The sequence below is a fragment of the Gobio gobio genome (genome assembly GCF_949357685.1).
Source record: "Gobio gobio genome assembly, chromosome: 4".
NCBI lineage: Eukaryota > Metazoa > Chordata > Actinopteri > Cypriniformes > Gobionidae > Gobio > Gobio gobio.
In genome coordinates this window covers 43,432,034-43,504,122 of record NC_137100.1, presented here as the reverse complement: position 1 = coordinate 43,504,122, position 72,089 = coordinate 43,432,034, and the positions used below count along the sequence as shown (strand labels likewise).

General features: G+C 40.0%; 4 protein-coding genes across 7 annotated transcripts in view; all 4 read right to left on the bottom strand.

Annotated features, from left to right (window-relative positions):
- Positions 1 to 2,522, bottom strand: part of nelfb (negative elongation factor complex member B) — a 9,515-nt gene extending 6,993 nt beyond the window's left edge. For both annotated transcript variants that reach the window (XM_079816014.1, XM_079816015.1), the window contains exons 1-4: positions 2,120 to 2,522; positions 689 to 849; positions 507 to 606; positions 94 to 324 (exon numbers count right to left, since the gene is read on the bottom strand). In XM_079816014.1, the coding sequence (XP_079672140.1) occupies positions 94 to 324; positions 507 to 606; positions 689 to 849; positions 2,120 to 2,221 (594 nt within the window). In that variant the 5' untranslated portion in view covers positions 2,222 to 2,522. The remainder of the gene's footprint in view (positions 1 to 93; positions 325 to 506; positions 607 to 688; positions 850 to 2,119) is intronic.
- Positions 2,523 to 6,863: 4,341 nt separating this feature from the next.
- On the bottom strand, positions 6,864 to 21,976 carry LOC307124556 (ectonucleoside triphosphate diphosphohydrolase 2-like). The gene is made up of 9 exons (XM_079813873.1): positions 21,759 to 21,976; positions 21,024 to 21,141; positions 19,194 to 19,344; positions 18,570 to 18,729; positions 18,206 to 18,433; positions 17,832 to 18,095; positions 8,929 to 9,048; positions 7,505 to 7,639; positions 6,864 to 7,414 (listed from the first exon to the last, which is right to left on the bottom strand). The coding sequence occupies exons 1-9, from the start codon at positions 21,864 to 21,866 to the stop codon at positions 7,208 to 7,210; spliced, it is 1,491 nt and encodes a 496-aa protein (XP_079669999.1). The 5' UTR covers positions 21,867 to 21,976; the 3' UTR covers positions 6,864 to 7,207.
- Positions 21,977 to 25,161: 3,185 nt separating this feature from the next.
- entpd2a.1 (ectonucleoside triphosphate diphosphohydrolase 2a, tandem duplicate 1) lies at positions 25,162 to 38,846 on the bottom strand. The gene is made up of 9 exons (XM_079814179.1): positions 38,556 to 38,846; positions 34,811 to 34,928; positions 34,133 to 34,283; positions 30,823 to 30,982; positions 30,493 to 30,720; positions 30,117 to 30,380; positions 29,708 to 29,827; positions 28,059 to 28,193; positions 25,162 to 26,097 (listed from the first exon to the last, which is right to left on the bottom strand). The coding sequence occupies exons 1-9, from the start codon at positions 38,682 to 38,684 to the stop codon at positions 25,894 to 25,896; spliced, it is 1,509 nt and encodes a 502-aa protein (XP_079670305.1). The 5' UTR covers positions 38,685 to 38,846; the 3' UTR covers positions 25,162 to 25,893.
- A 7,514-nt stretch (positions 38,847 to 46,360) lies between these two features.
- grin1b (glutamate receptor, ionotropic, N-methyl D-aspartate 1b) lies at positions 46,361 to 71,077 on the bottom strand (the record flags this gene model as incomplete). Of its 3 annotated transcripts, XM_079813689.1 has the most annotated exons (21): positions 70,365 to 71,077; positions 66,961 to 67,095; positions 66,366 to 66,542; positions 64,115 to 64,177; positions 63,278 to 63,375; positions 62,259 to 62,380; positions 61,320 to 61,494; positions 60,648 to 60,792; positions 59,793 to 59,879; positions 59,573 to 59,708; positions 59,362 to 59,489; positions 59,018 to 59,182; positions 58,278 to 58,396; positions 57,743 to 57,855; positions 57,460 to 57,608; positions 56,675 to 56,832; positions 55,558 to 55,719; positions 55,278 to 55,387; positions 54,753 to 54,898; positions 48,978 to 49,088; positions 46,361 to 46,426 (listed from the first exon to the last, which is right to left on the bottom strand). In XM_079813689.1, the coding sequence occupies exons 1-21, from the start codon at positions 70,611 to 70,613 to the stop codon at positions 46,361 to 46,363; spliced, it is 2,814 nt and encodes a 937-aa protein (XP_079669815.1). In that variant the 5' UTR covers positions 70,614 to 71,077. The 3 variants fall into 3 exon arrangements, with proteins under 3 accessions (XP_079669815.1, XP_079669816.1, XP_079669817.1); XM_079813690.1 differs by lacking the exon at positions 48,978 to 49,088; XM_079813691.1 differs by lacking the exons at positions 48,978 to 49,088; positions 64,115 to 64,177.
- Between the last annotated feature and the right edge of the window lie 1,012 nt (positions 71,078 to 72,089).

Here is a 72,089-nt window from a genome sequence, read left to right as displayed (position 1 = left end):
TTTTCAAATTAAAAAAGATTCATTATCCAAATGGTCAAAATTCCTTCTAAAATTTGAAATGGCTTAAGAGAGAAAAAAACACCTTGCACATACCTCACCCTGTCGCCGTGTTTTGGGTGAAGGACTGAAAAAGTTGTGAAGGATGGAGAGGTCGCTGCTAAAAAGAGCTGCCTCCTTCTCCACAATATACTGTTTCAAAAGAGGAGACACCTCATCCCCGAAAAGAGCCTGATTGTCCTGCCAAATCTGCCGTTTCACCTCCACTGAACAGACTTTGTACAGCTCTTTATCAGCCATCACTTGCTTCAGCTTCTTCTCAGGCACCTGCATGAGCATCCAAACAGAAATTTGTTTCAAATTGAATATTGTTATAAAATTATAAACTTCACAAAAAACAGATTGCTCACCTAAGGCTGAAATTATCTGCAAAAGTCTATATACTAAGATATCTTGAAATGTATCTGTCACTTGAGTACCAGAGAGTAATGCACAAAACACATTTATACCTTTGGCAGATGTTTCAGCACTTGCATGACAACGGGCTGTATGGATGGCATCTTCACCAATGGGAAGCTTTTCTCAAGAAGTTCTTCCAGCTTTACGTATCTGTGTGAATTTAGGGGATGCATTAGTATGACTTATGATCCGCCACGCAAAGGAATGGTTTGAAATCAAACTTTCCATTCACCTGTCCTCCTCCTTGCCCTCTGCAATGGTGGCAACGCGCTCCATAAGCTTATCTCGAAGCTCATCAAACACTGACTGATGAAACTCCAGCCGCGGAGTCCCGTGAAGATCCAGGAAAGGCAATGCAGACTGTAGGGTTGGCAACAATATGCCATTTTCCGCCTGTAAATGACAATACAGTTATAATAAAATTAACTAATATCTTTTTTTATAGATAAATAAGTGTTTACTTATGTTTACTTATGTACTTATGTCTTATTACTAGTAAGAAACCAAATAGTGAGTAGTGTCAGTCACTATTTTCAAAGTCACTATTAACTATTAATGAAATACTACTACTTGTTTTCAGTAGTGACAAGTATCTATTAAATTCTGATATATTACGTAGATACTAGTACTTATTCTTTTGCTGCTAGTCACTATCGCAACAGCGACAAATAAGTATTTCATTGTTACCCGTCTCAAATTCAAATTTTTACCAATGCACACTTTAACATACTTAAAATAAAAAAAGTCATTATTATGAAAAAAAAAACAGGCTATACTTAAAATAATATACTTAAGTGCAAACTGAAGATGTTTTCGGACACTTAATTGCAATGAAAATGCTATTTGTTGAACGTAAGAGTGATTTTTTTTTACCCATTTAAGTAGGAACATTTTAATGTGATTGTAAGTTCATACTTAACCTTATTGTCTTTGAAATATTGTTAAAGTGTACAGCCAAATGCACTGACAAGCATTTATGGTGAACTCATTTTTACTTTAATGTAATTTTTATTGAAACTATGTACTACTCGTTTGAAACTATTTTGAAACTACTTGCCATGTAATATTTGTAATTGTACATTTGTAATGATGAAGTTAGTAAATGTAAAATATATTAACGTAAAATGTCATATCAAATAACATACTACAGTTCAAATTGTAATCAAGTACTTTACATGTGCTTTAGTACTTCTTTAAAACATAACAAAACTTTCACTTTAAAACAATGATTTAAAATGTACTTTAAAGTAAAATGTTTAATTTTACATTATTCATTTAACAAAGTGGCATTATATTTCATTAATATCTTTTTTCAATCTTTTTTAATGTACTTTTAAGATTTGAAGTACACTACAAGTGCGCATTTAATTCAATTAAGCGCCCTTCTTTTTCACAAGGGTATTCACTAGGTAACGTTAGTGGTAATTATTCCATATTGCATTACTTACTACTAATTAAAAGTATTACTATTAACTTAATATATATTAGTTAGTCTGCTCAACTGGATAACTGTTAAAGCGGCTTGTCATAGGCTGTCATATTACAAGTCACACTGAACTCCCATTATAATCAATGAAGATGACTGCTGCATGCGAGAGAAGTGCTTTATGTCTGATGCAATACATTTGAAGACTGTGAATATTTTAGAGAGACATAACCTGACCTGAAACTGATCGATGGCTTTCAGAGGTTCTGTACAGTTAGTGAGAGTTTCTTTCAGATCTTCTCCATTGGATATTCCCAGCTCAGGTAACCCTGCAAACATTTTGAGACGCTCTTCTATTTTAACTCTCCACTATGAAAAAAAGAAATTCATTGAAAGCAGAAATAAGACAAATTTTGGCTAGATTTTCATTGTTCGTTGTTATCTGTATTAGCACACTTCCTAACTGTGCGACCTCGTCAACAGACTCTTGTTTGTGATACATCGTAAAAGGTTCCGCCTCAGAAAGGTTCCTAGCTGGGCTTTAGGTTTCACATTTCAAGTCCCCTAATCATTGAAAACACTCTAGTGTCAACATAACCTTTGAAATGTATAGCATTTTAATGAACAATAAATGTGCAACGTGTGCCTAATGACAATTTACAAATTCTGATGCTTGGATAAAATAAAATATTAAATAAAAATGCAATAAAAAGGACAAAAAAGTCATGTACTGCAACCTTTTGTTTGGCTATGTAATTTTCAGACATTTGTTTGGATTGGTATCAACAGGTTTCATAAAACCTTTCATAATTTTTGGCCCACATGTTTCTCTGTTCAGCTGATTGAGGATCAGAAACTAAGATGTTTCACAGCAGTGCATGACTATTAAAAGTTTTTTGTTTGTTTGTTTTTTTTTCACATTTCCACACTCCCCAAAGTTATTAAAGAGATAGATCAACCCAAAAATTTAAATTTGGTCATCCTTTACTCACCCTCAAGTTGTTCCAAACCTGTATGAGTTTCTTTGTTCTGCTGAACACAAAAGAAGATATTTAGAAGAATGTTTGTAACAAAGCAGACAGAGCAACCATTGACTACCATAGTTGTGGAAAAAATACTATGGTAGTCAATGGTTGCTCTATCTGCTTTGTTACAAACATTCTTCAAATATCTTCTTTGTGTCCAGCAGAACAAAGAAACTCATACAGGTTTGGAACAACTTGAGAGTGAGTAAAGAATGACAGAATTTTCATTTTTGGGTTAAATATCCCTTTAATAAGTTAAGCAAAGCAGTTTAAAGAGCAGCAGCCAGTTGCATAAACTGCTTAGACAAGTCTTACTAAGGTTATAACTTTTTTATGTCAGTTATGTCAGTAGAATGGTCCAATATGAATCTGAAAACTTAAGCCACGTTGAAATAAAAAAAACTTATAGAATGTATTATAGCATAAATTAATGATCCTTTTTTTTTATTAATGTGCCCTCATAGGCCTAATCTTTAATCAAAAGAACCTTCCTTCTCTCCTGCAACGTCATCTTCTCTTCTCGCATGACGTATTCATTGGCATGAGGGCGGGACAACCTGTCACTCACATTGTCTGTTTTCATGTTTCTTGAATAACACTCATATGAGATCAGTGATAGCAAACCACAACCATCCAATCAATTCCAGATGGACAAAAAGTCCCGGCCTACATTTTTATTTTGTTGAAGAAGCCGTTTCACTCAGATATACGCCACAATTGGAGGGGGGGGGGGGACTATTGCAACTTTTTCTGACCCGTATTCACAATGTGCTTCCAAATCTCTACTATTATCACACACACCCGTAAATCATGCTCTGTACATTCTAGACGCCATAATCCTACTAATCTGCGTAGTGTACCCATTTCCTCTGCTACATTAATGTCCATTCCAATTGGTCTCTGGAATTGCCAGTCTGCTGTAAACAAAGCAGACTTTATTTCATCTATTTCCACTCATTCACATCTCAGTCTCATGGCTCTAACTGAAACCTGGATCAAACCAGAAGACACTGCCACTCCTGCGGCCCTCTCAAATAATTTCTCTTTTTCACACACCTCTCGCCAGATTGGGAGGGGCGGAGGTACTGGTCTGCTCATCTCAAAGGATTGGAAATTTGAGCCCATCCCATCTCTATCTGGCAACTGCTCATTTGAATCGCACTCAATCACTGTCACTCACCCTGCTAAAATCCATGTTGTAGTTATTTATCGTCCTCCAGGTCAACTGGGTAACTTCCTGGAGGAATTGGACATGTTACTCTCTCACTTCCCTGAGGATGGCACTCCTCTGGTACTGCTCGGTGACTTCAACATTCACCTTGATAAACCCCAGGCTGCAGACTTCACCACTCTTCTGACCTCATTTGATCTTAAGCGAGTATCTACTACAGCTACTCATAAATCAGGTAACCATCTTGATCTTATCTACACACACTACTGCTCCACAGAGTCACTTTAGTTACTCCTTTACACACCTCAGATCACTTTCTCATCACTCTTAACCTCCTACTAACTCCTAACACAACACACACTCCTCCGCTGATCACCTTTCGGCGTAATCTACGCTCACTCTCTCCCTCCCGTCTATCCACTATGGTTTCCTCCTCACTCCCTCCACCTGCTCAGTTCTCAGCACTGGACACTAACAGTGCTACTGACACTCTTTGCTCCACTCTAACATCTTGCTTAGACAACTTCTGTCCCGTTTCATCCAGGCCAGCCCGCACCACTCCCTCTGCCCCCTGGCTGTCTGATGTTCTCCGCGAACATCGCTCTGGGCTCCGGGCGGCAGAGAGGAAGTGGCGCAAAACTAAAAACACTACTGACCTGACCCTGTATCAGTCTCTTCTCGCTTCTTTCTCTAGTAACGTCTCCACTGCTAAAACTACATACTATCACAACAAAATACACAACTGCTCTGACTCTCGTGCACTCTTCAGAACGTTCTCTTCGCTCCTCTGTCCTCCCCCCCCCCTCCTTTATCAACTCTTACAGCTGATGACTTTGCATCATTTTTCACACAAAAAACCTCCTCCATCAGCAGCCAATTCTCCGCACCACAAACCGACACGCACATCTCAACAACCATAACACATACACTCCCCTCTTTTTCTCTGCTCTCTGAAGCTGAAGTCTCCAAACTCATCCTTTCCAACCACCCCACTACCTGTCCGCTTGACCCTATCCCCACTCACCTCCTTCAGGCCATTTCTTCTTCTGTTACTCCTGCACTCACTCACATTGTCAACACCTCTCTTCACACCGGGACCTTCCCCACAGCATTTAAGCAGGCTCGGGTAACCCCACTGCTTAAGAAACACTCTATGAACCCAGCACTTTTAGAAAACTACAGACCGGTATCCCTTCTGCCTTTCATTGCAAAGACACTCGAGCGAGTTGTTTTTAACCAGCTCTCTATGTTTCTTGAACAGAACAACCTCCTGGATATCAACCAATCAGGCTTCAAAAGCGGCCACTCAACTGAGACTGCCCTGCTCTCGGTTACGGAGGCACTGAGGCAGGCAAGAGCGGCTTCCAGATCCACAGTACTTATCTTACTGGATTTGTCTGCTGCTTTTGACACAGTTAACCACCAGATCCTCCTGTCAACTCTCATGAAGATGGGCATCTCAGGAACTGCTCTCCAGTGGCTCAAGTCTTACCTCTCAGGTAGGTCCTTCAGGGTGTCATGGAGAGGTGAAGTGTCTAAGTCACATCATCTAGCCACTGGAGTTCCACAGGGCTCAGTGCTTGGACCACTTCTCTTCTCCATCTACATATCATCACTGGGATCGGTCATTCAGAAACATGGCTTTTCCTATCACTGCTATGCAGACGACACTCAACTCTACTTCTCATTTCAACCAGATGATCCCACGGTTGGTGTTCGTATTGCTGCCTGCCTAACAGACATTTCTGCCTGGATGAAGGAGCATCACCTGCAACTCAACCTTGCAAAGACTGAACTGCTTGTGGTCTCAGCCAACCCAGCACTTCATCACAATCTCTCCATTCAGCTAGGATCATCAACCATAACTCCGTCCAGGACAGCCAGGAATCTTGGAGTTGTGATCGATGATCAGCTAAAATTCACTGACCACATTACTGCAACAACCCGGTCCTGCAGATTTGCATTATACAACATTAGGAAGATTAGAGCCTTCCTATCTGAGCAGACCACACAACTCTTGGTCCAAGCTCTTGTTCTCTCCAGACTGGACTACTGTAATGCTCTTCTAGCAGGCCTTCCGGCATGCACTATCAAACCCTTGCAACTGATCCAGAATGTAGCGGCGAGGGTGATCTTTAACGAGCCGAAGAGAGCGCACGTCACGCCTCTCTTCATCAGACTCCACTGGCTACCAATAGCCGCTCGCATCAAATTCAAGGCACTGGTACTCGCCTTCAAAGCAACCACTGGCTCTGCACCAATTTACCTTAACTCACTTGTTCAGACATACACGCCCTCCAGGAGTTTGCGTTCTACCAGTGAACGACGCCTTGTGGTGCCATACCAGAGAGGCATGAAATCACTGTCACGGACCTTTTCCTGGACTGCCCCCACCTGGTGGAATGACCTGCCTATCTCAATTCGAGCAGCCGAGTCTGTAGCCATTTTCAAAAAACATCTAAAGACGCATCTCTTCCAGCAGCACCTGACCAATCAAGAATAGCACTTAACATTCTATTCATTTTTCTGTCTGTCTAATTTATTAAAAAAAAAAAAAAAAATTAAAAAAAAATCCTGTGTGTTCTGTGTTAGATTAACTGAGACTTGTTACAGCACTTGCATACTGTAGCCTCTGACTGTTGTAGTTGCTTCTATTGCTCTCATTTGTAAGTCGCTTTGGATAAAAGCGTCTGCTAAATGACTAAATGTAAATGTAAATGTAACTTTAACAGCGTTAGACATATTTAATTAATGTCTTAATTCAAAACTTCACATAAATCTTCATGAATTCCACATTAATTTTACTGCAAATTACATTACAAAACACATGAACAATCCGACTTAAAAAAAAAAAAAAAAGGCAATACAGAAGTTTGAACTTACATAGTGTGCAGCCTTATTGCTTATTATTTAAGGAATGATCAAGGGTAACAACTAGGGATGCACCGATGTATCGGCCACCGATATTTATCGGACAATTTTATTATCAATTTACAACCATCGGCATATTGGCTATAGCATGAAAAAGGCAGATAACAAACCAGTTTATTAACGAACTGTGTGAAGGCACTGAGCTGTGTAATATATGCTGCCTAATCCAAGATTATAATGTAATATCCTGCTGCATCCCTAGAAACAACATAATTGAGTAGCATTCCTTTGGTAGGATCGCAGCAGAAACAATCCAGATGCGATAAGAAGTGCTGAAAAGAGGAAAGTGACAGCACGCCAGGCATCCGTGCGCAGTGCTTTTCTCAGTAGCACATTTTCAGCAGGCAGCATGTTGCTTAAACTTAGCATGTAGCCAAGGGACCAGCCGACAGAGTTGTCTTCAGCCTGCAAACCAAAGTAACATGTAAACATTGGCTTGACAGGATATGATAACTTAGCCTAAAACTACATAGAGCTGTCTTCCTGTGGGCTTACTTTTCCCTGAAAGGAGATGTGTGGGAAGGAGAGATCACTGAAGCCATATCCATCGATCAGGAGCACCCGCAGAAGAATGGAATCTGCACAGTAATCCCTCAAATGGTTCCCCTCATCAGGAAAATTATTTTGCATCTGATAGAGAGCGAGTTAGAAAGAGCAATATGCCTGAGGAAATATTTAAAAGGTAATCACATTTAAGTTTAATTAAAAACTAGCCTTAGGAATTATTAGCTCTGACAAGTCTGTTAAAATACTTGACTGTTCGATTGAATTCCATGAACAGCTAAAACAGCCTAAATATTGCATCAGTTGTTAATGATTCAATCAAACAATGCAGACTCCTCTGCATTGTTTGATTGAATCATTAACAACTGATGCAATATTTAGAACATACTAAATGTTTTTTTTTATATAGAGTGAAAATGCAAGTTGTCGTAATCTATAATGTTGTTCTTAGGTTTGGTCAATTATTGACAAGAAAGTCATCTTAAAGGGTTAGTTCACCCAAAAATGAAAATTCTGTCATTAATTACTCACCCTCATGTCGTTCGACACCCGTAAGACCTCTGTTCATCTTCGGAACACAAATGAAGATATTTTTGTTGAAAGCTGATGGCTGAGAAAGGCTTCAGATAGGCCTCCATTGGCATTCAGTACATTTACACTCCCAAGATCCATAAAAGGCACTTAAAACGTTGTTACAAAGTCCATCTCACCACAGTGACTCTACAATAATTTTACGATGCAACGACAATAGTTTTTGTGCGCAAAAAAAAAAATCAAAATAACGACTTTATTCAACCTCTTCTTGTCTTCCGTGTGTGCCTCCACGACGCATGCGCGAGAATATGACGTAGCGCCGGGGTTCGGGAATCCATGAAATGCACACTTTAACCCCATTTTGAGAACTACGCCGAGACCTAAAGCACGATCAATGTAGAATTCAACAGCCTAGATACGCGCGTCTTCCTCTGCTTGTAAACAAATCTCCTCCTCGCTTCTGGGTCATGTGTCCGAACGCCGGATCTGCGTCATATTCTCGCGCATGCGTCGTGGAGGCACACACGGAAGACAATACAAGTTGGATAAAGGTGTTATTTTGATTTTTTTTGCGCACAAAAACTATTGTCGTCGCATCGTAAAATTATTGTAGAGTCACTGTGGTGAGATGGACTTTGTAACAACGTTTTAAGTGCCTTTTATGAGTCTTGGGAGTGTAAATGTACTGAATGCCAATGGAGGCCTATCTGAAGCCTTTCTCAGCCATCAGCTTTCAACAAAAATATCTTCATTTGTGTTCCGAAGATGAAACGGAGGTCTTACGGGTGTCGAACGACATGAGGGTGAGTAATTAATGACAGAATTTTCATTTTTGGGTGAACTAACCCTTTAAAGTCAAACTGAACTCTTCGGGGTGGTACCTCCTGAAAGCTCATGTTGCAGACGACACGGGTAGCATCCTCTAAATCTGCTGGAGACGTGATGGTGATGCCTGCAGCATTTTGGAGGAACAAATGAGTGTAGAAAAATGCAGAAAATGCCTGTGCCAAATAAGGAGAGATGGGAATCGTAAAACATTCAACACTTTACAGAGTTTGATTCACGAAAAAAGAACCAGCTCATAAGGGTCATTCATTCGATAGTCGGACCACATTGATTGCACTGTATGTTTTTGATTCACTAAAAATAACTGATTTAGAGAGACATTTCGTCCCCTTGGAATTATAAGGTTCTATCTGACATTTTTGTCAAAATTGAGTTATTCACATATTCTTATTCTGTGACAACTTCTTTACATTATGTGATGTTGTTTTTTAAGTTTTTTGGAACTTTTTATTTAGAAAATAAAAAGGTTCTTTCTACAGTCAAATGGAATGCAAAAAACTTTAATGCTCAATATCTTCAAACTAGTCAGAATGCAGACAGAACGTCTAAGGTTACGAATGTAACCTCTGTTCCCTGAGAACAGGGAACGAGCGCTGCGTCTAGCTGACGCTATGGGGAACGCCCTCGGCGTGACTGGTGTCTGAAGCTACTATCGAATCACGGCAAAGTCTTTGACCGACGTCAGCCCATGACGTCATCAACGTGCGACCCGGAAGTATAAAAGGGCGCCGTGCCAACACATACACATCTTCTCGTCTGAAGGGACTGTATGGCAGATAGGCCCTGAAGCATGGCAACGCGACGCAGCGCTCGTTCCCTGTTCTCAGGGAACAGAGGTTACATACGTAACCTTAGACGTTCCCTTTCGAAAGGGAACTCTCGCTGCGTCTAGCTGACGCTATGGGGAACGATATACCAACGCCGCCATGCTGAGGGGAGTGTCTGCCCATTGGCAGTGACAACTGTCAACTCAAGTAATTCATAGAAAAACCTGAGCGATTCCCCCTCAGGTCCTGGGCTGACAGTGACAGCACTCCCTACGGGCATAGCCCAAGCTATACAACTAAACGGAACCCTAACGCACTGCGTGGAGTTCCATCTAGACAGCTCGAAGGCCCGGGACCACTACTTCCAAAGAAGGGGTCCCTTCAAGGGAATGTGGCTAGGGGACCCGAAGGAACCCCAGCCAGTCACTACTCGGGAAATGTTCTCCCGAGTGCCACCAGGGAGGCCTGACCTGGTGCCCTAAGTGTTATGGACACTTCGGTTTAGCCAACCCTGTCTGTTCAAACAGAGCCTCTGGATGGTGCCCAAGGGGCGTCCAAGCTAAGGGACTGAAACACAGGCAGTCTTACTTAGCCCGGAACTCAGAGACGGGTTATCCAAGAGAGCAACACTCAGCGTAGTGCTTTTCAACCCTTGCTATCGAGGGGAGTCTGCCTGCTCAAATCAAGGATCTACCAGGTGCTTGTGTTTCAAAGCAGTAGGGAGGCCGAAAGGGCCTTAATGACTGATCTAACAGGGAGGCCTCATGAGAGGCCTACGACCGTCTGACCAGGCTCAGGCGGCTGAGCACTCATAGACGACCCTCATTGAGGGGAGCAGCTGAGCTTGCCTGGCGAGTAACCTCCAGCTGTAGGCCCAACTACCACAATTTCTCACAGAGAACTGGTAATCAAAGTGCCTAGCTCAGGAACTTCAACTTCAAGGAGGCCCTGTGGGCCTACTACTTGATAGCGGGTATTCCAGGGAGGCCTATAGAGGCCTACTACCTAACCGCAAGCCATGCTGGAAACCCAAGCATCCAGGCTCGGGACTCCGTCCTCAGGGAGGCCTTAGTGAGGCCTACTACCTGACAGCAATACCGCCTGCTGAGGTTACCCTTGTTTTCTCAAGGAGGCCTATGGAGGCCTACTACTTGACAGTCAAGCTACGCAGGCTAGTCGGGCATCCTGTTTAAGGAACCCGTCCTCAAGGGAGGCCTATTTAAGGCCTACTACCTGATTACCAGCCTTTAGGGAGGCCTGGAGAGGCCTACTACCTGATTGCAATACGTGCTAAATGACTGGGTCCCAGGAACACCTCAGGGAGGCCTGATGGGGCCTACTACCTCGTTCGAGTGACCACCATCTGGGACTCGACAGTCAAGCTACGCAGGCTTTTCGAGCATCCTGATTAAGGAACTCGCCCTCAAGGGAGGCCTATTAAGGCCTACTACCTGATAAGCAGCCTTCAGGGAGGCCTGGAGAGGCCTACTACCTGTTTGCAATACGTGCTAACTGTTTCAAATGACTGGGTCCCAGGAACACATTAGGGAGGCCTGATGGGGCCTACTACCTTGTTCGAGTGACCACAATCTGGGAGCTCACCCTCCGGGAGGCCTATTGAGGCCTACTACCCGACAGTCAAGCTACGCAGGCTTTTCGAGCATCCTGATTAAGGAACTCGCCCTCAAGGGAGGCCTATTAAGGCCTACTACCTGATAACCAGCCTTTAGGGAGGCCTGGAGAGGCCTGCTACCTGTTTGCAATGCGTGCTAACTGTATCAGATGACTGGATGCCAGGAACACCTTAGGGAGGCCTGATGGGGCCTACTACCTTGTTCGAGTGACCACAATCGGGGAGCTCACCCTCCGGGAGGCCTATTGAGGCCTACTACCCGACAGTCAAGCTATGCAGGCTTTTCGAGCATCCTGATTAAGGAACTCGCCCTCAAGGGAGGCCTATTAAGGCCTACTACCTGATAACCAGCCTTTAGGGAGGCCTGGAGAGGCCTGCTACCTGCTTGCAATGCGTGCTAACTGTATCAAATGACTGGATCCCAGGAACGCCTTAGGGAGGCCTGATGGGGCCTACTACCTCGTTCGAGTGACCACAACCTGGGAGCTCACCCTCAGGGAGGCCTATTGAGGCCTACTAGTCGACAGTCAAGCTACGCAGGCTATCCGAGCATCCTGATTAAGGAACTCGCTCTCAAGGGAGGCCTATTGAGGCCTACTACCAGATAATCAGCCTTTAGGGAGGCCTGGAGAGGCCTGCTACCTGTTTGCAATTCGTGCTTAACTGTTTTAGATGACTGTATCCCAGGAACACCTTAGGGAGGCCTGATGGGGCCTACTACCTTAGAATTTAACAGCAGGTCTTCAGGGAGGCCTGATGAGGCCTACAACCTGCCTCTGGGAGTGTCACCCTCAGAAAGGCCTAGTAAGGTCTTAGAGTTAACAGCAGGCCTTCAGGGAGGCCTGATGATGCCTACAACCTGCCTCTGGTAGTGATCACAACCTGAGAGCTCACCCTCAGGGAGGCCTAATAAGGCCTTACAACTAACAGCGGGCCTTCAGGGAGGCCTGATGAGGCCTACAACCTGATAGCCGCCAGGCTAGCTGTCCCGATGCGCACATCGGTACATACCTCCAGTGAGGCCTGGTTGAGGCCTTCCAACTGAAAACGCGCCTTGTTCAAGAGGCCTACTGAGGCCTACAATTGACAGCCGACCTTCAGGAGAGCGTATTTGCCCCTTTTTAACCTGATAGCCAGCTAGGCTAGCAGTACCTTGATGCCTCAGCATTGGCACCTGCCTTACTAGAGCCTCCGATCTAAGTGGTACATATTACCTACGGTGGCGGTGCCTCAGCAACGTGCCTCCTTCATCCACATCCCAACTGACGCCTCAGCGTTCAGTCGTTGATGAATACCCAACTCTATACAGGAAACCTGGGGTCTGTAAGAAATACATATTTTTAGTGTAATACACAAAAATGACCACTCTCACCTGCGGCATGCTGAGCGAAGACTCATTGTGCGGTTCTCACCACCATGTTCTACCGCCCTTGAATGCCTGAAAGGGGCGTTCTCACTGAGCAGGTCCGGGCGGGCCGTCAGAACATAGTTCTACTCATCATGGGCCCGCCTCAGGCCTGATGTAAGAAGTGCCTGGGTAAAAAATCATTAAAAGACATTAAAAAGGAAAGAGGAGAGGGCTAGGATGTAACCGCCCTCAAGGGAAGTGATCCATCACCAACGCCGAGAGCGTTGGTCCTGGATCACCTCCCTCAGATCCTTTTTCCCCCCCGGGAATCCCGTCTCCTCTGTGCCCTGCCCCTCCACGGAGGGGGGGGGGGGGGGGGGGCACGAGAGGAGACGCTAGCCCTCTGGTCCTGCCTACGGTCCTCAGACCGTGAAGGACCAGGTCCCGCCTGCCTGGGTGGGGGCGCGGATCTCAGCGGTATGCATGTCTTAAATGCCGCTGAACGCGCCTTCGCCTCCCTGAACTTTCCAACCCCCGCCTCAACGGAGGTGCCGAAAAGTTCAGTTGGCGAAACCGGCGAATCGAGGAGAAAGCCTTTCTCTTTCTCCCCGATATCAGCCAGGCTCAGCCACAGATGCCTCTCCGTTACCACCATAGCCGCCATAGAGCGGCCGATGGCAGCAGCAGTCTGCTTGGTGGCCCGGAGAGCAAGATCTGTGGTGCGGCGCAGCTCAGCAACCGCCTCAGGGGACAGCCCGGCCCCCTGGTCGAGATCCTCCAGCAGGTCCGCCTGGTACGCCTGAAACACCGCCATGGTGTGAAAAGCAGCACCAGCCTGACCCACTGCCGTGTATGCCCCTGCCATTAAAGCACAGTTTGAGCTCTCAGTGTTGATGCCCACGAAACGCGAGAAAAGTCCACAAACTTTCCTCGCCAGTCGGTAGCCTCAACACATATCCATATTCCCCTATCCCCTCGACATCAGCGAAGTTAAACGCTGATGCTGATGAATATTGGGTCGAATATGGATTCTTCCATGCCCTCTCGATCTCTGTAAGAAGATCAAGAAGGAATGGAAGGCTCATCTGAGCTGATGGTTTATGGCCAAGGAGAAAACGATCGTGCAATCTACCACGAGCGATCTCTCCTCTAACGCGCCAACATGGCAGCCGCAGCCTGCCTGCAGTACGTTCCATAACATTCATCAGCTCAGCATACACGGTCAGGGTGGCTGAGAGGATTCATACTACTCTCACCAGCCATCCCTAAGAGCACTTGCTGTTTAGTCTCGTTAGCCGCCAGATCGTCGCGACGATCGGCGAGCTGCATCTGAGAACCCATGATGTATGCCAACGCTCAGCCTCAGCTTGAGCGGGACAGCATCATCCAGTCCCAGATGCCAAACTTTCTTCCCTCAGGAAAAAAGCCAGACTAGAGTGGAGCGATCTCAGATTGAAAACCGCTCACACTCACACACAAACAACTTCAAATGAACTTGACTATGCATGCTCTTGATCCCAGGCAGTAAATACACACTCGTGTGTATTAATAATTGAATTTGTTTTACCTTAACTCGTATAGCAGTTCAAACAGACAGTCCCTGAAGACGAGAAAGATGTGTATGTGTTGGCATGGCGCCCTTTTATACTTCCGGGTCGCACGTTGATGACGTCATGGGCTGACGTCGGTCAAAGACTTTGCCGTGATTCGATAGTAGCTTCAGACACCAGTCACGCCGAGGGCGTTCCCCATAGCGTCAGCTAGACGCAGCGAGAGTTCCCTTTCGAAAGGGAACCTTATAATTCCAAGGTGGCGATTTGTTAAGGAATCATACTACACTGATTGTGCTCTGTTTTTGGTTGTGACCGAAATCGTGTACTCTCTTTGTTACAGTGTGCTCAGGCAGGAAGGCAAAGACAGGTAAGTCGACTACTCAAATTAAGTTTAATAAACATTATACTCTGGAGACAGACATGTAGCAACACACTCTATACATAAACGAGACCGAACACAGACTGAACTAAAAAGCAAACAGTAACGAGTTAATAGACAAGACACAGCTGAACAGAACTAAACTAACGAGGGTAACCTTGAGGACAGATGAGTGGCAGGAAACTGAACAAAGGAACGTGACAAACGAAAACAGGAAGTCCGTGAACAAAACTTATGCTGCGTTCCAGGCAACCCGTAACCCGTGTTTTTCCAACCTTCTACCCGTGAAAGTGGACTGGAACGGCAGCCAAACCCGTGACTTCCCACCCGTGAACTCGTACTAGATAGATGTACTCCCAGTTACGAGTTTTGACGTCACATAGCCCGCGAAGCAACAATGGCAGCCCCCTACGGATGCAGTGTTTATGAAAAAAATACACAAATAACGTAAAATAAAAGGTACAACAGCTTTTCTTGCCGTCTGCGCTGTTTTTCTCCTCCGTTTCCCTCAAATAAGCAAGGAGTAAGCACCTTTGGCGATAGAAATGATTGTAAATGAGCATACACCCCGTACGGTCCGCCATGCTTTGTTTACATCTAACTACCACACAATTCCTTGCGTTCAGGCAGTTTGGCGTGACTTTGCCTGGAACACTACAAAGTCGTGAGTCGTGGTTTGAAGTTGTAATTTACGGGCTCAAAAACCTGCCTGGAATGCAGCATTAGTCAAAACAGACAGATATGTAACACTCTTGAGTAGGTACTTATTTTGAACAAGTAATTACTTCACGACCACTAAAAAGATATGTTCTATATAGTAGGCCTATGAATATGGTAAATGGACTGCATTTATATAGCGCTTTTAACAGACCAATGGCCATCCAAAGCGCTTTACACATTGCCTCACATTCACCCATTTACACACCGACGGCATGTAAATGTGTAGTATGAATGTAATCTGGACATACTACTTAATTCGCCATGTTGTCATTATCATGTGACCGACAGCATCAGTTACATCGAAGAAGTAGGTCATCCGGGTACATTTCAGACATACACTATATTGCCAAAATTATTGGGACACTCTTCCAAATAATTGGATTCAGGTGTTCCAATCACTTTCATGTATAAAATCAAGCACCTAGGCATGCAGACTGCTTCTACAAACATCTGTGAAAGAATGGGTTGAATTCAAACGTACTGTGATAGGTTGCCATCTGTACAATAAGTCCATTCATGAAATTTCCTCACTACTAAATATTCCACGGTCAACTGTTAGTGGTGTTATAACAAAGTGGAAGCAATTGGGAACAACAGCAACTCAGCCATGAAGTGGTAGGCCACGTGAAATCACAGAGCGGGGCCAGCGCATGCTGAGGCGAACAGTCGCCAACTTTAGCCAATAGCTACAGACCTCCAAACTTCATGTGGCCTTCAGATTAGTTCAAGAACAGTGCGTAGAGAGCTTCATGAAATGGTTTTACATGGCCGAGCAGCTGCATCTAAACCTTACATCACCAAGTGCAAAGCATCGGATGCAGTGGTGTAAAGCACTGGACTCTAGAGCCGCTGGACTCTAGAGCAGGGGAGACGTGTTCTCTGGAGTGACGAATCACGCTTCTCTGTCTGGCAATCTGATGGACGAATCTGGGTTTGGCAGTTGCCAGGAGAACGGTACTTGCCTGACTGCATTGTGCCAAATGTAAAGTTTGGTGGAGGAGGGATTATGGTGTGGGGTTGTTTTTCAGGGGGCCCCTTAGTTCCAGTGAAAGGAACTCTTAATACTTCAGCATACCAAGACATTTTGGACAATTTCATGCTCCCAACTTCGTGGGAACAGTTTGGGGGTGGCCCCTTCCTGTTCCAACATGACTGTGCACCAGTGCACAAAGCAAGGTCCATAAAGACATGGATGAGCAAGTTTGGTGTGGAGGAACTGACCGGCCTGACCTCAACCCGATAGAACACCTTTGGGATGAATTACAACGAAGACTGCGAGGCAGACTTTCTCGTCCAACATCAGTGCCTGACCTCACAAATGCGCTTCTAAAAGAATGGTCAAAAATTCCCATAAATTCCATAACTCTTCCCAGAAGAGTTGAAGCTGTTATAGCTGCAAAGGGTGTGCCAACTCCATATTAAACCCTATACGGATTAAGAATGGAATGGAATTAAAGTTCATGTGCATGTAAAGACAGGCATCCCAAAAATATAGTGTACTTCTTTTGTCACATACTGTTTTTATGGTATAGGGAAGTATGTGATTTCGGATGCTTAAAAGAACTTAGAACTGACTCATTCGCTCTGGAATCTGTTTACATTGGTTGCATGTTTCTGATTTACTAAAGAGAACCAGCTCATAAGAGTCATTCATTCGATAGTTTGACCACATTGATTGCACTATGAGCTGTATGTTTTTGCTGTAAAAAGAACCAGACTGAGTCGTAAGAGTCATATTGCACTGTATGTTTTTTATTCACAAAAAAAAAAAAAAAACATTATATAGGCTAGTCAAGGGGTTTTTAAACTGGGGTCCGGGGACCCCAAGGGGTCCTCCAGAAGATTCTAAGGGGTCCCCGGAAAATTTCAGAGAATAAAAAGACAAAGCAAAAACGGTTAAAGTCTATCAAACATTCTGTTTCATTTCTAAATGTTTCTCTCCTTTCTTGTTGTACACATTCTTTCCAGAATTTTATATGTTTGCTTTGTATCTTTCTAGTGAGTTTTTCTCTCTTTATTTCCATTTATCTTGGTCACTATACACCCAACATTAAGTATAACCAATTTATGTTTGGGAACAATATGTTGTATTTATAATGTCACACTTATCTTACAGTTTAAATGTATTTTCATACATAAAAATTATAGATGGATTTTAGGAAGGGGGTCCCTCATATAAGGTTCATCATATTTGGGGGTCCTTGGCATCATAAAGTTTAAAAACCCCTGGGCTAGTCAATAATCTGTAATCAGACTACAAGGGTGGTCGCATTGGCCTGTGTCAAGCTATAGATTCAGTAGCCTACCGGTTTTGCAATGTCACTGAAGAATGAGTCTTATAGAGAGTAGCATATTTAAGTACAATGTTCCGTCTGCATATAAGAGGAAGAATGCAGGAGCAAAAACCATTAACCGTCATTTGGTCTATTTTTTTTTTTTTATGGATCAAGTCAGTAAAACTTGTTTAAAAGAATATAATGTAAATGAATGAATAAAAATGTTGAAATGTTTCATAATAAGCACATTAGAAACTCTTACCATAAAGTTGCCTGTAATGTTGGGCTGGAAGACTCCACCAAAGGAGCATTTGGAATAAGAACAGTTGTTAAAAGAAAAGAGACGAGTAACATTTCCCAGGCAATGATTGTAGTTTCCAGTGCCCTTTATTCGCAGGTCATCATCAGGTTTATAGGGAGTTTGTCTTTTATTGCATGGAGTGTCAAACACACTGCCCAACTTTATGGAGTGACTGTGATCTGCGGGATAGCAGGGATGGACTATGGAGCTGTCTGAACCCTGAGTCTATAAGACACATAATGAAAGAGAAAACATCAGATATTATACTCCAAATACTATCACATCAGCTTGTCTGATGGTAATTTAAAAAAACAGTCTAAAGGTTTGCACTTAACCGTGATCAGATGTGCCAGCAGTCTGAGTAACATCTGGTCTCGGCCATAACACAGAAAGCTCTGAGTGTAAATCTGATAGTCTTGTCCGTACAGCCGCAGTTCCATCAGATTGCCCTTGTTCTCCACTGTTTGTTTAGTCACAAAAGTGATCTGAGTAGAAGCTCCGCCAAAGTCCAGCGCACCGACCGTGTCTCTGCCTGGAGACCGCCACTGACCCACAAAACCATACTAGAGAAATTAAGGATTAGAAAGAGAATGTACATAAAACATACAATTATACAGTGGAATTATGTATACGTTAGTCTCTGAAATATATATATTAGATAAAAATATATATTTAATAGAAAAAAACTTCAGACCATACCTTGATAAATTTTTCAAGCAGGTAGTTGACTGTGACCCATCCATAAGCTCCCTCCTCTTGTCCACTTAAGATAGTGGCGCCTTTAAAGCTGAATGGGTAGGTCTTCAGTTTGTCTCCCACTTCCTTCAAAACCTCTTTTGACTCTTTGGGTTTGGAAATACTTTGTGATATGACAAAAGTATATTGGTTATCTGTGATCCATTAAGGAGCATTCCACTCTCAATTTTTTTCCTAAGTACTATGAACATATGATGTGAAACATCATTGCTTTGTCGTTTTTGAAAAAATGCAGAGTGGACATTAAGAAAAGCTATAATGATTAACTCATAAGAGTATATTCAAGGCAAAGTTTATTTATAGCACATTTCATACGCAATGGTCATTCAAAGTGCTTTACATTGAAATAGTATTAAAATAATGATAAAATAATCACAACATGCATGTATGCATAAGAAATAAAAATCCTGAATCACTAAATTCAGAGCGCCCGTCTGGTAAGAGATTTGAGGTTTGTGATTTTACACTGGAACTTTTTGGCGGTGTCTAGTGTCTACCCCAGCTGCAAACACAGTACACATTTTGTCTGTGTACTGTTTTCATCATTTAAACAGCTTTCTAACTCACTTCAGTAGTCTCATGCCTGCTGTGGCCCCGAGATACACAGGAGTGAGTTTGTGTCTTGACTTTGGGATGTCCTGCACAGCCTTTCCCATGCATTCCTCAAGACTACGGGCTGCTCCTCCTTTGACACCTGCATAACTGGAGATCCCATCTCCTGGTTAGGAGAAAGGGGGGAGGGGGGATCAAAAGTAAACTAGTGAAATGGATCCCAATCCTTCTATTCTGGGGGCTTTTGCCGCTTTTAGACAGAACAGTGGAAAGGTGACAGGAAATCAGAAGAGAGGGACAACAGACAAGATTTAAATTAAAATGTAACTGAAAATTGAAAGAAGCTCTACACACAGATGTTCATATATTCTCACACTATTTTATAATAGTTATATTCTATTGTATGTCTAGTGTAATAGTTATATTCTGTTTTGAATAAGTTTCTTTGTGTTTTAGTCCTATTTTTCCTTTTCATGTTTGCCTGAGACCTAGTTTCATGGGCTGCATCCGAAAACTTCTGAGGAAGCATAACATTAAACTGTTATGCTTCCTCAGAAGTCTGTCCAAAATGTTGTGAGGTACCTTCGTGCGCACAGTCATTGCCTACAAGTCAGCTGCAAATTTTCAGATACAGCCCCTCTGTGCAAGTTTGTTCCCTTGATTAATGATTCTGTTCACCTGTCGTTCAATTAAACATCTCATTTAGTCTATCTACTGTATTTATACTCCCTGTTTTGTTCAGTTCTTTGTCTGGTCTCTTTTTGATGACGTGGATGTGTTACCTGAGATTCTCCTGCAAGTTTTTGTGTATTATTGGACTAAAGACTGTTTCCCATGAACTATTCGTCTCTGTGTGCTTATGGTTAGGAGAAAGGGGGGAGGGGGGATCAAAAGTAAACTAGTGAAATGGATCCCAATCCTTCTATTCTGGGGGCTTTTGCCGCTTTTAGACAGAACAGTGGAAAGGTGACAGGAAATCAGAAGAGAGGGACAACAGACAAGATTTAAATTAAAATGTAACTGAAAATTGAAAGAAGCTCTACACACAGATGTTCATATATTCTCACACTATTTTATAATAGTTATATTCTATTGTATGTCTAGTGTAATAGTTATATTCTGTTTTGAATAAGTTTCTTTGTGTTTTAGTCCTATTTTTCCTTTTCATGTTTGCCTGAGACCTAGTTTCATGGGCTGCATCCGAAAACTTAAAAATGCTGCCTTCGGAGGACATTTCAAGGTAGAAAGGCCTGTCTACTGAGATACCTTCACCTGATGGATTTTTGAAGGCAGCATAGATGTATCCTTCGCTGCCTTTGATATCCCACAATCCTATGCGTTCCATTCAGTGACAGTTGAGAATGTTTTCCACTATGGTCATTTCTGGCGAGAAATTACTACTGAAGTAATTCAATATTTATTTAGTTCTCACCAAAGCTTTCTCTATTTTGCTGTAGATCATTAAACTGTTATGCTTCCTCAGAAGTCTGTCCAAAATGTTGTGAGGTACCTTCGTGCGCACAGTCATTGCCTACAAGTCAGCTGCAAATTTTCAGATACAGCCCCTCTGTGCAAGTTTGTTCCCTTGATTAATGATTCTGTTCACCTGTCGTTCAATTAAACATCTCATTTAGTCTATCTACTGTATTTATACTCCCTGTTTTGTTCAGTTCTTTGTCTGGTCTCTTTTTGATGACGTGGATGTGTTACCTGAGATTCTCCTGCAAGTTTTTGTGTATTATTGGACTAAAGACTGTTTCCCATGAACTATTCGTCTCTGTGTGCTTATAACCATCTTGTGACTTTTTCCTTCTTTTTCCTCTATACTTTTTACTGTCTACTCACCCTTTACATGACACTCGCTGTGTTGACTGACTATGCCGGTACCATTCTGCTTGTCTGCTGGCCATTTGTAAATGTATATGGAAGTATGAGTAGATCCAGCATCCAGGACTATTCCATACTGGGGGGAAAAAACAGAAGCTAAAACTGCCAACTGTGGGTATCTGCAGGTCGGAGTTATAGGCGTGCCAAAAGGTCTTTACAATTGTAAATGCATAAGTGTTTTAATGTGTTTCAACCCATCCAACTTCACATATTAGAGGTTCGTTTTGTAGCATTGTGTAGCCTACCTTTCGGCACACCCATGCCCATTACGACCTGCAGCTATCCAGCCTCAAAGATTAAAATGAATGATGGCACTCTTTTTTACTTTTATGTTGTTTGCATTTATAAAAAAAATACTAAACAGTTGTGTTTAAGTCAACTGTTCTTTCAAAACTTTTTTTCAAAATTTAATAAGAGCTTTCACAAGAATCTATTTAAAGTGTCTGATCTATTTGTAGCAGGAGCAACAGCAATCGTGATTCAAAAGCAGCCAGTCAGACTGTCACTAAAGCTGCCAGCTGCGATTCAATGGCTGCCTACCACGTGCCAGAAGATTTCTCTTCCTCTTGACAGATAAGGTTTTTTTTAGAATCAAATCTAATCAGCTCAAACTTTATTTGCCTGTACAGTCTTGTGTCAGTCTTTGTCAGATCTGTAGCCTATTTCACATATGAACAACAAAAAATTCATTACCATGAGCTGAGCTGGTTCTTTGATGTCTTCAAGGTTGATGTTGAGGAGAAGGATGCCTATAAATGAAATAGCTAGAATTGCAAAAGCGGCGCATATTTGCAACTGCATTATAATCTATTGTAAACAAAAATACAGTGACATTTGCTGACCGACTGTAGCAGGCTATATAGCCAGGATGGCTCAGAACCTTTTGATGTTTGACACGTTAACACTAAAGTAAACCAACCTGTCAGACCTGTTTAGGCATGCAAACTGTATAATCTCATCTGTATAAAGAACAAACGTTAATTTATATGAAAAGTCTGACTGGTGAAGTGTGCACTTGTTTTGTGTCAATACTGAATTATTATTATTTATTTTTTTGTAGTATAGATTAGCCAGTAGTCTGTGCTGGAGAACGGTTCCTGAATCATTCCTCCAAAACACCCCAGTGATTCAATGATGCAGGCCATGGGAGGTGTTCAAATTCACTTTTTCTTGTTCATCAAACCACTCTGTCACAGTTTTGCTGTGTGTATTGGAGCATTATTATCCTGATAAATGGCACCACCTTCAGGGAACAAACCATTGGGTGCACATGGTCCTCCAGAATGTTTGGGTAGTCCTTGGCAGTGACACACCCATCTAGCACAAGTAGTAGGCCTAGGTAATGCTATGATATTGCAGCCCAAACCATGATCCAGGATATGGGAATAAAGGGGTTGAGGTTGGAGTCATTAGAGGACAATACATGTTTCTCATTTTCCACAGCGCAAGAGTTTCTGCTGCTGGCATTTTTTTTACAACTCGGTTTAATACCCTGTCATCCCTTTCAACAGTTTCCTCTTGCATCAACAATTAGCTAGTCCTGTTGGATGTTGTTCATCATATGTGGATTCCGTGGCTCTTGATGAACCACATAGACTTGCTCTCCTGGTCAGACGTGCCATTGTAACACGCACCAACAACTACCCATATCTCACAGAAAACAGCATTTTTACAATTTACATAAGATCATGTGACACTGAAGACTGGAGTAATGGCTGCTGAAAATTCAGCTTTGCCAGGACAGAAATGAGTTAATTTAAATTGTAATAATATTTCACAGTATTACTGTTTTTACTGTATTTTTGATCAAATAAATTCAGCCTTGGTGAGATTAAGAGACTACTTTCAAAAAGGTGACAACAAGAGACAACCATTTCTAGGGTTTACAAAGAATGGTGTGAAAAGGGAAAAACATCCAGTATGCGGCAGTCCTGTGGGCGAAAATGCCTTGTTGATGCTAGAGGTCAGAGGAGAATGAGCCGACTGATTCAAGCTGATTGAAGAGCAACTTTGACTGAAATAAGCACTCGTTACAACCGAGGTATGCAGCAAAGCATTTGTGAAGCCACAACACGCACAACCTTGAGGCGGATGGGCTACAACAGCAGATGACCCCACCGGGTACCACTCATCTCAAATAGAAATAGGAAAAAGAGGCTACAATTTGCACTAGCTCACCAAAATTGGACAGTTGAAGACTTGCCTGGTCTGATGAGTCTCAATTTCTGTTGAGACATTCAGATGGAATCTGTCAGAATTTGGCGTAAACAGAATGAGAACATGGATCCATCACGCCTTGTTACCACTGTGCAGGCTGGTGGTGGTGGTGGTGTAATGGTGTGGGGGATGTTTTCTTGGCACACTTTAGGCCCTTTAGGGCCAATTGGGCATCGTTTAAATGCCACGGCCTACCTGAGCATTGTTTCTGACCATGTCCATCCCTTTATGACCACCATGTACCCATCCTCTGATGGCTACTTCCAGCAGGATAATGCACCATGTCACAAAGCACGAATCATTTCAAATTGGTTTCTTGAACATGACAATGAGTTCACTGTACTAAAATGGCCCCCACAGTCACCAGATCTCAACCCAATAGAGCATCTTTGGGATGTGGTGGAACGGGAGCTTCGTGCCCTGGATGTGCATCCCACAAATCTCCATCAACTGCAAGATGCTATCCTATCAATATGGGCCAACATTTCTAAAGAGTGCTTTCAGCACCTTGTTGAATCAATGCCACGTAGAATTAAGGCAGTTCTGAAGGCGAAAAGGGGTCAAACACAGTATTAGCATGGTGTCCCTAATAATCCTTTAGATGAGTGTACATTGTGAAAAGTACTACATAAATTCAACATACTCTTTTTTTTAATACTTTTTTTTTTAACTCTTTCATTGAGCCAATGGGGTGAATCATTTGAACAAAGAAATATCTTGGCTTTTGGGATTGAGATTTATTGTGTTTTATCACCATTTCCTTGAGGATCTCCTTCTCTATTACCTAAAATACTGTATGGGTGTATACCATGTGTAATGATTTAAAAGTGGAGAGTCACATTAAAGAATTTGATTATATCCTCCTGGGACCCAGATTTATTTATTTTTTTTTTGAAAAATTATATTTTATTCATATGTTATGATATGTCCTCTGTAGTTGACACCAGGACTCAGTTGTTTAAAAAAAAAAATGACATGAAATTGCATGTATAGGCAAAAACAATGGAATTTATTTATTTTTGTTCACCAATCAATTTTTAGTTTTCAGGATTTTTTTTAAACAAACTTTGTTTAAAGAGGATTTTGAACTGTTTTAAAAGATATAACGGAATGCATTGATATACCATTTTCTGTGGGTAAAATGGCCGTACTTGGATTTTCCCATCCAATACAATGCATCTACACTGCATCTAATTTGCATATTAATGTGTTCTTGGTGCAACATGTAAGGAAAATAGAAGTGTAATAATGGGAGGAATAATTGGCAACATTTTCATAATAATATCTAATATTTCATAGGAATACTGATATGTAATTTCTTTCCCTATTCACTTGTTGTGTCTCCAAAATGCCTGATACTCATGATTTAAGTCCTGGCATCCTCTACAGTGGACATTTATGAAATCAATGCCCTGTTTTGTAACAGAAAGTCATATTTTGATTTAAAAACCCAAACCATTTTCCTGAGATGTTGATTTATAACAAACATTTTTTAACAAACAGTTTTTAAATACCAAGAAGAAGTTGCCCTGGTGAAACCTCCAAGCATTTGGTATCTGTGTAAAACCCTGAATGTACTCTTTACAGGACATCCAGACTGTGACATGTATGATGTCAGAGAAATTCACTAAAATATAATGTCCACTACAGTGGACAAAAGTCTATTCCAAAAAGTGGGTGGCCAACAAAGAATTTTCTGTTTTCTTTTAAAGTTATATTTTTTGCCTTTTGTTCCTTGATTAGATAGGACAGTGTAGATGATACAGGAAACAATGAGGAGGAAGAGGACAGGCAATGGGCCTCAAAGAAGTATAAAAGTGATGAAAAGATTTTGTCCTGTGTTTCAGTTCTTTGAAACTAAAAATTAGGCAGGGCATATCAAAGGACCCATCTTTTTTAATTGCCAGTAGTCTTAAGATACAATATGCAATTTCGTAGCAGGGAGTGTTGCACAAGATGAATCGTCAATATTTTCTAAAAGTGAATTTTGTCAACATTTAGGACTAGGAGTGCACAAGCATATAGATTGCTTCAAAGCTAAGAGTAAAATCAAAAAACATTTAGCATTCTGTTCTGTTACCTGTATGTTGTTGTTATCTAGAAAATGTCTCAGAAAAAAATTGTAAACACATTAACTTATTTAATATTACAAAAACATTCACAATTCAGCAGGAATAGAAGCAGGCAATAGTACAATTTCCAACTCAAACTCATTATTGTCTCTGCAAAGCTACATTTTAATTTGATTATATTTTCAGTGACTTCGACTTTGTATTACAGCGCACAATCATAGCTCACAAATAAATCTAGCAGGTTTTAAAACAATAGCACCTGATTCATTAAATGGTGTTAAGGCACAGCACACAATCGTACCTAAAAATGTACATTCAACATTATGAAAAGTTCAGTGACAAAGTTAGAAAGCAGTAATAACATCATGCTCATGTTTTACGCACAGTCTCTTATAAAATTATAATTTATATAAAAATGTGCTTGATAAGAAATAGGTTATTGAAATGTTGATGAAATGTAATACCAGAAGTTCTTTGTGCATCCTTGCTAGGGGCAGTGCATAACGATGTACATAGGGAGCAATATAACTCATTCATTATTAAAGGACATTACCAGTGTCTTTCTTACAGATGGCTCGAAACAGAAACAATAGCGCCATAAGAAGAAGGACTGAAAAGAGGAAGATCAGAAAACTCCAGCCGCCTAAGCTCAGTGATTTTCTCAGTAAAACATCTTCAGCAGGCAGCAGGTTGCTTAGGCTTAGCATGTAGCCAAGGGACCAGCCGACAGATGTGTCTCCCGCCTGCGAACCAAAGCAACATGTAAGACATTTCCTTGACCTAGAGGGGGCCATTTATTCATGAAGCTTAAATGAACATGAAAGGGCTTTACTTCTGTAATGTGATAAATATACTTTTTTAATCAAAAATACAATGAAATATAGTACTTGATTTTGACTGGACAGAGAAAAGTGCTCTCTACATGACATGTTTGGAGGTAAAGGGTTTAAAAATGAGGGATTGGTGATGTCAAAAAGAAATGTTGTGCACCTATAAATGGGGAATGTGCATTAAAGGTCCCATGGCATGGCATTTTTCTATTATTTTATAATGTTTCCTGAGGTGTACTTATATTGTTAGTATGATTTTTACATCATAAAATGTCATAATTTAGAAATAAAAGGCATTTTTTCTATACTGCTGTTTGCCCTGTGGCTGAAGGCCCTGTTACAAGAGGCGTGTCTGCTGTGAGACTTCAGTAAAAACGCCCACTGTTGTGATTGGCTGACATCTTTGCATTTGATATGAGCGGAGGGGGCGTGGTTTAACGAGGTCTACGAGGCACGAGCAGGCACGAGCTGCTGCCAGAGAGATGGATGGACCGGAGTTCACTTCACATCGGTTCTGTCAGTCTCAGTTCAGTTAACTGTTGTAGTTACAGCATATACTTCAGGTTATTAGTCTATTTCTAGTCGGAGGGGCTGTCACTCATGTCAGAAAGTTAGTAACTTTAGTAAATTATGGATCAGCGCTGACTGGAGACGCGAACCGTTTAGAACGATTCAGTACGATTTGGTGAACTGATTCGGTTCACTAAAAAGAACCGGTTCAAAAGAAAGATCGTTCGCGAACCGGACATCACTAATGTACCAGAGACTGAGCTCAGCGATTGCTAACAAAGTTATTTATAGTAACTACTGAGTTATGAGAGCGCTGTCAGTCAGCGCGAGTTTATTGTGTTTGTATTTGAGAGTTCTGAATAAACACGAGTCCCAGTCACGCCGAGTCCGTCTTCATCATTATTACCAACTTTGTTACCAACTTTGTAACACATGCAAAGTACCATTACAGCTGTCGAGATGAACGAGTTATGAGTAAGTGTTGATAATACCATTATTTTTAGATATGTTCCTATCATATGGAAAGCGTCAGTGATGCGCATTGAGTACACAGCGCAAACAAAGACAACAGCAGTAATCGAATGTAATCCAGTTTATTGTGGGAATAGCTGGCTAGCCTAGCCCAGATACCCTCACGCTTACCCCCCTTCTGCTTAATCTCGCGCCGCGTTTGGTGCCTCCGCTGTGGGCCAGATGCAGTACTGGGGGTCGGGGATGTTGGAGGCCACTGGCCAGTGCAGCCCGAGCCTCGGCGTGTGTAAGGTTTATCTCTAAAGATGTTACTCTGCTGATGTTGAGCAGAAACGACTGTATGCACATTGTAGAACAGATAGACGCGACGAGGACGTACAAAAACACTGACTCACAAGATAGAAAACACGAAAACACCGTTCTGTCGGGAGAGAGAGAAGCCGCAGCGTGTGCATGAATAATAAATAATTAGCTACACATAAGAAATCACTGATCACAGATCAGAAGGAACTGAAAAAAGACTTCTGTTTTCATTTGTACATCCAAACACTGAGAAACTGCCAGCGTTCACTCGTTCACAAGCAATGATCTCTCGAGCGCTTGCATGGGCGTGCCAGATTCTCTGGGCGGAGGAAAGGGAGGTAACCGTTCCTGCTTGGACGTCAAACCAGGAGACTTCAGGATTGGCTCGTCTGGCCTGTCATTTTCTCAAAGGCAGAGAAAGACAGCCAGAACTCGGGTTTACACCGATCAACATTTCTATCCACTTGGGGACAATATTCAGACTAGGGGAACTCATATTAATGTTGAAAAATCTCATAAAATGAAAATTTCATGCCATGGGACCTTTAAGGAAGTAAACAGAGTCAATTTTGGCAAATAGGTCTTGCTACCTTCTTTTGGAAGAAGATGTGTGGGAATGAGAGATTATCAAAACCATATCCTTTGGCCAGGAGCACCTGCACAAAGACAGAGACTGCGCAGTAGTCCTTCAGACGGTTTCCCTGATCCGGAGCCTTATTTAACATCTAGGACACAGAGAGTGAGAGAGAAAGTAGAGTGGAAGAGGTCAAATACTTTAAGGTATGCCCTCTTACAAAGTTGACTTTGTTTTTAGGGTCTACTAGAATAGGTTTTCATGCTTGAATGATCAAAGAAAAACATTATTTTTCACATATTTTACATTGTTGCAGCACCTCTCTTCCCAGTCTGTTAGTAATGCTCTGTTTGGTCAGTGTTGTGATTGCTCAACGGCTTCAAGCGTGTTTTGGATATGTCACAATCCCTTACCATAACCGTGAGTTTCAACACACTACTAATGCAATTCAACCAGGCCTCATTTATATTTTTTGTTGCATATGCCTCGGGCGGGAATTATTTAAATGAGGAATACTGCGAGTGTACATTCCCGGAAGAAAACTTAAGACTGCAATCGAGGCATTTTAGGGAGTGCTTACTGATATAGAGAATAACTCCCTTTGGACTGGATTTTGTGCTTTGCAGACCTTTTTCCATGTTCAAACGCAACATTGCACACTAAGGAAAGTTGAAAAAAATTTACAAAAGAAAAAAAAAGCATAGTAGGTCCTCTTTAAACAAAGTTCTTTTCCAATGTGAAAGTCATTTAAAGGGATAGTTCACCCAAAAATGAAAATTAGCCCAGGATTTACTCACCCTCAAGTCATTATGTCATTCTTCTTTCAGACGAATAAAATCGGAGTTATATTAAAAAAGTCCTGGCTAATCCAAGCTTTATAATAGCAGTAATTGTTGCTCTGTTTTTGAAGTACATAAAAAAAAAATGCATCTGTCCGTCGAATAACGTGCTCCACACGGCTCCGGGGGGTTAATAAAGGCAAAGCGAATCGATATGTTGGTGTAAGAAAAATATCCATATTTAAAACTTTATAAAGTAAAGTTCCGGCCGATTGCCTTCCGTGGAAAAAGTGTTGAAAGTGCCTCTCGACGTTCAAAATGCTTACACTACGTCTGACGAGAGTAACTGGTAGCATTTAACTGCAGAGGCACTTTTTAACACTTTTTCCATAAATTGAATATGTAAGGCAATCGGCCGAAACTTTACTTTATAAAGTTTTAAATATGGATATTTTTCTTACACAAACGCATCGATTCGCTTCAGAAGGCCTTTATTAACCTCCCGGAGCCGTGTGGAGCACGTTATTTGACAGACAGAACAGAGCAACAATTACTGCGATTATAAAGCTTGGATCAGCCAGGACTTTTTTAATATAACTCCGATTTTATTCGTCTGAAAGAAGAATGTCATATTCACCTAGGATGACTTGAGGGTGAGTAAATCATGGGCTAATTTTCATTTTTGGGTTAACTATCCCTTTAATAAACTAGGATAATTCAATTGCTTATAATTAATAAAAAAAAACTGTGTACATATTATTATCAAGGATAAAGCAAGTTCTCTTAATCTGAGAACCTGAGACTCTCAATCATTGGTCTATTGCTGAGATACGGGGAAGGTCATCTCAGAATAGCAGGGTTCAAAATGAACTCTTCGGGCTGGTACCTCCTGAAAGCTCATGTTGCAGACGACACGGACAGCGTCCTCTAAATGTGCTGGAGATATGATGGTGATGCCTGCAGCTTTCTGAAGAAAGGAATGGGTGTAGAAAAATGCAGAAAATGCCTGTGCCAGAAAAAGAGAGAGAAGGGTGATGGAGAGAGAGAGATTGCGTAATCATAATAATGACACACAAGTGCCCAGAAGACGAATTTATGATTTATTTTAATGCTTTGAGCTGTCCCACTTAATAACTACTTAAACATCACCACAACTATCCCCCACCAGTAAAGACATTAATGTTGCCTAAGGCAGGAACAAATTTCATATGCCGGTTGATTTTTTTTTTTTTTTTAATGTATATATATTCAACTGAATGCATTAAATTTTAATCATCCACTCTGGAAACTCTTACCATAAAGTTGCCTGTAATGTTGGGCTGGAAGACTCCATCAAAGGAGCATTTGGAATAAGAACAGCTGTTAAAAGAAAAGAGACGAGTAACATTTCCCAGGCATTGATTGTAGTTTCCGGTGCCCTTTATTTGCAGGACATCATCAGGTTTATAGGGAGTTTGTCTTTTATTGCATGGAGTGTCAAACACACTGCCCAGCTTTATGGATTGATTGTAACCTGCGGGATAGCAGGGATGGACTATGGAGCTGTCTGAACCCTGAGTCTATAAGACACATAATGAAAGAGAAAACATCAGATATTATACTCCAAATACTATCACATCAGCTTGTCTGATGGTAATTTAAAAAAACGGTTTCTAAAGGTTTGCACTTAACCGTGATCAGATGTGCCAGCAGTCTGAGTAACACCTGGTCTCGGCCATAACACAGAAAGCTCTGAGTGTAAATCTGATAGTCTTGTCCGTACAGCCGCAGTTTCATCAGATTGCCCTTGTTCTCCACTGTTTGTTTAGTCACAAAAGTGATCTGAGTAGAAGCTCCGCCAAAGTCCAGCGCACCGACCGTGTCTCTTCCTGGAGACCGCCACTGACCCACAAAACCATACTAGAGAAACGAAAGAGAAAAATGTATGGTAATGGCTGGTAACAAATCTTTATTAAAGAACATTACGATGTTATGAGAAACACAATATGTCTAACCATATACCTTGATGTACTTCTCAAGCAGGTAGTTGACTGTGACCCATCCATAAGCTCCTTCCTCTTGTCCACTTAAGATAGTGGCGCCTTTGAAGCTGAATGGGTAGGTCTTCAGTTTGTCTCCCACTTCCTTCAAAACATCATCTGACTCTTTGGGTTTAGAAATACTGTGAGATATGATATAAAATAAAAAAAAAAACATTAAAATTTCACTTTCAATATATTTTTTATATACCTGTATATCTGTCACAATCAACCTCTGGAATGACCAGGATAACCACTAGAGGGCACTCGTCCCCAGACCATTGTCATTCCACCATGAACTGCATTTCCAAGAATCCTTTGCACAAACTAGTATCCCTGATTAGTTTCAGCTGTTTCTCATTTACCCTTGTAAACTGTCTATAGCTGTGTCTCATTTCGAAAGGCTGCATCCTCCAGAAGTCGCATTTGAAGGCTGCATGTGTCATCAAGGCTGTCTCATTTCAGAAGAGTAAGTAGGTGTATGAGGTCGCTGCTGCAGATAACCCACAATTATTTGTGTCGCCATTAACAACCGTCATGTTTTTTAAATATTATTTGAAAAAAATGCAGATGCCGGAAGATATACATGCAAACGAAGATGTGCTGTTTAAATTTAAGTAGTTTCAAGCTTGTTTTTGTTTTTAAGCTACCTCAAATAGATAGTTGTGGTAAACAGGATTACAAGTGTTTGGTGATTTTTATTTTTTTTTAGAACAGTACTTTGCTGTCAAGGTAAGAAACATTGCATAGTCATTTTCATGTTTATAAATAGTTTTCATTCATATAACTGGTGTGAGAGCGCAAAGGCGCTGTGAACGTGTTAACATAGCAACGTGATAGGCCTACTTCCTGCCTGTGTGTCCTACCAAGGATGTCTCCTTTAAATTCTGATTAAGAACACTCCGTATACCGCATCCTTCACAGGATGTGGTCTCCGAAATTAATTGAAATGAGACCGCTTGTATACACTCTTGGTGAAGTCTTCTGTTATGAACTGCTCTGAGACTTTGGGTTGAGAATCCAAATTCAGCATTTAATAAAGGGTAATCCAAAGACATAATCCAATAAACAGGTAAGAGGTCATAATCACATGCAATGCAAACATTCCAAAACAAACACCAGGGGTCCGTTCTTCGTACGTTGCTTAATACATCTGAGATGATTTTATAATCGTGATGACTAATCTCTGGCTAATTTGGTTCTTCAAACTAATTTGTGGATTGGATTAAAATATCTGGATTAAGTTATCTAAAATAACTGTGCGTTCCTGTGTTCCCTGAAGAGGGCAGATGCATCGATACGATCAGCAATGCAGCGATTGGCTGGCATCAAGACAACGTTATGACATCATATAATTAAAAAAGCCACCTGGCAAAAAAAACTCACAAATTTCTGGACCTTTATAAGGAAACAGCCAAACGATCAAACCAACATAAAAGTAATAATAGATAAATAAAAAACATTTTTTAAACATTATATATATTCACGATTTTATAGTATTGGTACACCCTTTACATATTTATTTCAATTTTGTAATTAGCAATTAATAAAAATGTGTTAAATTTGTTAAAGCAGATTTGTTACAAGTTTCTTAAGGGTCAAGATCAAGTTCTCTGCATCAAGCCATAATCCCATAATATCTGTCACCACTCAAAATAATGTGCGGCTCAGAGTAACTGTACAGCATGTTTGTAAGACTGCGATAACATTATAAAGTAATTATTCTGTCAAAAATAAATCTCTCAATCAAGTGGCAGTGTCTATAGTATTATACACAGCATTATAATATTTTCAAATACATTTTTATATTATTATTTAAAATTATTATTGCTCCTACGTAAAAGTTTTTAAGCTAAATTAGGAGTTTTCTGAGAGGACTCTTAGAATCTTTATGAATACGGGCCCAGATGCTTTAATCTTTAAAACCATTTGCTATGTAGTGACCTTTCATTTGGAATAGAAACAGGGGGAGTGACTTTATTGCATCCGAGGTGTGTCACTTTGCTCACAGCTGATTGGTCCAATTTCAGTTTATGATCTCTTTTCCAGAACATAACCTGCCGTGGAGCGTAAGTTACTATGGAGATGAACACTGCTAAAAGCCAAACCACTTTAAATGGTACCTAAAACCCAGGATTGGCACAAACTAAGCTTAAACATTTCTGGTTAGCCAGCTAAACCGGCTTCATGGTACAGGCCCCAGGATGAGCGTCGAAGAACCAAACAATCCAAGATCATGCCAAATCATCAACAATCAAATCCAGCTAACCGAGATAGCGACGTACGAAGAACGGACCCCAGGCAAGAAACTCAGGCAAACAGGGTAATCCCAAAAACAGACAAAGGGTCAACCTAGTAATGGACGATTTCAAAACACTGCTTCATGAAGCATTGAAACCTTTACGAATCTTTTGTTTCAAATTAGTGGTTCGGAGTGCGTATCAAACTGCCAATGTCACATGATTTCAGTAAACAAGGCTTCGTAATGTCATAACTGTTTCGAAAGATTTCGAAATGTCAAAGGTTCACTGCTGGGAGGTTGATGATCTCTTCAAGCTCATGAATCATGCGGATTCACTGAGATGAAACATGATGGCGCAAAATGCCGATTTCACAGTAAGCAGATCGAAATGGCGCATTCTAAGGTAATAAAAACATAACGGTACATTATGTAAGCTCTTTATACACCACTGAAAACATAGTTATGTGTATTATATTGGATTTCTGTCAATAGATCCTGCACCTTTAATTGAACAATGTAGACTTTGTATACACACACTAGCCTACCATTCAAAAGTTTGGGGGCGGTAAGATTGTGTTAATGTTTTTGAAAAAAGTGTCTTGTGCTCACCAAGGCTGAATTTATTGATTAAAAATAAATAAACCAATAATATTGCAAGTTTAAAATCCATGTTTTTATTTTGATATATTTTCAAATGTAATTTATTTCAGTGATGGCAAAGCTGAATTTTCAGTCTTCAGAACCACATGAATCTTTAGAAATCATTCTAATATGCTTATTGGTGCTCAAGAAACATTAATTATTATTATTAATGTTGAAAACTGTTGTGCTGCTTAATATTTTTGAGAAAACCATGATACATTTTTTTACTTTTCTGTCACTTTTTGTCCAATTGTGTCCTTGCTGACCCTAAATAAATATAATTTATAAGGCAAGTTATTTGAGGTAAGTTAAATAGGATAGTTGATACTTTCCCTACATAAATGATAATTTTGTCATCAATGGTTTAAAAAAAGAAAAATGGCACAAAGCTATGAGCTTTGTGACTCACTTCAGTAGTCTCATGCCTGCAGTGGCCCCAAGATACACAGGAGTGAGTTTGTGTCTTGACTTTGGGATCTCCTTCAAGGCTTTTTCCATGCATTCCTCAAGGCTACGAGCTGCTCCTCCTTTGACACCTGCATAACTGGAGATCCCGCCTCCTTATTAGAGAAAGTGATAGAAAAAGAGAAGGGCAAGAGAAGAGAGGTCATGTCACCAGATATCTGAAATGACTCATAGAATAACTTAAGGAGTATGTCCACGCAGAGTTCATAAAGAATATCAGTTCCTATTTTACTGCCTGATATGCCACTGACTTTTGCAACCATAAATGCAACTGGAGATATTTTGGGAGCCTATTCCAGATGTTTCCGTAAAACATTTCAAATCAGCAATATTTGCAGGGTACTAGGAGTTAAACTTCCTGATTCTGTGATTGTCAGATCCTTAGAGATGAGTGGGAGACCGAGACAAAAGTGACGAAATGAAAAAAGAGCAACACCACAAAACAGGAAGTGGGCAACAGTGTGTGCACATTCAGCAGTCTCAAGCAAATTCAGTCTCACATACCTATTGAACTGTTCTTTTCCTTATCTAATGTCCTCAACTTTAGTAGTCTTATAACAGACGTTTTTATCCAGAGGGACTTTCAAATGAGGAACATCACAAGCCATTTATCAATACTTACCCTTTGCATGACACTCGCTGTGTTGACTGACTATGCCCGTACCGTTCTGCTTGTCTGCTGGCCATTTGTAGATAAACATGGCTGTATGAGAGGATCCAGCATCCAGGACTATTCCATACTGAAAACAAACCCAACAGCAAAAAAAATAAAAATAAGGCTAAGACCAAACACCATGTGACCCAGGGATAAGGGTTTGATTTCCAGAGAACACATGCACACACAGACACAATGCCAAAATGCAAACATTAAAGTCACTTGAAATAAAAATGCCTGACAAATGAATGTAATGTAAAGATGACATGGGACAATTGTTCTTAGATACACAGGCGAAGGGTTCAATTTCCACTGAAATATAAATATTAAAGAAAATTATAAATACTCTACCATTCAATAGTTTTAATTCGGCAAGGGCACATTAAATTGATAAGTGACAGTAAAGACATTTATAATATTAAAAAAGATATCCATTTCAAATCCATATTGTTCTTTAACTTTCTGTTTATCAAAGAATCCTGAAAAAACATGCATCACGGTTTCCACAGAAATCCTAAGCAGCACAACATTGCTAATAATAAGAGATGGGAGCAGCAAATCAGCATATTAGAATGATTTTTGAAGGATCATGTGACACTGAAGACTGGAGAAGTGACTGAAATTCAGCTTTGCCATCCCAGGAATGTATTACATTTTTATTTAAATATATGAACATAAACTGTTATTTTTTATTGTAATGATATTTTATAATATTACTGTCTTTACTGTATATTTGATCAAATAAATGCAGCCTTGGTGGGCATAAGAGACTTTAAAACATTAAAATAAATCTTACTGACCCCAAACTTTTGAACGGTAGTATACATAAATTACATTAAAGTCTAGTGGAATTGTTTCTATTATTAATCAGTGTTAATAAACAAATACTAATGCAATAAAAATTATATTGATAGCACTGAAACCTGGACTGAACAGAATGACAAAAGTCTGACATGAGTTCATTGATCATTGATTGATCCATCTGCCATTTTATTTCAGCCATTACTCCTGAATGGAGGCTTCCATCAATATTTTGCTTATAGACAGGGTTACATTTTAAGTAAGCGTGTAAATTGTTATTGAGCACTCATTTACGCAACAACTAGACTAAGTTATAACTTGCACATAACTGCCGCAACCAGCCCCAAGTTCTCATGCTGCTAAAAACAGGGTGTGTATGTGAGCCATAGCCATGTGGGAACTGTTTTCACTGAGGCGCTGATAATATTGTAAAATAATTCTCCCACCATCTCTTTGGTCAGCTTATAGGATAAAAACGTTGTAAGTTAAATGGATGCTGATAAATTCAAACATATTAAATGTAGGTCACACTTCAGGTTTTCTGACAAATTAACTTGTCCCATTTATACCTTTACTAGCTGCATCTTGTTGCTTTAAAAACCCATTTAGAGACGTTTTAAATGATCAGGCCTCTTCCTTATTCATAATGATGATTATTATTCAAGAAAACATGACTCACCTCTCTAGCCGCCTTTGCAAATATATGAATATGATTTACTTAAAACAAACACTTCTTTAAAGTAGTGTAAAGTGCTTGCTCGATTAGCATAAGTGTTTAACAACCACGATCAAGAATTAAGTGTCATTTACATATACCTCTCTCTTTTTCCCTCAAGTCTTCATCCCTTTCTTTTATCACACACCTGTGCTACAGGCTTCCCAAAGGATTGTGTATTCTGGGCAAGACACTGACTCTATTCATTCATGCAAACCATGATAATCTCTTTCAATTAATGCTCTCAAGACTTTGCCTACAGTTTGCATACAGCCATTTTAGCTTAGTATAATAGCAGTGTCTAGCAGCTCTTAGTCGGAGTTCAATACGTGACTCAAACATGTTTAAGCTTGCCTTTCTATGTAATTTTGACTCCATAACGCTCAGTTTCTGCCATCACTCATTTGTTCACCATGTCGCCTTCAAGACATTGTTACCCTGAAGCTCAACGGAATTGTCAAAATATCTTCAAAACCACAATGACTCACTGTCCAGTTTCGAAGAAAGGGATTAAAGCATTGAATCAAAACGGCTGGGAAACAAACAATGGGACCCAGGCAATATGAACAAACGTTTTATTGTGTTTAAAAGTGTATAGAGAAGCTGGGGTCATAAATCAAACAGAGAGCACAGCTGGAGAAATATTTATAGCTCACCCTCTACTATCAGATTGATAATAAAAATGTAGTTTGGCAAAGATGGGACATCAGGTAAAAATACATTGAGTGGTCATTTTTTAGTATCAGGAGGCATATAGGCAACAGTCCTTGTCATTATGAAAATGTTATTATTTGTCAACTTTTTTAAACTGTCCTGGTGGATAATGTTCATTAAATTTTATGAACTCTATTATGAGCTAACCAAAATGTATGGTCAAGATGGTCTGAGCTGATGTAGATGATGGATCATCTACATCAGCAATTATACAAAAAAATGACTAAATGTAAATGTGGATCATATGGACAATCAGTTTATGGGGCTTAAGTGCAGAACCACATATCACAGTAGTCTGAGGACAGGGTTGAGACCCTAACCCTAACCCTGAGGGTTGAGCTGACAGTCGAGTATCCCGCCCCAACCACTAACCCTACCTTTCACTTTAACTTTAAGCTCTACCTTAACAAACGGCCAACCCCACCCCACCACTAAACATATTCTTAAAGGGATAGTTCACCCAAAAGTGAAAATGCTGTCATTTACTCACCCTTAATTTGTTCTAAACCTGTATAGGCCTAAATTTCTTTGTTCTGCTGTACACAAAGGAAGATATTTGAAAGAATGTTTGTAACCAAGAAGGTTATGTTCTTCCAAATATCTTCCTTTGTGTACAGCAACAACTTGAGGGTGAGTAAATTATGACAAATTGGCCATCCTAATCTGAAATTAAATGGATTTTTCAGCAAAAAACACCATATTTGACAACTATTGTGTGTGTGTGTGTTTATTTATATATATATATATATATATATATATTTATATATATATATATATATATATATATATATATATATATATATATATATATATATATATATATACATATATATAATGCTGTAATTATGTGATTCAATTTAGTTGTTTCTCTACATTTACATTAAAAACAGTTCTAGAGCCTTAACCCCTCTCTATTTCACATGGTTTAAATGTTACCCAAATTCACTCTAGTTCAGTGGTTCTCAAACCTTTTGGTCCCAGAATGTAGCCTATATTGCTCTAATGTGACAGCTGCAGATGTTCAGCCGAGTCTCCAAATCTGACAAGGCAGGAAACCCGTTGCTTCCTCCATTTCACACACAATGGCTTGCATGTTACCCAAAAATCAGTATTTGTTTCATAGGCTATCCTAAAAAGCATAGGTATTGCTCTGTGAACAGCGCATTACAAAAGCTCCATTGCGAATCTGCCAAAAACTTGTGCAGTAGCTAACTTACTGCGTTCAACCTGCGAGAGAATACACACTTTTCAAAATCACTCCAATATGTGGGGAAACATTTTGAATCATGCTGAGGAAGCGCTCTGTATTGTTTGCACTACCGGAAAAACTATCGATAGGCTATACAGATGAGCAGATTGTTCTTTTCCTGATCTTATAACGTGATCATCGAAAAGTCGCGAGGGTGTTAAATGACCCATTTTCCCTCTTTTGGATTTGTAGCCTGTGTGTGCATGTGTTACGAATAAGAAAAAAAATATTACCATAAACTCTGGCGGCTCTTTGATGTCTTTGTTGGGTACGACGAGCAGAAGAATGCCAGTGACTGCCAGAAACAGAGCCGCCGTGGCGGTAATGATCTGGCATTGCTGTTGGTTACCCATGGATACCATCCACGCGATGCGATCCACACAGGACAAATGACAGAGACGACATTCGTTGGCAAGTCAGGCACTATTGTGACGTGTGTTAAATACAGGCGATAAACCGGCACTTCACAAGTGGGCATGGCACTAGCTGTTGTTCCTGTCATGTGTACTAGTGCAGGTGTTCGCGGTTATAGCCTAGGCTACACGAGAGTAGGCTAAGTCCATTCAAACGTGTTACGAGGCTCTGGGGAGTTTATTTTATCCCTGTTAGTTTCATATTCTTAATCTTATCTTAAGTGCTTTTCCAAACTTTAAAGACCCTTTTCATGGATGGTTCTATGCTATCAAATTACACGAAGAACTGTTAGAGGAACATTGAAAAGAGTTCTCTGCAGAAGGTTCACTCGCTCACTCTCTTGTCTGAGACTCATTTGCAGTAGCAGGAAGTGATGCATTGTATATAGTTCATGCTCTGATGAAAGATGTAACGGCTTTTTTGACTTTTGTGGTTACACTGATGTAGCTACTGCAAATGTGTTTTAAACAAATCAGTGCTGTGCACGACAGGCTGTTTTCACACTGGAAGAATGATCTTGAGGTTTTTAGACAAAGTTTATCTTTAAATGTTGCAATAAAACTGTCTTCAATATTTGAAACAAATTACAAAAACATTAAACTCTGATATCTGAGCTCATATTGTATTGCAGGGGGTGTAGCCTATCGGAAGCTATGAGAGGATGCAGGGTCATTCACCACAGAAAATGACTGCGCTTGTGTGCCAAGAAGATTTATTTAATATTTATTTAAACAGGGCCTGCATTATACAAAAATGAACACAAATTATAACCACAGACACTATACATTGAACAGAACTATTACAATTTAACAACTATTTACTGCCCTACTAATGTCCATTTTAGGCAGGCATAGATCTACAAGAAGACTGCTTCTGATGTAGCCTACATCAATAGACTTTACATTACTACAGTATTTTTCCCTCTTTCTGCTGGTTAAAGATGAAAGTAATAATTCAGAAGTAGAGCTGTGTGCCTAGACCTTTTCTTAGGCCTATTCATTTCCCCTCGCTCTCCCTCAGTCTCTATGTAGCCTTTAGATTCTTTGTAAGCAGCTGTCAAAGCCTCGCAGCTTCAGGCTGGTCCATATGAAGAAAGCCTCTGCTCATCCATCTCAAACAGCACATACTCTGAACTGCGCTCCGGGTCCTGGCACATGTGGTTAACAATGAAACACTGGTAGTTCCACAGTAGAAGCAGCACCATGCCACACAATGCCAGCAGTACCAGGCTGACCAGCAGGAGGCGCTGTTTGTCCAGGCAGCATCCGTTCTGACAGCGCTCATCGGTGGGATGTGTGTACTTCCATATAGATTTCTTCAGCACACATTCCGAGCGCTGATGTGGATACAGAGACACGGCGAGATCTTTTGTTTGCGCTGTACTCATTGTACGGGAAGCACTCAGAGATTCATACAAGCTGCTTGCTGTGGGAAAAACAAGCGGTAGAATATTGCAGTTCAAGTTATACGGGCCTGACTAGGGCTTTTGTGATGTTTATCCTAAATATGCAAACATCATCTTTTTAGACATAGAAGTAATCAGTATTTAACTTAAATTAGCGAAGCTACTACAAATAATATTTTTTTTTTTTACCCGTAACAAGCTAATTTATGAAAGAGAAGAGGTTAACGTTGGAAAGTCCGATTCATTCCAATGAATCGGTTCGTCCGAGTAGTCCTCTCTGTAGCGTGGCAACGTCTGATTCAATGTAGTGAATCGGTTCGTCCAACGTGTTCTCTCTCACATCATAAGGGTTCGCAATTCAGAGGCTGCATCCTTTAAAAGCCGAATGTATCACAGTGGCGTGACAAAGGCTGTCCCAATTCGAAGGCTTCTTCGAATGCAGCCAAACGCATCCTTCGTTTCCCGGGCGCGAAGGATAGAACGGATGGATCCTTCGCAGCCTAGCCAATCCCAAGATTCATTGCACTTTGGTGACAACTGGATTTTTTTGGTTGTTGAGAAAATTACGGATTACCCTTTGAAATGTAAGTATTGGGTAGATATGTAAACAAATTATGTGTTGTCATAACACTTGTCAAATGTTGTCATATCTTACTAAGATGCGATAGATAGTTTATACAACCCTGTTTTGACAGTTGAATGTACCTTTCAAAAAAGTCTAGAACAAACATTACAGACGCTTGTCAATGGCAGCTGTCACAGTTCCTGTCTAGACCAGGGGTGTCCAAAGTCGGTCCTGGAGGGCCACTGTCCTGCAGAGTTTAGCTCCAACTTGCCTCAACACCTGTCTGGAAGTTTCTAGTAAGCCTAATAAGACCTTGATTAGCTGGTACAGGTGTGTTTAATTGTGGTTGGAGCTAAACTTTGCAGGACAGTGGCCCTCCAGGAGCAGGATTGGACACCCCTGGTCTAGACCTTCCCATTTAACAATGCTTGGTTCAACCTTCCTGGACTTCAAAGTCGTGCCCTCTGAAGTCTGTGTCCTTCCAAGGATGCAGCCTCTGAATTGGGACACAGCTGTAGCGTTGGGATGTCTGATTCATTCTACTTGATCAGTTCGTCCGTATGGTCCTCATATGTAGCCTAATGTTAAAGTGCAATTCATTCTAGTAAATCGGTTCGTCCAAATGTTCCTCTCACATGTAGGGTGCTTCTCAAATGGGAGGCTGTGTCCTAGTAAGGCTGCATATCATCTAGCGCCGCCAAAGGCCATCTAAATTAGAAGGATTCTTGGAAGGCAGCCCTCATTTCGTGTCCTTCATTCAGCTCGTTTTGAAGGATGCATCTAGTTAAGGGATGTCCAATTCTGCTCCTGGAGGGCCATTGTTTTGCAGAGTTTTGCTCCAACTCCAATTAAACACACCTGAACCAGTTATTCAAGGTCTTAGTAGGCAAGGGATGTCCAAACTCAGTTATGGAGGGCCACTGGCCTGCGGAGTTCAGCTCCAACTTGCCTCAACAACCCACCCGTCTAAAAGTTTCTAGTATGCCTGATACATTGATTAGATGGTTCAGCTGTGTTTAATTTGGGTTGGAACAAAACTCTGCAGGACAGTGGCCCTCAAGGAGCAGCATTAGACAACCCTGTACTAGGCAAGCTAGAAACTTCCAGGCAGGTGTGTTGAGGAAAGATGTAGCTGAACTCTGCAGAACAGTGGCCCTCCAGGGCAGTTTAAACACCCCTGTACTAGACTAGATTGTACTAGATTAGCGTTTATTGATGAGGAGGCTACACACACCTTAGAAGTCAAGTCAAGTCAACTTTATTTATATAGCGCTTTTAACAATGCAGATTGTTTCAAAGCAGCGTCACATAGCCATTCCGGAGAAAACCAAAACCCCATCAGGAGACCTAATGGAGAAAAATAAACCTTGGGAGAAACCAGGCTCAGTCGGGGTGCCAGTTCTCCTCTGGCCAATTAACAAACAGCGTATGATTATTATTCTGGCAACTTTACAGGTCAGAGGTCATAATAGATCGGAATATTCGAAAGATCGGAGGCAGCACGCCGGAGACGGGTTTATTGAGGATGATGTGTCGATTAAATAATTATTAAATAGGAATATTCGAAAGATCGGAGGCAACACGCCGGAGACAGGTTTATTGAGGATGACATATCGATTTAACAATTATTAAATTGTAATTTTCGAACAATCGGAGTCATTACGCCGGAGACGGGTTTATTGAGGATGCCGTGAGAAGGACTGAAGCAAGGACACAGCCTCACTAAGATGCCTTCCATTTGAGAAGCACCCATTGTGTTGAAATGTCCGTTTCATCACATCGAATCGAACAGATTCACAAAAATGATTCCTATTTGACTCTCTGTGCTGTGTATATTTTCGACTTGGTTATGTAAATTAGGTTGTTTTTGTTTAGCTATTTAGTATAAATGTACTTGTTCAAGTTTGCTTTATGTCTCTGATTAAATTATAATTTACATGAGTGTATACGTTTTTTATATATTTTTATTTATTAACAAAAATCATTGCAACCCTGCTAATAACTTCAGTGTAGTTAGCTACTTTTAGTAGTTTCAAAACTGTACTTTAACAACTTAAAATTATGATTAACTTTCAAAGTAGCTTCTCCAACTCTGTATTTTGATCAAGATTTTGATAAACTAGTACAAATTGTTGCACTCCAAATGAAAAAAAACAAAAAAAATTTGCTTGCGAAGAGCCAAAGGAGTAAAAAATTGCTAGACTTTTTTAGTCTGAATTGAATTCAGTGTGCGATCAAGCTTGAAAAAGAATCTAAATAGAAGAGTTACTGTATATTGATAGAAAAAAAAAACATTATTTTAAAGATAAGAACATTGATAATATCTGGATACTATAGAAGTGTATAGTTGCATAGCTATTAGGTTTTTCAGTGTCTCTGAAAGGGCTGCATTTGAAACTCCCTAGCTGCTTCACCTACCATGGTAGTGATATAAAATAGCACAAACGCAATATAAACACCATTATAAACGCCTACCTTTTCAGTTGATGTATAAGCTGTAGGGCTACTCGCTTACAAAGACAAGCAAGCATCAGGTTGCAAGATGCCCGAGGGTTTGTCCATTCACTGACCTGTGTGCCTGTTTGGATTACTTCTGCTCAAAATGTCAAAACAAACAGATTCGGAGCACCTCCTCCTCTCCCGTCTTGGCACAACACTTTCTCCACACCAGATTGTGACCATGTCTGTTTAACGTGAGAGGCGGATTGTGCAATGATAATTAATTTTATGTGATTTTTAACATTTTAAAATAATTACCTTACATGCATGAGACCAACATGTTAAACCAACAGCTATAAATATAAATGATGAATGAATATTCCCCACGTTATTTTTTCCCATTGTAAGAGAACTCACAACTGCATCCACATATTTCAGTAAACGCTGAAAGATTAAAATAGATTTAGTCAGTTGTTCCCTACTTTGATCGTGACAGTGAAACAAATGGCATTGTGTGCTCTCTCATGCTGTGCAATATCCTCATGAGAGCAAGAGCATGAGTGCTGCCAAGATAGTGATGATAAACATTATTGTGGCATATTTCATATCTTTTTGAATAATGAATGTGGGCATATTACGTTAATGCAGTGAATTTTGTACCTTGTGGTAAACCCATTCAGCATTATAGGGAACTACTAAACAGAGTATATGTAATACATAACACATACAGTCAAACTAGATAATATGCCACGAATAGTAATGTAAATGTGACATCTGCATGGTATTTATCCAAATATGAGTGAGTGCATTCAGTGTGAAAGTTCGCGTATAGAAGCACAGTTAATTATAGCGGAGAGAAGGCTGACCTTTGCTCTTAATCTTGTAGTGAATCCTCATATCTGATTTTCTGTTTCTAAAACATTCGCCTACCACTTCTAGTACACCTTTATTAAATAGATATGAAGATATTGATTTGCTGAAACCTTAGTCTTTCTTAAAAAACAGGGTACGAGTAGAGAGAGAAGTTATTCAATCCAGGTTCGATTTTTTTCATTTGATACATATTTTATTGGCACACTGGAGTATAGCAATTATACATTTTTAAACATATATCTTTGTTTGAATTCAATTCCGAGTTTTTTTCACAAACAGTATTGGAATAGTCATCAAAAGCACATTTGGTGGTCGAAAAATATGGTAAAAGCAGATTCAAATGGCCTTGCGATATCTTAAAGCTTTAGAAATAATGCATGTTTGCACACAACAGTGAATAGGACAGGTTGCATTGCTTTGTTTGTCCAAAAAATGTGCTTCCTATATTGAGCCACGCACTTTAATTCATTCCTGTCAACGTCGTGGGTTTTCACCTCACAGATTCTAATTATATGATCAAATATTAGCTTGATGAACATAGCAGTACATATATTTTTCTAAGTAGGTCATATTTAATATTCATGAATCTACAGAGAATTTGCGTATCTGCTTAACACGTTATTCGCTTCAAAACGAATTTCACTTCGACATAAAGCAGCTCACAGTCATGTTCACAGTAAAACTGGACTTTAGACACTTTGCTGAACCCAACCCAACTCAACAAACAGAATAATATTGTCAAGCAAAGACCACCAGACCCTGAACTATGAATCTAACTGTTTTTCTATTAAAAAAACCTCTCAATTTTAATCTAAAACTCATGTGTTCATGTTATAAAACAGCTCCATACCTTACTGTTACAGTACGCATAGTTCACATTCTAAACTTCTCACAATAGTTAGCAAAGCCCTCAGATTGATTGTTTGAGACAAACGATCTATACAGTGATCTAATACTTTAACTCGCATATAATTGGTCAGCATACTTTTAAAAGCCTACTTAAAAAGACGACTGACTCAGATTATAAATTACCACTTTTGCTGGTAACCATTTCACTAGTCCACAGAGCAAAAGCTTGACAACAAACAATGGAAATAGCATCTAGTGTTATTATTACACACAGACAAAATATAATACTGCTCATATATTATAATGACATGATGAGATATGTATAATGCAAGGAAAGGTCCCTATGTGGTAGCGAAAAGATGCACGCTACCAGATCACACAATGATGCAGAAATCATTACAGGGAATTTCAAGCAGGGTTCAATATGAAGCTCAAAAGATCCTGTAATAATATCTGTTTCATTACATCTACGCCACTCTTGATCATAAACGGGTTCCTTTCGTTTGCTTATAGTTTTTCCCATTAAACTTTTATGATAAACAAGGTCAGATCTGCTACATTTAGCCCCTGGCTGAATAGACTCCATATTATATGCTGATATTCAGATAATTCTCGTTCAAAAAAAGAATTATATATATATATATATTTTTTACAAAAGATAAAAAAACATAAATTAATTAAGAAATAAAGTAGCGAAACAAGGTAGTCAAAAATCCACAGTATATGTCCAAAGCAACTTGGGCCACTTTAGGAGAGTGCGTTTTGAAAACGGCAGTAAAGAGAGAGAATCGAATATTAAGAAACGCAGTGCAGTGATGATCAAAATGTGCCAAACCTTCACCTACAGTATTATTTATAGTACCGCATTTTCTACAACGACCCACTTTTTCAAATCTAAACAAGTCAAAGATATGTTCTGTGTTTGCTCTTTTCGAATGGGAAAACATCAAAACACTACCAAAGTGTTGAGATAAGCTACATATATGTTAGGTGGAGGTAGAAAGATGTATATTACATATGTACTGTATGAAACATAATTATGTCTGTATCATAAAAGTGAAAAACTAATTCGGTATTATTTTCTCTTGTTAAGACTGAACGATGACCTACTGTGGAGAAACACAAGTCTGAATGGCCTATATTTACATAATTCACAAAAACTCTTTATACGTGTGCAAAAAAATTGTAAAAAGTGAAGCACTTTGTGTATCTGTGAGTGTGTTGGTCTGCTGTGAACTGTGTGGCAGTGTGGATTTGCTCCAGTGTGGTTGAATTTGGCACAGTGTGTCCATAAGAGTTTCATACCCAGTGTGCATATGCTGAGACAGGGTGGGTTTTGCTCAAATGACGGTGCTGAAGGTGTTGTCTCAAGCTGTCTGATTCAGAGCCCACCGCCTCCTGCTTTTCCAGTCTCTCACTCTCTCTCTCTCTCTCTCTCTCTCTCTCTCGCTTTCTTTCTTTATGCCTGTCAAATTCTCTTTCTCTCTCCACTTTCACACCACTGTGCTCACAGAGGGGTCTGACAGGTTGAGCTGGCCGGTAATGTCCGTGGGATATGGCTATAGATGAGGAGGAAACAGAAAAAGGAAAAGTGAGAACAAATATATGTGCATAAATATATATAACTGTACCTCCCGGTATTTAATTCACGTTTGTTATGAGGGAGGCGATCACTCCACCCACTGCAGGCCGTGTTTATCTGTCATCCAGAATAATTTAGCTGTGTTTTAAAAACAGACAGGCCTCCTTGGACTGTGGCTTAAGGTAAATAGAGTGAACGAGGTCACGGATTCATTACTGTACAATTGCTTTCTTTAAGGATCATTGCTCACGCTTACAGTGCGAAATGAATATGCTTCCTTAAACGGGTACCGTATATCAACACACGGAAATGTCGGCACAAGAAACCTGTAATGGCACAAACGAGAGCACTCTGTCTCCTGGCCTACGGCTAATAATTTACATGACCTAGAAGTATTGTCGCCATAGTAACTGTCCTAATGAAATATGACAGCTGGACTGGATATGCAGCACAAGGTGCATTTTGTTCCAGTCCGCCACAGGTTTCACCTTCAGTATCTCTCAATTTCTGAATGATTCTATAGGATTGTTATACTGAAAGGTTTATTTTGATACTCTCCATATACGAAAATATTATTTGTGGAAATGGCTAGCATTTAATTAAAGGAATACTTCACCCATAGGTCTTCATTTACTCAGCCTTGTCATTGTCCCAAACCAATTTTCTTTCTTCTGTGAACCACAAAAGAAGATATTTTGAATAATGTCTGTTTGTGTGTGAGTGTGTGTGTGTGTGTGTGTGTGTGTGTGTGGACCCCAAGTTTTCTTCAAAATATCAACGATTGTATAGACCTCCATAGCAGTGGCATCTTTGATTTTTCAGCCTCGCTTTAAGACCTGTCATGGCGCTGCCTGTCAAGGTCTATTCCGCAGAATAAAGAAAATCATACATATTTGGAATGATGATGATGTAAGTAAATGATGACAGGATTTTCATTTTTGGGTGAACTGTCCCTTTAAGTCATGCCAACATGACAAGGATATAGTTTTGGCTAGAAGGCTTTAGTGGGTGTCATGATACCATCACTCATAACAACGTTGTTTATGGTGTTCCGAGTCAATAACCACAGCGCCCCCTGTCTACAAACAGGGGGAAAGCATAAGATAGCTCTATTCTACAACCAGAAGGTTCATGCTGGTAGAGGAAGAGAGAGGCAGTGTGGCATGTGGTGTGGACACCGACATTCAAAACGCCATTCAAATCCATTTATAAAAAACACTGATAGAAAAGAAAAGGATGATTAGGACTGCGATGGGTAAACATCAGTTCAAAAAGACATTTTGTCACCATTTAGCTTGTAGACTTTGTCTCTTTAAATCTGCTCCTATTCTACCTTCATCTTTGAAAAATATTTTATAATATCATATCAGGTTTTTAAGAATGCATTTTATGAGCACCCTCACCTCTATACATGATTTAAAACATCTTACTGAAATGTGAGCTACATGGATTTGGTTTCTTCGTAAACTGTCGACCAAATGAGTTGCCGATCAGAATCATTTTGCAAGTTGAGGGTGAATGCAACAAAGCCCCAGTTCAATCATTGCCATACCCAGAAAATGTCTAGTGAGTCTAAACCAATTAAAGTAATGCAATGAAATAGTCTGTTTGTGTTTGCACATTTGTTTGTATTGAATCCTCAGAGCCGGTAGCTGTTTAGTTTGAGAGCTACGTCTTATTAAACCTGTGGGACCAAAGAAGCACAGTGAGGAGGCGTTTGTGTGAACGAAACCGTTTGGGAATCTAGCTCTGAGTGTTCAATACATTGTAAACTTAGACACAAAACCCATCTGAGCAGCATTTCCTGAAAATGAAAGGTTTTTTTATTCATAGAACTGCAAAGAAAACATTGGATGGTTAAAAATAAACGCAGAGATCTTGGTAGTGCAGGCCTGTCGGGGGGAACAGCCTAGTTTATTTTAGCGTCGCTCGTCTTTGGCTGTTAATGGCGATACCGTGCATGGCGGGAGGCATACAGGGTGACTTTGTGAGAGCAACCACATAAAATGGGACAATAAAAGGAAAATGAGGTACATGGAAATAACCATTACAGGACCGAGCAATGAGAGGAAAGACACTCGAGTACACATAAAGAAAGGAGAAAAGAAAAGAGAGTGTAAAGTCACATCAAGGTTAGGCGCGGGAGAAAGACCAGCATAGGTGCTAAGGGGGAGAAGCTACCTCGCCCCCTCCTGCAAGGTCAAACCCACAAGCCCCCCCCAAAAAAATGTGCTCCTCTGTTCCCTCTCCACACTTTCCCTGGCAGCTAGATCCCTGATTGGGTTTTCCCAACAGATGTCTGGATGGAGTATAGATGGCTGACTGACAGACATGTGGCCATGACTGTAACTCCATGTGTGAGGGTGAAGATAGTCTGAGATGAAACGTTTGTTTTGGAGAGGAGAGATGACAGGAGAAAGGAAGAGAGCGAAAGAAACAGGGCAGGCCAAGGAGGAGAAGGAAGAAAAAGAGGAAAAGAGCGAGAAGATAGAAGTACAGGCAGGGCGTCATTTTCTTAATCTTCTTACCGTGTCTTTGGACGACCTACGTCTCTTGATGTTGGAGGCCAGGTTGGTACTGATGGACCTAAAAGAGGCTTTCTTTTTGGGGTCGGGCTCTGCTCTACCACTTTTCCTATCCTAAAATAAATATACAGTATATGTAGAACAATTATTTGTGCTCTCTGGAAGAGCGTGTTTGGTTTCCAACCATCACCACCCACCTCGACTACGAAAGCTACTGAATGGCACTACCCTGCTAATTTTAGTGCTAATCACAATTAACATGGTGTCTCCTGTCCACTCTCCATTCTGGCTGTGAGTCAGAACGGTGCATTCGCGCACCCACAGCGTTCTACAAGGAAAGAGGACACTGGCATAGACTGGATGAGAATGTGTACAGAAAGTCTTACTTCAAATCTTTTACAATCCTGACACTCTAGAGAGGGGAGGAGGAAGAGGACTTCTGTGGATTGTGTGATCATCCACAGTTCTGCAACTTCATAAATGGAAAGCCAAAGCATTAGCAAAGGAAAAAGCAAAAGAAACACAATCGGATGGGGGGGAAAACAGGCTCCATTTTGAAAGGGAGAAGATGTTCTTGTGTTTTCAGGGAAAATTAACAACTCATCAACAAACGATCAAAACTTAACACAGTCCCTTGGCATTATACCCCAGTGAGGGTATAATGGGCATATGAAGGAAGGAGGGAAGGGGTGTGCAGGCTCATAAGAGGAGACAAGAGCGTCTGGAAGGGGGGTGGTGAATTCAACCAGAAGACATGCAATAGATGGAACCAAAAAGGGAATGCAAAATGAATGACATGACAGTTGACCTTGGCTGGCACCGTCACTCCCTCATTTACTAGAACATTTGGACCGACTTAAAATGTGACCATCTGCAATTGCACTTTACTTTACAGCAATACAATGTATGAATAATTGTACCACAAACAGGTTTGTGAACCAGTTTACATCTATATTGTTTAAAACAAATCTGCCAGGTTCTTAAAAATGTTTTCATGTTGGTTTCACGTGGTTTTGAACAACTTATACACCATTTTCAAGAAAAGAAACAGAACCAGAAATACATTGTTTAAAGGCACAATATGTAAGATTTTTTGATTAAAATATCCAAAAACCACAAACAATTTTATATATTTTGCTGTGTACTTGCAATATCCCAAATGTTTCCAACAATGTTTAAATCAAGAGAAATCGTTTATTTTAACCAGTGTATAAAGGCCCTTTCACACTGGACGCGTAACCAAAAAGCGAAGCGGAAAAACAAATATTTAGTGTGCGAATAGTTCGCGTCAAAACCATTCACATCAGCCGCGACGCGAGTTTGCGACGTCTGTGATGTTTCAGAACTCCAACATTCCAAAACATTTGTGGCGACAGCTTCATCCAGTGAAGACGAGCTTTTCATTTTATTTAAAAGACCGAAAAGAAGGTATTGGGTGCACCCAGTCTTAAAGAACAGAGAGTCTGAAGGGGAGTATGCTAATCTTGTACAGGAGCTAAAACTTTATCATGGCCGGTTCCGCACTAACTTTCAAATGTCCGTGGGATAATTTGAGGAGCTCATCCAGCAGTGCATCGGACGAGACAAACACACACTTCAGGAACCAATCGATCCGGAGCAGCTGTGTTTCCAATTGAGTCACAATGTAAACATTTAAGTGCCACAGTCGTACTGACGGAAACACATTCACTTTCCATAGTTGCGGACACAATTAGGTTAGAAAAAAATCAACGAGTTTTAACTCAAAAGGTTATGTTATCGTTGTCTATAGCCTACAGTGGGCAAACGCAGCTGTAATCTCATGAGAAATGTGATACCTGGCAAAGGTTAATGTTGATTGAATAGCTAATGACATCAACTGGACATTTCGGGACCTTTGATTCCTTGTATGTGATTAGTTTAAGCCTTTTCTGTCGCTGCGAGTGTAAAAAAAAAAAGACAAAAAATCGACTTTGAAACGGAAAAAAATAACAGCTGATCAAAAATTCAAATACTTTAAAAATTAAAAATTACTTGCGCGTCAAAATTGCATCCAATGTGAAAGGACCTTAACGGTCACCTGAAAAATGTCATATCCGGCCAACCCTTGATTTCTGTAGAAACCATGGAAACACCAAAGACGCTTTAATATGCGTTTTATTGGATAGGTGAGTAACGCGTTTAGTCTTATTGTTTGAATCTATAGCTTTCTTGATTCACCACAACATTTAACATGTTTGTACCATGCCTCAGTGACAACGCTATTTTGTCAAGTGGTTAACATAGCATAATCAGAAAGAGCTTTATTTGTGGTAACAATAATACAGCATTTTCACCACCATACGATATAGTTTAAATTGCATTCCATTTAGCAACATGCAATATGATATTCTAATATCGAGCTTACTGCCATGTGCAAAAAGTGTCTCATACCAGCCACGGAGTGAATGCACATATATGCATTAAAGACATAATAAAAACAGCAATGTGTTCCGGGCTCTCAGCTCTGCCCTGCTTCGTACCACAGTAACGTTAATAAAACTTTATTACATTAGCTCACCCATGAACATGATTTCTGCCTGAGTCCCGTCGGATTGCTTTCTGTCGGCAGTGTAGGTGAAGATGATAACTTCCACGATTCCACGCTCATTCATAGCATGATAAAGCGACCTCTATCGATGAAACTTACATACTGTGCCTTTAAATGTATTTTTTTAAGGGAGTCACACAACATGACATTGAACTAACCTGAACCTGAACTAACTTGCCTTGTCATTAAAATAATTGTCATCAAATTATCTAATATTTAAGAGAGTATTTGATCGTGAAACACAGTCATGATGATCTGCAGAGTTCCTCTCTAAATGACTTTTATCCCAATGTCAACAAAATGCTTCTGTAAAGTAAAGCACATTAAACATTTTTTTTTTCATTCTTTTGGCATTTGAGAATCATTAGTCACTGTCTGGCTCTCTCAAACAACATTGCAAAAGAAACAAGACACAAAAAATGCCCACAATAAGATTTTCATCTGTTTTTACATAATGCATTCTGGTTTCTCTAGAAAGGGTGACCGTACAAGCTCCTTTAACCGTCAGTGATTTCATCCATTGCATTTCAAAGCCCTGTGATGAGACAGTGCCTCTCTGGAGTGGGCAGCTAGCCCACATCACACGGGCTCCTGATCTGCTCCTGGCTCGCTCTGGTTTGAAATGCAAATGCATCCAGGGCAGATCTGCCTGTTCATGCATTCAGGAAGCAGTTTTGTGTACAGCTTTTGCATACGTTGCATGTGCACCTGGAATAAGCGTGCCGGTTTTAGTGTGGAATAATTGATTTTAGCTTTCAGGAAAGAATTATTCATCTGCGCACTCGCCATTAGCGCTGGTTAAACATCCATATTTGCCCATTCTGATGGGGATTACAAGGAGGCTCATTTGCAATTAAATTATATAAGCATTATTTTTCTTGCATTAGATAAACAGTGGGAGGAAAATCATCAAAAAGACCTTGTCCGTGGTCAAATATATATTTTATTTTTTTTATTATTATGAGCCTTCAACAATGCTTGACCTCTGACTGGACGTAGGTGGCACATGTGGGCGTATTAACTGTGCAACATTGTCTTGTGACTTAAGTAGGCGGTAAAGCCCGAAGGTTAAAACACTTAACTCCGTATAGCATTACTCTCTGATGTATGAAGTCAATCAGATTGCTGTCGGTTTTGATAGCGCACTGACACTTGATCCATTAGCTAGATTTAGTGTTTTGCCTTGTGGTGAAATATGTGCCTGCTAATAATGAGTCTAAAGTAACAAGGCCACGCTCAATGACTTGCATCCCATTATGAAAAGTAATCTCGCTTCAACAACGCACTAACTTTCACAGCAGTTCAGAGTTATGGTCATGTGTTGTGCAAGCCAGCAAGGTCTCAAGTCTCAATTGGGCTGACCTTGTTACTTTTGCCAACATCCGGGCATCATGTTGGCCTGTGACCCATTGTGTATGGATACAGCTGGAGGCCAGCAGCAGACAAACACTGATCTGTATAGGCCGTGAGGACGCTTTGATCCCTGCTGGAGCCCAGCAGGGACATTCAGCCGGCCTGATCAGCATGCATCTTCCTCACTCTACAGCAGCATCACAGGCTCCTTTAATGTGTGTGTGTGTATTTGTCAAGCTGCTCAATAAAAGCAATGCCACTGGCTGTAGTGAGGCTGTAGGAGCTGCTTTATCACGCTGAGCGTTTCGATTGGTTGGTAAGAAATGGGTCTTTGCATGGATCTGCTGAAAACTACACTAATCATTATTATAAAGGAATTATTTTGGACACCTGTGTGCTGTGTATATATATATATATATATATATATATATATATATATATATATATATATATATATATATATATATATATATATATATTTAATATATAATAATATATATATATATATTTATTTTAAAAAAAAGTTATTTATTCCTATATATATATATACAGTGGCATGAAAAAGTATGTGAACTGCTTGCAGAATCTGAAAATGGGAATAATTTTAACTAAATAAGAGGGATCATACAAAATGCATGTTATTTTTTATTTAGTACGGTCCTGAATAAGATATTTTACATAACAAATGTTTACATATAGTCCACAAGACAAAAAAAAATAGCTGAATTTATTCAAATAACCCTGATAAAAAGTTTATGAACCATTGATTCTCAGTGCTGTGTGTCGTTCCCTGGATGATCCACGGCTGTTTTTTTGTTTTGTGATGGTTGTTCACGAGTCCCTTGTTTGTCCTGAGCAGTTAAAGTGCCCAATGTTCTTCAGAAAAACCCTCCAGGTCCTGCACATTCTTCAGTTTTCCAGTCTCTTTTTCAAATTTGAACCCTCTCCAGCAATGACTGTATGATTTTAAGATCCATCTTTTCACACTGAGGACAATTGAGGGACTCAAACACAACTATTAAAAAAGGTTCAAACATGCTCAGGACAAACAAGGGACTTGTGAACAACCATCACAAAACAAAAAAACAGCCGTGGATCATCCAGGGAACGACACTCAGCACTGAGAATCGATGGTTCATAAACTTTTTATCAGGGTTATTTTAATAAATTCAGCTATTTTTTTTGTCTTGTGGACTATATGTAAACATTTTTTATGTAAAATATCTTATTCAGGACAGTACTAAATAAAAAATAACATGCATTTTGTATGATCCCTCTTATTTAGTTAAAATTATTCCCATTTTCACAGATTCTGCAAGCGGTTCACATACTTTTTAATGCCACTGTATATATATTCAAATAGAAAACAGTTATTTTAAATTCTAGTTTTGATCAAATAAATGCTGCCTTGGTGAGCTTCTTGAAAAAAATCTTATCGACCTCAAACTTCTGAACATCCAAACAGTATAAATGGGTCTTTACACAAGAATAGCTTATAGTTGGCTTTACATTTACATTGTAAGTTCACACCTTTATACTCCCTTGTAAAAAAATTATTAATTAAAAGAGTTTAGCGTGCATTAATATATTGACAAACGCTTTAGTTCACTGTAACATTTGCTGCTCAGTTTGACTGCTTTATTTGGCTGTTCTTTTTGAGTCTTTTGGTGATGTGTTAATTTCTGCCTCATCATGACCTTTAAGTCGCATCATGAACGGATGACAGACCTGCGACTTGAAGAAATCTATGAGACTTCTTCATTCTGTGGCAGAAACCATGGGTTATCTGCAGATTGGCCTATGTTTTGGCTCTAAAAACTTCCAGCATGAGTTTGGGGGTCGAGAGGCGGCTGTACCTGTAGGTTCTTCCTCCAGACATTAACTGCTGCAAAGGCCAGCTGCATTTGCTTCCTGCGCGCATCCTTGTGCCGTTTGTATGCAATCTCAATGAAGATGAGGAAGATCCCGGCAACGATGCCACCAGCAACCAACATAAACACGCCTGTGTGATAAAAAATGTATTTGATTATTTCCAGTCAGTCTTCAAATGTGATAGAGAGGGCAATAGACAGAGACTATAAATAAAGGCTGTTCATACCGACAGGGATTTGCATTAATTTTCAATGAGATTCTGTTTTACTTTTTGACGACATGAGCTTCAGTGACCGTTGGTGATATGACTAAGTTGGTTTTAATTTAATGCAAATAAGCAAAGACATGATGTGGCAACTACCAATATTATAGCTCATACAGCTGGATACCACGGTCGAATAGAAATACCTACTAGCCACCAACGGTCCAACGATCTTAGGGATTTGATCACTGTCAGTGCTAAAAAACATTTAAAAAGCTAAAGAGATCCTGTGAGAGGTGGATCATACCTGCCATATTCTCAAAAGTGAGTGTGGCTGGTGCATTGCTTCTGGAGTCACACTCCTGATAACGGACCCAGGTTTTATCCAAGTCCTCCATGAAGCCATTCTCATGGGAACTATTAATTCAGAGATCCAATACATCAGTCAAACAATCCGTTATTCCAGAAATAGAAACAGTTGACAGATTGCGGTAAGCCTAGGGATTAGCTGAAAGGAACGGGAGGGGGGGGGGGACAAACAAAAATATATCGGCATACTGTGGATGATTAGTCTTGACTAAGATTACCTGAGGATGGCCAGTGAGACATTTTGCTTCCATGGGCTGTCTTTGCGCATGCCAATGCCGAATCCAGAGCGGAAGAACAGCTCGCCTGTGGTGACCAGGTCACATTTCTGCGAGGCCTCAAACTCCAACACGGCTGAATCCCATATAAATGCGTGGAGTTTGCTATGGGAAGAAGAACATTTTAATGAAAATATGATAAGTCTTGGATTTTTGCAATTGAAAATTCTTTATCTTTACAATACCATTGAAAGATTTTTAAAATAATTTTGAAAGAAGTCTGTGATGCTCACCAAGGCTGCATCTAAATTGATCAAAAATACAGTAAATATACAGTAAACAATATAGTGAAATATTATTACAATTTCAAATATCTCTATTCTTATCTCTCTATATTTGAATATATTTTAAAATGCAATTTATTCCTGTGATGGCAAAGCTGAATTCTCAGCATAATTACTCCAGTCTTCAGTGTCACATGATCCTTCAGAAATCGTTCTAATATGTTCATCATAATTACCCATGTTGAAAACTGGGTAATTATGGAAACATTTTCTCAGGATTCTTTGGTAAACAGAAAGTTCAAAAGAAATTAGATCCAAGATTTTTATAGTCTTAGACTTCTGAACCCCACTGTATTTAATAATTAATTTGCACCTCTACTACTTTTTACACAAACAGCTTGAAGAACTTGCATCTTCCAAATGGAGATAAGTGGATCTAATTCCTGGAGATTATAGAACTCCAGATGTTAAAAATTTGTAAGGAAAATGTATTAAACACTGGCTGTCTGCCATCTCTTCCCGTCTTAGCCTTGTACTGAAGGTCTTTCTTTAAAATACAACTCACTACCCTGCTTTGTATTCAGCAACAATGCTGCACTGAATCACACAAACAGAAGTTTAGCCTCTCTCTGCTCTTCACACACTCACTGAGGAGAGAGGAATATGTGTCATCCTTTATACTGAATGGTAATTTATCTCTCTGCTGCCCACTTCCTGGCATTGATATCTATGCCCGGCCCCTTAAAACAACAGCTTCCAAATCTAATAAACCTGTTCTGGCACAACAAAAAATAAAAATGTTTTAATTTAGGGGAAACTCTTGATTGTTGACTGACTTGTCTCGCACAGCCTGGATGGCTTCAGCGGCGCTCTCATAGTTGTGCTTTTCCATGTGGCGGTACATGGTGCTTAGCTCAACTTGGCGCCGGAAGTAAATGTCCACAGAGCTCTGCTTCACTGTGGCGTAGATGAACTTGTCTGATGGGTTTCGCAGCTGGAATACAAGGTGGGACGGTCTGGATTAACTGTTATAAATGGGAGCTACGCAAGATCATTTAAGCGACCGTTTATTCAAAACATGCTGAATAATTAAAATAAGCTGGTGTTTGGTGTCTGCAAATCAAAAAAAATGTTACTTTTGATTTCATTAAATATTTCTGAGAAGAAAATAGCTGTGGGAATACAGGACAAACCAAGGTAAGTATGACCTAAAAAGTGTTCAGTGAAGTCATGCTGCTGTGCATCTAAAACTGTAAGTACAAAACTGTACATTTATTGGTAAATATCTCATATTAGAAAATACCATTCAGAATATATTTATACCCAGTTGATTTTTATATATTATTTATTACTATTTATTTTACTTCATTCAAATGTTGACATTCAGTCCTTTGCTAATTTTCAGCCCACATGAGTGACCAAATCAACATAGGTTGTTATGATGAAACAAGGCACATAAAAATAACCTTTGCTAACAAATGACCCATAATTATGTGTCCTTGGCGAGCTTAATTACATGTGGTGTTTTTATGGCGTGTGAAATCTCTGTGCACGATAATTTAGAGTCTTATTTGATGTTCTGTTGTACAACATGCAAAGCTGCTTCACAGATAGTGCTCACCCTAGGGTCGTTGATGCCGGTAATGCGCTCCTCAGGCCGATCCAGCACTAGGAAGGCTGCCAAATTAGCAGTATAAGATGCAACTATAATCATAGCAAAACCAGCCCACACCATACCTAAAATCCTTGCTGAAAAACTCCTAGGGGCACCTGTGAATGTAAGCGGGGAGGTGAGCAGTAGAGAAAATTACGCTTACTGCAAAATCAATCAAACACAGAGTCAGCAATATTTCCACCTCATGGGGCGATAGACCAAATAATAATCTCTCGTTGCTGATGTCTACCTTCTCCAATGCCGGAGTTCAGAAGTACACCCCAGGAGAACCACATAGCAGAGGATAAAGTGAGGGCATCTTCTTCTTCTTCTTCACTATTTACTTTAAACCTTCCAAACGGGCTGCAGGGCAAAGCGCATATCAGTCAGAGACAGATGCTTTTAGACTGCATCCAGAAAACGTTGTTAATATTCAGCCAAACTTCTGAGATCTTCTGCAAACTTTCTTAATATCAATACATTCTCACAACTGTGTGTTCAGTCATTTCTACATCTAAGGATGAGTTTTAAAGGGATAGCTCAATGAAAAATGAAAAACCTTTGTTGTTGCAAACCTGATAAAAAAATTTTCTTCTGCAGAACACAAAAGAAGATGCTTCAAGGAACGCTGGGATCCAAACAACATTGACTTTCATTGTATGAAAAAAAAAACTGAGACATTTTTTAAAATATCATCTATTGTGTTCCACAGAAGAATGAATGACATACAAGATTGGATAAACTATCCCTTTAAGTTGTCATGTATGTAACATGTCTTCCTTTACCTGAAACGGTCTAATAGGTAGAGCATCACCGCCACAACATGGACCGATAGACCCACCAGTAACCACAGAGTGCTCTGAAAAGGCTGCATGAACGAGTCCAATGTACTGCGTGGTATTTCCTGCAAAACAACACAGCCTTATCCAATCCAACAAACACCACCCATATTGCCAGCATGCATCGCCATATGGTGTATCAAATGGAGTCTACATCTACGCTGGTTAGAGGTGTATTAATAGATTTCGCTGTACTCACTGAACAGTCAATTGATTTATCACATAATTTTCTCAGCACAGAGATAAGGCCACTTCAGGGAATTCAATTAAATCAAGAAACTGTAATACTATTTCCGTCCCAGAAAATCATGTTCTCAGAGGATTTTTCTAAACGTTAATTACATTTCAGATACTTTATTTGAAACTTAGTGGCCATGAAACTGACCCCAGATATGTATCTTTTATTTTCTCATTGGTCACTGGAAATAATGCAGTTTTAAAGGGATAGTTCACCCAAAAATGAAATCCTGTATCAATTTCATCTTGCTCTAAAGCTGTATGACTTTTTTTCTTCAGTGGAACAGAAAATTAAGATATTTTAAATCATTGTTTTTGCCCATACATTGAAAGTCAGTGGGGTCCAGAACAACATTGGTCGCCATTGACAATTTTTATTTTGGGTGAGCTGTCACTGTAACACAAACCTGTACATTAAAATGATGATCTGTAGGTCATCTGAGACTCACCTTTTTGACAAGTATTGTGAGCCCCTGATACTTGAACGGTTTCGAGAACTCTATGTACTGGGCTCGTTCATTGTTGATAGTAAGTGGAGCCACGATCATGTCTGCCAAGCCACTCAGGAGCTCTCCCATCATGCCATTCCACTCCTTCTTGTTGCTGTTATTCACCTGGTATTAGGGAGATAACGTTGAGCAATTTGTAATGCCTAAATGTGCTTTACTTAATACATCTTTCAGCAGATTCTTAATGGCATCTGAAGAAAGGCTTGGAAATGCACAGACAAGCCTAGTTGCATGACCTTTGCTACAGGCAGGTGAAGAATCAATAAAGTTATCCTATTACTCACACGCTCCTGAGTGCCAAATTTGCCATCAGCCACTAGATGCACTTCATAGGTAAAGTTCATTGTCATTGCAAGTTTGATCAAAAGATCAATGCAGAATCCATAGCAGCACTGAGGCACTATGGGGCGACCTGTAGAGTTACACAAGCCAGTCAGATCTGGATAAAGCACAACTTTTGTCCAAAAATATTGTATATAATGTAATACATAATACCAGGAATGGTCTCATTGGGGCCAGTGCAGATCACTTTTTTGATCAGGACTCCATTTACAGTGTACTCTTCCTTACATGTTCCATCTTTTAATGTTGGTTTCACATAGACAAAGGGCTCTTGATGAATGGTGACAATCTACCAAAGATACAAGAGGACTGAATGTTAATGCAAGGGGTTTTAAGAAAAAAAAGATGCATCAAAACCCCTTCAATGAAGTACCTTTAATCTTGTTGACATCTGATAGCCTTTCGGCTTTTCAGTTTCTCCTCCTGGCCAAATAATCTTCCTCTGAGAGTTCATTACGACCTAGAACAAAATATTTTCCGGTCATTCACCTTCATTAATTTCCATTACTATGCATTCATTCACTTTGGGATATTGTAAAAGCAATTAAAATGTTCTATAACTGAACAATGTAGGCTTACTTATAAAAGTTTAATTCAGTGTAATTGTTTCATTAAACACACACTGAAAGTATACTTTAAACTAATTTGTCTGTCTAATTTCACAGCGTTTTAAATAATGTAAATTACTTTTAAAAACATTAATCTTGGTTAATGTTTAATTTCTACACACTGATACCTAGTTAACATATTGGTTTGTATAAGTGAATTCATTCCTACTTCAAGTTAAAGATGAATTAGAGTATATTTATGAATCAACATTTATCTGCTGTAAATTGTATAAAGGATCGTTCATAAATGCTGTAAAAAATAGTTGGTCATTGTCAAGTAGTGCTCACTACAGAGCCAAATGACGTCCAGCTCCACCTCTGTTGATCTAATGGGTGGATGGATATGGCTATGGGTAGGGTTATGATGTGGTTGGACATTCTAGCTCCACACATTACGCCCAGATTACATTCAGAGAGGGGGAGAGGGACGCCACGCTCCAACCATCGGTTCTGCAGTGAGCAGCATCTCTTCATTGTTGGTTCAAGAAACCTAATGCTGTGACGTTACTGTAAAGTGTTACAATAAAACTACAGCGTGCTACTGTCCAAACCGTTAAAATAGCAAATGTTTGCACCAAGCAGAAGGACAGCTCATTAAAAAGACTGAGCCAATTTCATACTTGCGAGCCATTGTAGACGCCCACTTGCACCAGCCGGGTTTTCTGGTAGTTCAGAATGCTGTAGTGGGCGAACCTCCTGTCTCCGTCATCATTAAACTCCACGCGGCCTGTCAGGCCATCTGGGTACTTGGATGACATCAGCACTCTAGTACACCAGATGGTTTTTTTTAGAAAAGGCACAAAATGCTCATTCAAACACAAAGGAAGACATTGACGATGACTGGAAGTAATGGAAGTTTACCAGGAATTCAGAGATGGGAGATGCAGGTATGTCTGAGGAAAAGATTTAGGGAGTGTCATGTGGAGGGGGGGGGGGGGGGAGACGGATGGCACGTAATGTGCAGGCACAGACATAGGAGAACAGAAATGACACCTGTAAGGGTCTCAAATTGGGTCTCAAATGCAAATTAGTGCCACCAGATTTCACAAGGCCAATGTAATCAACAACTTAACAGGCTTGATGTGTCCGTGCACTCTATTATTACTCCTTTTGAGGAGTGAAGGCATGGTTTTAGAAGCCAAATGCTTGTGATTTCAATGTTTGTGGTGTGAAAGCTTCCACTCTTGTCAGTGCCAGACCAGTGGTAATGTATGACAATGCATGACAGCAAATGGATGGTTGGTTGGTTGGAAAGCTAGCAAATGCTAGCCAGCGCTCATCCCTGGCCTCACCGTTTGAAGAGTGGGCCAGTCTTCCAGATGTTTGTATTGCCAACACAGCCTCGAGGAGGCTCTGTGATATTCTCCTTCTCAAAGAGCTCCTGAATGGATTGGGCCACCACAGCCACGGCATCGTAGATGTGCGCAGACTCGTTCTTGCCATTGATAAGCTGAAGGCCGAGCAAGCCTGCCCAGTTGACAACATTACATGGTGTTGGCCAATGCCTCACAACACGACTCTCACTTCAAGAGCACGTCAAGGCATACTCATAATAAAGTTAAAAATGTACACATTGCCAGAGAGAGAAACAAACGTGCATTGCATATGAGCGACGCATTGTCTCAAGACAGACAGAAGGACCGTGAAAGTCATGGGGGGGTTAGGACAGGGTCAGCACTGAGCAGAATGATGTGAAGTTGAACACGGATGTGTGTATAAAGAAGCCGGGAACAAAGAAATGCGGTTGTCGCTTACCATCGTATCCGCACCTTAACGTGGAGGTAGCAAAGCACCACTTATAAATAAACTCATGACAGCCAAACCTTAAAAATGTGTGCACATTCAAACCAATATGGATTACCACAACTCTCTATTGGATCATTTGTAGTCTACTGAAAGAAAGGACAAACACTCAAAAATGAAACAAATTAAACATTAGACATAAAGCACAGTACAATGAGTAAAGAATCACTGTGTTTAAAACCTTTAAACATGCAGATGTTTAAACGTTTAAACACGCAAGTACAGCACAGACACTGATTTCGTCGGTGGGGATTGCAAATTGTAATCGTATATAAAAAGCTTAAAAGGCAAACATGTTCAGTTTGTTAAACAGCCTAAGAGAGAGAGAGAGAGAGAGAGAGAGAGAGAGAGAGAGAGAGAGAGAGAGAGAGAGAGAGAGAGAGAGAGAGCGCAAGAGAATGAAAACGGAGAGGATGAAAAGTACATACCATCTGGGGCTTCACTCAGTGCTTTACCAGACATCTCCCTTTCTCCAACCAGCCACACGTAACCAGAGCCTGTCATATTGAGCTGGCGTGCCGCTTTATAAATGGCTGCGGCTTCGTCTTCACTGCGATTGGACATAGATTGGTTATAATGGATTGGACTAAACACCTACAATTTTTATGTTATGAGCAAGCCACATGGAATCTGTGAGTGCAGAACACCGAAATTAGAGCAATCACTATTCAGAAAGTTTTTGACCATGCTTTTATTCACCAATGAGTAAAATGAAAATGTGTAAAACACATTTTGCCATGTTTAAATCCATTATGCAGAACGCCTCAAATTCTCCCTCAAGTCAGTCTGCATATTCTGTGTGGGCCCGAATATGAGTGACTCATGAAGGGCAGACAAACGGTTTGACATTCTGAGGCAATCTCTTGTCAACAAATTAGATGTTGGCTCATTTAACTAGAAACCGCCTTGTTTGAAGTGTTTGTACTGAGGCTGGACATAATTTAAGCTTCACTTGCTATTTATTTTTTCATATTTTATTGTATGAAATTGTTAGCTTTTCAAATATACACAGTGAAATGAGAATGCCTTTGAACTTTGAGATAGCAAACAAGAATAAATTGGAATACATTTAAATTCTAATTATTACTAATTATTTTATTACTTATATCATATTATATTATATGTTATTATATTACTTGTGGACCAGGGTAGAAGAACACTTTATTTTACAGAATGCATTTCTTTTCAGAATGCAGTACATTTCTCATCCCCTCATTCCAATTCAAAATCCAATAGAACTTCCTGCGAGATGTGGCCATTCAATTCAAATTTCAACTGAATCGAAAAGAAGCCATTCAGTACTGAAAAATTCACCCTGATACACAAACATCTATTCAGAATTCTCAAACCAAAGCTTCGCCATATTTGCCTGCACCACATGAGTTTCATGGCTGGCCACATGTATTGTTCAGTAACATTAGCGATTAGCATTCAGAGATTAACTCACCTTGCAGACAGGATGATAACTCTGGCCTCTAGCTCTTTGGCTTCCTGGAGCAGAGCCGTCAGATTTGTGTCTTGGCTGAACAGGAGCACTTTCTCTGCCTGGGATTAGGACACAACATTAGTCAAGTAGTCGACTCATTCCCACCATGAACCATGCTCTTTGAGCGCTTGCGTTTTTTTCTCTCCTTTTTTTTTCTTTTTTTGGGGGAGGGGGAGGAGGGGGTTTAAAATATGAAGTAAAAAAGTTTCTGAGATAAACTGCTTAAATGAAAAAAAAGAAGAAAAAAAACTTAAGTAAGCTTGGAGCAAAAAAAAAATGTTCTGCATTTTCACATGCAAACTCAAGGGAATCAAGATTCCAAGGAAAAACGTGCATGTTAGAGGAAGAGGGAGAAGAAGATTGATGCAACCGGAAAGCAAAAAACAGGTGAAGGCAGGTGGTGGTGGTGGCTTCTTCCCCAACCAAAAACAAAAAACCAACAAAAAAGGAAGAAATGCTGCAGAAAGGTGGGAGTAACATCTGGATAGTGCCTGTCCCACACGGCCAGATCTCCACGCACTGTGTCAAAAGAATATACTTGCAATCTTGCTGGCTTCAATACATGCATTCCTTTACACAAAAATTAAAAAGTGACAGGTGGGGGAGCGAGTTTTTGTATACGCTTTAACAGAAACAATAACCCATTCTCGATTCAAATCATAAAAAGAATCCAAACAAATAAATAGACGTGCTGGCAGGATAAGGATCTCTGGAATCGGTTTGTTGATAGTTTGACTGCTTTCTAGTGGCTACTTTCAGATAACTTTTGGGCGGCGTGCATTGACCATGCAAATATACCTTGGGTCCTCGCTTGTTGTCAAAGGACAGTTGGTCGAGGTTTTCATAGTTCCTGTTTTTACTCTGATGAATAATGTGCACAGAGAAAATATGCAGACACAGAATATTATAAACAGTTATATATGGTGCGCAGTAAAGCATTCCAACAAATCTCCACTTTTCTGCTTCAAATTGGGAAACTCTAATCCTGGGGCTTGCAAAAACCTCAACAAACCTTATCCATCCTCGCAAATGGTCTGAACATGTTCACTCTTATTTCGATGAGTTCACCTGCTTTAATTCTTTTTCATAATATTTCATATTAATTGAAACTTTTCACCTGAATTTAATTAAAACACCTGCCCTGAGTGTGATCCTTGCTTAACCACAATTAATAAGAAATGCCAATGTTTTCTGAACTCTATTTCGTTGTAATGCATTGCTGTTTTGTAAATTGTGCAGCACATTCAAGCACAACCTAATCCAGTTCATGCCATCCATCAATTTAAATTTCTTTGTCAATCTACCGTAAAAGAACATCAGCTACAGCTCATGAAGCACAGCAAGTTGCTGCCACAAGGCGTGTCTGTCCAGACACATGCCCCAAAATAAAATATTTTAAGCTCTCTATCAAAATAATGCACATTCTTCAGAGATATGACTCTCTTGTCTGTCAAGCATTTGTTGCTTATAGAGAGCAGAAGTACAATTAAAGAGTACAATTCTGATAGATTAAATGGATGGACATGGATTATTTGAGATCATTTTTATGCATTTAATACATATTTGTATTTTTTTGTGCAGTCAGAATATGCATCAGGTCTCAGAAGCTGATCATATTTTCAGACAATTTTGGGGTATTGTTTGTTATTATATATACAGTCAAACCAAAAACACCAGATATATATTTTTTTACTAGTGGGTGCAGGACACTATAGTTCATTTATGTAAGTGAGGATAGCAAAATAAAGTAAACTGTGACATATTACACCCAAAAATTCTTCATACAGGGTACTACCAGTAAAATTTATAAAAATTTGGGACCAAAATTATTCAGACACTTTAACCTGACCATGTTTTGCTTAAGTGATTTTTTTCTTTAATTGCTAATGTGACCTTTTACATCACAGACTGAACAAAATTAAGCATTGCTTAGGTTGACCTAAATTGGTATCATCTAATTGTGTACTTAAATCTAACAGCTGAGCTGATTGGTTGATTGTAATCCATTACATACCTTTCTATCAAAGTTATCTGACAATATCAAGATGAATTTGTTCTGACAGTTAAACTCTTGAGTTCTTGTCATATTTTATTGCCATTTTCTAAACTATAGCGAATAAACTGTGATAATGTGAGAAAATGTTGAAGGTGTCTGAATACATTTTGGTTTGACTGTGTGTATATATATATGTATATGCGAAAAAAACTACTGTAAGAAAAACAGCCATCCAACACTGTGGACAATGTGCAGGCAAAGCTTTGCTGTAATAAATAACACAACAGAAAGACTTTCATGAACAGTCTGAGCATGTGCATATAAAAACAGCTGGGCTTGGGGCTGCCATTACTGAACATGACATTGCAACGACATTGCGGGTGTCCTAAAAATACGGTGCCATGCTAATGGATTCCGATCCAGACGAAATGTCTCTTTATACTGAATTACAAATCTCTTTTTTTTTTTCATTCTAGACAATGCATATGTATAATTTTACATTATACACATACATATGTGTACAGATGCAAACGTTAAAGAGGTTTATTACAGTGTGTAACTACCCTTACCTTCAAATTTATTGTGAAATACTTTCCTATATAATATGAAATATTTAACAGTGCAAAACTGCACACAAAGAAAATGTAATAAATCAGTCAGTCTGTTGCTGGGAAGAAATTCCCAACAAACTCAAAGCAACCAAATCCCCTGCCTGATTTTTTTGGTTGGTTTTTTGCACAGCCCCAGGCTAAGTCCCTCATTTTGCTCCTGTTGTGGATAGACAAATAGGAGAATCTGACTATGGTAAAAAAGCAATGTGAGATGAGTAGAAAAGTACAAAGTTTTGCAGATAAACCACTTAAGACGCTGCTGATGCCTCTGGCATAAATAATGTTAGCCAATGGAAAGAAATGTGTTTACACAACAGAAAAAAGGAAACATTTAACATATATAGAGGACCTTTGAGATATTGATTACAGGAACACACGCTGACTTACAGACGCACACTCATTTAAATGCTGGTCCATGTGAGTCGACAGCCACGCATCTCACCTTCGTCTCCCTCTCCTCCAGCAGGGTTTCCAGTCTTTTCTGTGCCGCTCTGCCCTCATGGTCATCGCTCACAATCAGGATGATGTGATTCCACTGGAACTCACGCATCATGTCAAACCACACTTGGGCTTGGTGGGAATAGGGCGGCACCGTGCGCAGGAAGGAGAGGTGGATGCTCTAAATGGACGGTTGGGGGGAAAGAACTGGTGAATCTCAAAGGGCCAAGGCAATTTCAGTTCTTTAGGACTTAATCAATTTAACTGTAATTCATTTAGAGATGGATCCCAACATCCCTTCTTAGCATGCCAAGATGCCATAAGGCAAAGAGTATGAATCTAAAAGAGTCAATCAATCGCAACGCTATGCACATTTATCACATTATTCTGCCCTGATGCAGGAATAGAAAACCATCATGCAATTTTTTTTTTATCCAGAAAAGGTTTTCACATGTAAAAACTTTTTTTTTTTTAAAGTTGACTGAAGAAAAGGATAGATGACACCTGCAGTAAAACGCAGGTCGAATTTGAATCTGTCTGAAATATATGTCTATTAAGGTGCAGTCAAAAGCCAGCATCTGGTGTTCTCCCACACTCACTTTATCGGAGTAGATGGACATGCGGGTGGTGAGGCCCACAACAGGGATACGGTAAAAGCCAGCCGTGTAGGACACCGGAGTGGGAGTCAGATGGTCGTTGGATTGGGGTGGGTGGCTCACCAAGATGGCATACACCTGGGGACATAAGGATCATAGTGAGGAGAGAAATCTGAGAAAGCTTTGTCACTTGTTCTGATTTTGTCACAAAAACCTCATACTTAAAAAAGCCCCTTAAATTTTGTTACCTATACAAACCGGCTACTTGACCTAATAAAATCCACTGTACTAGAAATATATTGATAACCAATATGGGATTTAATAAAGACCACTGGGCTAACAAACATGACAATAAAAGTGTCATAAACATTAACTAAATAACATTCAATGTCAACTTTTAATCATATTATTACGTGACTTACAACTAGACTGTGATTGGCCAATCGTCGCGGCATGCCGCATTATGTCGAAGTTCGCTTGACTTGATAAAATCATAGAGATTCCCACTGTTCTCCTATTATAACTTTATACTGTCATCCAATGATTGCTTGTAAGTTAATTTGTTGTAATGTTGTCTATATCTGCAATAAAATAAAATAAAAATAAATAAAAAATCATAATGCGTTCATTCATAACTTCCTGCAGCCGAAGAAAATCTAGATGCGCAGATTTGGGATGAATGGTATTCCCTCATTGCTTCATGTGAAGTGATATAGGTAGGTATATGTAGCCTACCCTTATTCAGATCGCTGTGTCGTCGGACTGAACATAAATGTTTCTTCTATGTGGAATCTCACTTAATTGGGAGTGAAGTAAAGTCCACATAACAGGCCACGCGTTGTTTATGGACGCTGTATTCCGCTCATCCGGGTTACTGAAACTGGCGCGACTTATGCTGCCTTCACGTGCTATCGGAATTATCGTAAATACGAGTTTCCTAGGTAAAAATTGCACATGAACGCCCTCTGATGTCGTGTTTACCACTGGGAAGTTCGGAAATAATTTTGAGACCCCAATTCCCGAGATGGGCGTGTCATAAGCTTTAAACATGGTGGCGGGGAGAACTGGACTGCTGTGGCAGGTCCAAAACAGCTTGGTCGTCTTGTCTTGACATTAACGTAGTACATATTTACATGTGAGTAATCATATGAAGTGTATTGTATGTTTGGTACACAGCGAAAATAGCCTGCATTTGACTGAAATTACAGAATCAGCAGAAAGCGGACTATGTGGAATGTTTATGGTTGTCGGTGCATGGAGACTACAAATGATGATGGTTTTAATAAGACTTTCCCAATAAATAGGCAAGAATAACCTGGTGTCCACCATGATTCCTGTTCACTCCGACAACAAAGCACTTGAATGCAACAAGCTCGTAATCACGACTTCTAAAGTGGGAATTAGGACATTTCCGATAGCACGTGAAGGCAGCATTATAGGCCTATGCTGCCCCCACGTGCTATCAGAATCGTCGTAAATACTAGTTATAAAATAGGACATGAACACCCTCTCAAGTCTTTATTTAAGTGCAGCGAGCTTGTAATAATCACGACTTCAGAAGTGGGAAGTAGGACATTTCCGATAGCACGTGAAGGACGTTCTTAAGCATCTGGCGCCATTTTTCAGTTTCCATGATAGTTTGTAAACGAATATGATTGTCGAGAGTGTTCGTAGGGCGATAGTTTTGTACATTCTTTGAACTCCCCCCCCCCCCCCCCTAAAATAATATACAAAATAATTTAAAGTCAAATAAATATATCTCACGTAATGTATTATTATTTATAAAGTCAAAATGGCCCCCGATCCTGTTGGATGTTTTATTTGTGCAACATGCTCTTAAAATTCGCGACAGCGCTTGACCTTGGAGAATAGAAAGTTACAGTAACTAAATATGGCTGAAAATTAATATCCGTGAACGAATAGCCTGATTTTGAAGATTTGTTTGTGTAATTCTTTTTAACAGAAACAACGCCTAGCCAGCTGAAAAACAAACAAAAAATGTAAATATATTAAAATTTAAAATGAAAGATGCTTTAAGTCTGTTTTTTATTATCACTTAGGCCTAAGTAATGTGGGTAACTGATTGTTATAAGCAAAAATTAGGCTATAACAAATATCTAAATTAAAAATATAACTAGTGTATAATAACCTACATGAATGGAACGGAATGGTTTGCCCTTGCCAGACGAGCCAGTTAACAGTAAAATGCAAAGGTGTTGTTGATCTAGCAGCAGTTTGATGGTTGTCATGAACGCACGCTTGAGTCTGCGCGCGTGCGAGCGTATGTTAGGGCGGGTGTGATTTGGATGGTAATCCGTGTTACAGCGTTGAAGTCTATAATCTCTGCCTCCATGCTGTGTAATATTCTGCTAGAGTTTTCCTCTCAGAACAAAGCAGCTGTTATCTATGAGTCTGGCGCCATATTGGCCTCGTTTTTTATTAAAATAGAGGCGGAGGGCCAGCGGGGATGCCATGGCGCCTCGTATAGAGGGGTCAGTCATGTTACCTTAAACGCTTTACTTATGCTTGGATTTGTATTTATATGACGCCACATTACTCACAGGTTGTTACATATCCTATATATTTAGCATTATTTCAGGCTCAGTTCATATAATATAACCTCTGAGCAGTCTCAACACGGCAGTGAGGCTGCAGAATTGGTAAGGTCAAAATGGACCCCCGGATCCTGTTGAATGTTTTCATTTGTGCAACATGTTCTTACGATTCGCGACAGCGCTTGACCTTGGAGAATACAAAGTTACAATTACTAAATCAGGCTGAAAACGACTGTCCGTGAATGAAGGCATTCCGAAGAACATAACAACGCCTAGTAGCCTATATAGCTGAAAAACTAACAACAACAACAAAAACAAAATTAAAATATATATACAAAAAATTAAAGGTGAAAGGTGCTTTAAGTCTGATATAGCCTACATAGCCTACAGTAGTAAATTCACAGGATAGTGTAATTTTCTCTGCAAATACCAGCGAATCTGTTAAAACATTCTGAGCTTGCTTGACTTATTCGTACTTCAAAATAAGCAGAGAGTCATTAGATATGGTGCAGGAATTTTTGAAGTTGAAAATAAAAACGAAAAAGATTATTGTACGTTTTACAAGAAAATACGTTGTCAGATTTTCTACTTGAAAATGTCACATTTAATTCAACATGCTGCTGTTTCTATACAGGCTAATTGTTTGTGAAATCTACTAGCAGTTAAGTGAAATAAAATATATTATCATTATTTAGATTAGTTTCTAAACCGTTTTTTTATCCAAAAAGGGAGAGCATTAACTATATGACATCGTAGCTACTTTAAAATATTTGATCAACAAATGTAGCCTATTATACGTTTTCCAATGCATTTTTCTGAGTATCCTAATGGTTTGCGAGTGATAGGCTATACCTGGTTAGAGATGAGGTCCTCACATACGGAGAGTGCCATCTGGATGGCGTTTGGCTTATGGGTGACTGAAATAGCGTTCATCTTGAACTTATCTTTGCCGTATATATTGTTGGCTTGAGTGACAGCGTCTTTGAACACTTGTTCATATCTCTTCTGGCTCAGGACAGCCCCGATGTTCACAGTCTTTGGTTCGCATCCGCCTCTCGCACAGGAGCACGAGATGAGGAAGGCGAACAGAACCAGACGCATTTTGCCCTGGATGGCAGAGGAGTCCAGCTGAGTGCCCCGTGGAGGATGCGTGTCGATGTCCGTTGATTAGACAGATCCGCTCTCACTGCGTCCTCGATCTCCAGCAGCACTGGAATGCGATCGCCTCAGTCTAGTCCGCTGAGGAATGGGCTTCACTCATTGAGTCCGCTCATGAAACCCGTTCATATTCAAGAAACCCATGTCAACACGCCTTTGTAGAAAATGATGCTCGCTCCTGTTGATAGTCGCCTCACATATGCGCACACACACACACACACACACACACACACACACACACTCTCTCTCTCTCGGGAAAAGGTGGAGAAATCAGTTTGGCAGTAATGTTGTAGTCATCTGCGTTCACTTCCCCACTCTTGCCGTGACTAAATCGTAAGTCAAGGTTTTGTCAAGGGTGACCTGATGCTCTGTGAGAGACGCTGTCCTTGGTGCTGAGAACTGTGCTCGAGCACCGATGCGCGCGCACTCTCAGATTACGCCTGATATCACAGAGCTGTCACGGTCGAATAGACTTCAAAAACGTTTGCGTTAATGCGAGGAAAATCTCAGGTCATCACAGTACCGTGTGATTGAACTGATTGGACAACGTCGATGTGTAAGTCACACAAGATCACTAAGATGTAGCCAACGTAGCCTATTCGTTGTGTGAATTTTTTGATAAAAAGGGATAAATTAATTCATAAAAGATTATCGGTTTTTTTTTTCATATTATGTAGCCTATCGGTTTTGTTCACATGTTGTCCAGAATTGTCTCACACGGAGGCAACCGATAGCCTATTTAAACCACTGACAAACTAGTTTATTATAGAATCCAATCATTTGTGCTTTCAAATTAATCTGTTGATGACATAGATGTGTAGGCTATATATCGTTAGTTTCCTTTAAAATGACACATTACAAGTTAATGTGGGCTTGCCCTGCTTTGCAAAAAAATCTATTTATGGCAACCTGATACATCCGTGCCATTCTTATAGGGATTTATTATGATTATCGTTTACATGCCGAACTGTCGATAAACTTGTTTTCCAATCATTTAAAACAGAGAGGGATGCACAATTTTCTCTTAAAAAAAATAATCAATGTGAGCTTGTCTCCATCTATCACCCGTAGATAGCTCCAGAACAGGCGCGTCCATGTGCAATGGAGAAATTCAACGAGACCCCCGTTACCAAGGAAACAAGCATCTCCGGCTTGAGGTGCGTGTTGTTTTTTTCAGACACAGTAGCTAACTTGCAATTATAAAAACTGCGTTTTATAAAATAAATATATATGAAGGCTTCTACTAGGCAAAATGAATAAAAATCAGATATGTAGGCTATTATAGTGTCACACAGTAAAGAAATGCTTCATTTTGATGTTGCATTTAGATTACCTCATTACTAGTGCCTGTCTGAGAGGACATCACTCATTATCACAGTTATAAAAACTGCAACTTAAGTCAGACACGAATGGAATTTT

Coding starts and splice junctions, on each gene's coding strand:
- LOC307124556 (XM_079813873.1), bottom strand. CDS start 21,866: ATGCAGTTGCAAATATGCGCCGCTTTTGCAATTCTAGCTATTTCATTT. Junction 18,730..19,193: donor GCAGGCATGAGACTACTGAA/GTGAGTTAGAAA, acceptor CATATCACAAAG/TATTTCCAAACCCAAAGAGT. Junction 18,434..18,569: donor TGCTTGAAAAATTTATCAAG/GTATGGTCTGAA, acceptor TAATTTCTCTAG/TATGGTTTTGTGGGTCAGTG.
- entpd2a.1 (XM_079814179.1), bottom strand. CDS start 38,684: ATGGTATCCATGGGTAACCAACAGCAATGCCAGATCATTACCGCCACG. Junction 30,721..30,822: donor TGCTTGAGAAGTACATCAAG/GTATATGGTTAG, acceptor TCGTTTCTCTAG/TATGGTTTTGTGGGTCAGTG. Junction 26,098..28,058: donor ACATCTTCTTCCAAAAGAAG/GTAGCAAGACCT, acceptor TTTGGTTCGCAG/GCGGGAGACACATCTGTCGG.